The following is a 71,824-nucleotide window of genomic DNA, read 5'->3' on the forward strand; positions in this document are numbered from 1 at the left end:
CTCAGCTTATTCGATAAAGACAGCAAAGTGTAGTTAGTCTCCCCTCAGTCAGGCAGGAGAACATTTCCTTTAAAATCTACCTTGATTTGATCATTTATGTGTACACCATGACATATTTGACTTTCCCTATATGTGCTCCAATAGTAATGTTTACTTTAGTTATTTAGGCTTCCCCCCAGAAAGCTATTATTTTTATTAAATCAAACATTGGTCATTGTTACACAGAGAATGTCCCTGAAATGAATCTGAAAGCTATTCTACCATTTCATATTGGTCAACAAAAATAGTAAGCTTTGAGATCTTGTAATCCACCAACACAAAAGCATTTTGTCGAGTCAGAGCTTGACCTGTGCTCTGCTCTCTTATTTAATGTGAAAGTGAAGGTGCATCTCTTGGCCAGACCAGGCCACGCAGGTCAAGGGAGGAAGGAGGGCTTGAGTTAAAAAAAAGAAAAATGCCTGGGAGAGTAGATGCTGCTGGATTGAGGGGCTGGCAATAAGGTTCAGGTTTCAGCCTGATAGGGGGTCTGGGGGAAGGACTGGTATTTTGGAATATACGAAGATCCATACAAGGCACAGTGGACATAAAACCGCGCTGCTTGCCCTGACGCAGTGGGTGCAGACTGCCAGCTGGGGCCCCGTTTTGGATTCCACTTAGATTTTGGAAGGGTTTGACTGCATGGTGCAATAAGTCTCCGGGAACTCACACTCAACACACCTCTGACTGAAAGCCTGGTCTCGGCCATCCATTCATTTCTCACCCAAGCTAGTGCATGTCTTATATTTAGACATGTTTGGCTTTGTGGATTCAAGGACTGTTCTGCTACTTGTAGCATCCCAGGTTGTTTTACTATCCGTGGTCAGATGTCAGGAAGAGGACGACCGTAAGTTTCACAGTTTTTCTTGTCTTATTACTTTTTTCTAGAATGACATTGTTATTGTGGCAAGTTTGATTTGCTTTCACAATCTTTTCCACCTGATCTTTCAGAAGAACAGTGGGAAACAAATTGAATGTCGGTGGTGTTGTGTCAATGGAAGCCCTCAACTCTGTTGAGCTGGAAGGCAGCTTTTCATGTTTTATGAAAATTGTACAATGATGCTGGTCTTAATTTGCTGCTGATGTGAGAGCATAATGTCAAACTGGCTATATAATGATCTTTCCAAGTCAGCCAATGGGATAGTTGAGGCTGTCAAGGCACATTTGTGTGGGATGGAGGACCAGGTGAACAAGTGTCTGTTTGTCCTCACCTGGGTCCTGCTTCCCAGCCTTACATCCTGTGTTTGCTCATATCGCAGGGCTAGTTTTCTACAGAGAAGCTCATTGAAGCCTCAGATGCCTTTGTATGAGTTTTTCCTACCATTATGTAGCAAAACAAATCTGTGTTTTCTTGAAAATGTGTCTTTAGCATCTATTATAGTGAAGAGAAAGTCTAACTGTTTTTGAAGACATGTTGAAAATGTAATATGTAAACCTCACCCACAGGATTTGGCTGGAGAAGATTCAGGGATTTCATGATGTGAAGTGACAGGGTCAGCAAGTGCTTGACCCCAGACTAGCAGGCTCAAAGGGTAGCAGCAAGGGAGCAGGACAGGGGACAGGGTGCACAGCAGGAGTCAACAGATGATAGACATAGTTGTATTTATAACATTCTGCATTCATATCCCTCTCTTTTGTAGCAATAATGAGCTTTAAGCATACATTGTAATCTAGAAAGAAATGTTGTTTGGAGTAGATAGCAAATATTTCAGTAGCCAAACTTATTTGTTATCAGCCTCATAACATGCAGGTGATAAGTATCCCTTTCACAAATATGCTTAGAAAACAAACGACTGCTTTAGTAGGCAGGCCCAGACCTAAGCTGTATACTTAAAACAAATCACCCTTTCTAAATTCCCCAATGTGTTTGCACTGGCGCTTGACACAGCTATGGGATCCAGATGGAGAAATTTAGAAAAACCCCTGTGTTTACTTAAGGCAGCAGCTTGTCAATTGGGCACAGTATCCCCGTAAGAGAGCTTCATTCATACGGAGCAGGCCGGGCAGGTTAAATACACTCAGCCAATGACGTGAAATACCTCAACCAGGGCTCCGGACACAAATGTTAACTGTGGTACCTATTGACATTCAATTTTAATCCTGCTATAAAATTGACACCTTTGATCCTTTTCATGCTTAATGAGTTATGTTTAAAACTTGTGAATCAAAGTTGTGTTACACAGCCATGGATTTGTACAAATGCATTTATTTATTTGATATGCTGATCAACACCTGTTAGCCTGATCAGCATATCAAAGGAGGCTTACTCCATATTCATTAACATCATGCAATCACACCCATGTGTTTGATTTCTGTTTTGTGAATATCCCTTTTTGTATAGGCCTACTTTCAACTACTTTATGAAGTGTTCATAGCTAGATTCGATACAGGATAACTTTCATTTTTCTCATCCATACCCCCCCCCCCCCTTTCATTCGCTAATCACTCCTCCATCTTAACCCCCTATTACTCCACCCACTTCCTTGCTGTGCCCCTTGACCCCCTGCCATCAACAGCTTTGTTTTTAAACTGCTTTACCAAACCCACATTACTGTACAAGCGCCAATGCCTTTCCCCTAACCAATTCTCTCTTGAACCACCTCTCATTGCCCCCTGCTGGCCACCACAGAGGAGGCAGGTGGCTGCATCCAGGACGGCCAGCTGTATAATGATAAGGATGTGTGGAAGCCCGAGCCGTGTCGTATCTGTGTGTGTGACAGCGGAGCGGTTCTGTGCGATGAGATAATCTGCGAGGAGATCAAAGAGTGTGCCAACCCTATCTTCCCATCTGGAGAGTGCTGTCCCATCTGCCCTGCTGATGCCAGTGCCCCCATTGGTTGTAATTTATTTATTCACATAACCATGAATAAATTACTCTTTAAAGCTTGCATTTATCTCACCCTGGCTAAAGCTTTTGAATGGGGAACTGCTTCAGGATCCAAATATCCTGACTGATCGTAGCTGATTTAGTCACTGATTATAATCTATAAATGTTCTTTTTAATAGTTTTGGCTGCCCTAAAACATCAGGTTTTATGATATGGCCTCAAAAACGTGTTTATCTCAATCAGCTCTCGATGTTCCCTATTCCAAAGTGGCCCTCTACATAGTTGCTTTGGATGGAGACCAGATAAGCAACATTATCAGGATGATCTCATTCCCAATAAGGAATTGGATGGATCCTGAGATGTGATGTGTCTAGTTTTCACCTAAACCAGTGGAGACGCTTCTGCTCTTTTTAACTTATCACTGACATGAAGCAACTGTACATTCATACTGAGCCTCAACTCAATGAGTTGTTACAGAGATGGTCCTCATGACAACACTATATAGTTGAGTCAGTCAAAGGTTCAAGCTCCTGTAAAGAGCCACCGTTCCTTTGGTGTGTTCAGAGACATCCGGGTCTATGACACTTACAAGGATTTGACTGACGTATCTATACCACAAAGATAATAAGCTGTCAAAGAGAGAATATGTACAAGCGAGTTGTTATGTTTAAAAAAAGAGTAGGTACATCAAAGTCACAACTTGACCAAAATACTTTTGCTGACATCTGAGTTCCTGCTCAGTAATGCATCAAGGCCTTCAGACGTAGAATAAGTTCAAGATCACTTAAACCAAAAAAACATTCTCACAAATTGGGTATAAAACATCTTTCGTAGCTATTTAAATGATGCAACTTTGAAAAGAAAGCGCACTGGCACTGGCTGCCATGCATTATTCAATAAACTAAATGTGTTTTTACTTACTTTCACATTTAGCTTTAATGATTGAATACTCCCACACTAAATACTTCCTTCTCATCTCTTAAGTCCATGCTTGCTTCTGCTTCATCCCTCTTGGAATTACATTTCACCATTAATATAATCTGGATGGGTTCTTTGCCTTTGGGTTTGGTGAATGGTATTTGATCACTGTAGCATTTTAAGATTTCCTTGCGGGTCTCCTTTTACTAAAGAATCACAGACCTGAATTTAAAATCAAACGGCTTTCCAATATGTTTACAACTTTAATGTTTTCTTCTTATTCATGTTTTTTCCCCCTGTTCATACATCCACCTGCAACATCAGAGACGCTTGGCGCTCAGGTAACTATTGGGAATCTGTAAAGTTTTCATGTCAAATCTCTAGCATTAAGAGTGAAGTGTTTCGATCCACTGATTTCAATTATTTTTATTTATCAATCAGGGCCAGAAAGGTGAACCAGGAGATATTGCTGATGTGAGTATGAATCCTCTAAAGTTTGTCATGATGAAGTATTGCCTGAAATCATTACTCTATTTCTGTACAAAAAACTTTCACTCGAAACTCCTTTTATACAAACTCCTGAGTAATTGGGCTTACAATTAATCAAACAAATATATCTCACTTGTTGCTTTTATGTGTAATGAATAATTTAGGGGCATTTCTGGACCTTTAGATGTCCATCATTTTGCCCATGCATGTCCATGATAATCACATAGACAATACACGTGTTTCTCAACATCTTTGTTGAATTTGACATCTCGCCCTTGACCTAGAGTTCTCAAAGCCTCAACCAGTGTTATGTTCATATTTATTATCATTATCATTAATGATCCTAAATTTTAAGTTTTAAACATTTTCCTTCATTACAGAGGCAATAAGCACTGATCAGAGGCAGACTAAAATGTCCAAAAATTGAACTTTCTATTTCGTGAAGAAAAAATCCTGCATTCCTTGGACATAATGAACCCAGTCCAATCCTCTTAGATCCTCTCAGCGACTTTGTTGCCAGTGAACATGTCAAAGGAACAAAGGCAGCCAAAGCAGAGGTTAAGAGGAGGTGATGTTTTTAGCAAAACTTGTCCTGTCAAATGAAATCCTCGTCAGAATGTGTTTTTAGCCTGATGTCCACCTCCTACAAAGTTGGAATGTTCTTGTGTAATTTTAGCTAGTGGGAAACTGGTACAGCCGGACACAACATCAAAGTTTGGTCTGATCATTAACAGTTATTTTTGACAACAGCAACAGACACACCTGACAAAAGCTTTCTTACTTATGTGCAGGTTGTTGGACCAAAAGGACCACCCGGACCTATGGTAAATATAATACCTTTTTATTGATTTCATAAAGATCTTTTTTTTAAATGCAGGGGGAAATTGGTTTATTATCTTCATTTTATCTGAGTATTGTTTGAATGAGGTTGTGTACTGGTGCATAATATTATCATTGTGTGTTCTTAATAAGAGTTCAAAGCCATCCTGGGAATTTTACTGAGACAATTATCTTTTGTTTTGCAGGGCCCCTCAGGTGAGCAGGGACAACGCGGAGTAGCTGGCGCTAAGGGTGATACGGTAAGAGACAACACACTCTGTCCAAAAAACACCTCTCCACCAATTTACTCAGTACATCACTGAGCAGAAGTTGGCTCATATTATACTCTGTGTTTTCGTTATTGGGAAGCCAAATATTGGGTCAATCAACATCAGTTTCGATCATTATTATAATTGAACTGACTGACTGAGTTCTGTGTAGGCTGAGATCGAAATTATATTACTGCTCAAGTGTAGCGACATCCAAATCTAATTCATCATGCAAGTGATATGAGACATTTTGTAAAAACAAGCAACAGACCAGTCTAATGAATAATAATACAAGAGAACATGCACCTGTGTGGGTTAACACCAGAATGAAATGATGGGGAAAGACTTGTCCCTTTTCAGTATGTAAAGCAGCTATCATTTCTGGCCTGAAATCAGCTTGAGTACTCCTGGTGATGGCAGACTCAGAGTAAATAACCCTCTCTCTTTTTCCCTAGGGAAATATTGGACCTCGTGGTAGAGATGGTGAGCCCGGCACACCCGGAAACCCCGGACCCGCCGGCCCACCTGGACCAGCAGGGCTTGGAGGAGTGAGTATAAGAACACTTCTGTTAACACATGGAATAAACAACTATGGACCAAACCCATTTTTTTCCTCCTCAAATCCAAGTCCTTAACACCACATTTGTACTCCCATATCGAATATCACACATGACTTATTGGGAAATAGTTGTTATGAATCAAAAGCGTTATCGTTGTCCCAACCATCACTAAATCCTATATTTGCTCTATTTTCAAAGTACAGGATAAAGGAGTGTTTGACTTGATCAAAATGAGTCCATAAAAGTATTCATTTTTTAAGAACCATAGACTCGCGGTCCCAAATGGACTTGTTGTGTTCTTTCATGCTATGCTTTCATAGAGATATGGAGGTTGAAACATGCGCCATAGTTTGTAAGGGAGCAGGTGCAGGCAAATCAATCCAACATGTTTTCTTTCATGGCAACTTAACTACAATTCAAGTTGAGTAGTTCAGTTAATGTGGTTTACTTGCAGTTGTTTGTAATGGCCCACTATTTATTTAACTTCATAAACTGACTCAAAGTTTTGTCTTTTTATAGAACTTTGCTGCTCAGATGGCCGGAGGTTTTGATGAGAAGTCTGGAGGCGCTCAGATGGGTGTGATGCAAGGGCCAATGGTAGGTGGTGGTGCTGTGTACAGTTGGTATATCTTACATAAGCAGTTTGTGTGTGTGTGTGTGTGTGTGTGTGTGTGTGTGTGTGTGTGTGTGTGTGTGTGTGTGTGTGTGTGAGTGTGTGTGCGTGCGTGTTTGCGTGATTGCGTGCGTGCGTGCGTGTGTGTGTGTGTGTGTGTGTGTGCCTGTGTGCGTGCATGCGTGTGTGTGTGTGTGTGTGTGTGTGTGTGTGTGTGTGTGTGTGTGTGTGTGTGCGTGTTCTGGTAAACAAACCATCTCTCACACTGACATCTAGCTTGTTTCACATTTGCTGCTGAATATAAGTGGGGAAAAAAAAAATTCACTGTAAACGTTCATGGAGATGATTGCAGTGCTGCCCCCTTGTGGCTTAGTGGTTGCACTCCAACACAGATTTCATGCTTGCTGTTGACACTGACTTGGAGTAGAGTTTGTAGGAGTATAAAAAAGAAACAACATTTAAATATTTATTAAGAGCAGTTATTCTAAAATATATATTATCATTCAGAAATGCAAAGGTTTTTCATCACTCTTTTTTCAATCTACATATCTAATTAATTTGTCACACATTTTGGTATATAAAAGATTCCAGTTTAACTTACCCTGTATATCTTGTGTTCTCTCTTGCAGGGTCCTATGGGTCCCCGTGGTCCCCCTGGACCTTCTGGAGCTCCTGTAAGTACATTTATTACAACAGTACATCAATATGTGATTGGTCATGCTAGTGAAAGAGCTAATATGGAAATGTATTGAGTCAAATAGTTGGCATAAAATGAACAAATCCCTAATACGTTGCTTTTTCATTGGAATCAATAGGGGCCACAGGGTTTCCAAGGTTCCGCTGGTGAGGCTGGAGAGCCTGGACCTGCTGTGAGTATTAATACCTATCCCAGAATGCACCTGTTTACCTAACAGTCTGACTTCAGATTGCACTGGTCAAAATTGCTGTAATGTCGAAAGGTTTCCCGAACAACTAACACATGAATAAGGTCATTGTCTTTTTAATTGTCTTTGGAGCAAATAGATATCTGTCACTAATGATTCACCCGTGTATGTTTTTATAACAGGGAGCACTGGGACCTCGTGGACCACCTGGACCTTCTGGAAAACCTGGAAGTGATGTACGTGTACATTTCATGAATTAACAAAAAACCCTATTTTTTACTTTTACTATGACATAAAAGTAATTCTGTCAATCCGATATTATTGTCCCCACACACTCTAAACTACACCTACCACCAGGGGGCACTATCTTTCTCCTAACAACTGGTGAAAATGAGAATTGCATGAATATCTTTCCACCAGCGTAAATTGCACTTTAACCAATCATCATTCCTCTTCCTGTTTGTCTCTAGGGTGATGCTGGTAAACCTGGAAAAGCTGGTGAGCGTGGACCTGCAGGGCCTCAGGTGAACATCAACTGATTTCTTAATACTTACATCAGGAGAATCATATATTCTGTTGCTGCGTCAATGATAACACATGTCAACAGAGTTAGTTGAGTATTGCTCATGTAGATTTTTTTAAAATGTTTTTGTATTTCAGGGAGCTCGTGGATTCCCTGGAACTCCTGGACTTCCTGGAATCAAAGGACACAGAGTGAGTGTGTCAGGCTTCTTCTCTGCTGAACTGTAGATGGCTTAGGGGGGGCTCAATACTCACATAATTGTAGCTGCTCCTTTCATTTCATTACCTCAGGACTGACTGATATATCTTGTCATGTCTTCTCTGTAGGGTCATCCTGGTCTGGATGGAGCTAAGGGAGAAAATGGTGCTGCAGGAGCCAAGGTAAGACAATTCAATTAATTTTTTTTTTATCGAGATCTGAATTATCTAGCAATTGTTTCCATTATTTTCCCGCTTGCTTCTTTAAAAAAAATGTTCTGCTTCTCTGTTCCTATCAGGGCGAGACCGGTACTGCTGGAGAGAATGGCGCACCAGGGCCCATGGTGAGTCTTCAGTGCTTTTGTTCCCACATAGAATAGTAGCAGAATTGGATGCGAGAGAATATAATAATATGTTTTTTTTTAAATACAAGCTAGGTGTTTCATAGTGAGCAAGAAAAAAAACTGACCAATTGTATCCACTTTCACAGGGTGCACGTGGTTTGCCCGGTGAGAGAGGACGTCCCGGAGCTGCTGGATCTGCAGTGAGTAACAAAGTCACATAAGCACCAATGATTTCCTGGTCCCTTGTCACCTCATGGGTTGAGCAACACAACTGACTGTCCTGTCTTTTCCTTCAGGGTGCCCGTGGTAATGATGGCTTGCCTGGTCCCGCTGGTCCCCCTGTACGTAATCAGAGTTCCCACTTTGCATCCAATACATTCAATTGATTTTTTAAAAAACTTATATAAAACAGCAATAAAAAGAATGAGACATGAAGCCTAACTTGCATGTTATTTTTATTTTGTCCTACAGGGGCCCGTTGGTCCTTCTGGAGCACCCGGTTTCCCAGGATCTCCAGGATCTAAGGTTTGTACAGAATCAGATCACATAATTGATGAGGCAAAAGTTTACTGTAGCACACCTTGGATAGTAAAATAAAGTATTCTACTCTACCTCACCTACGGAATTCCTCTAGATTAAATAACCCTATTGTTATTGTTAAAGCACATGTAAATAGCAATTGCTTCAGCCTCAAATGGTCCATTGTTTTCCCACATATTTACAAGAATGAATAAGAGATGAAAAGAACAGAATATTTGCAATATAAGTTAAAAAAAATACAAGCAGGTATAGGTAGTATAAAAATAGAATATAGTGAACAATGTGTTATAACTGTCCACAGCCAGGATAAAGAAAGTTCAGGTCTCTACGTTGGAAATGTGGAAGGATGCTCCCTCTGTATTAACAGACCTACTTAAAACATAGAGAATACATCTTTGTTTATATTGGTAGTGTTTGGCTAAACTGAGATGGAGGGAGGGATGGAGGGATGTGCCACCAGGGAGAGTGAAAAAACAGGATGAAGGGAGGGAGGAAAAGGGGGGATGTTTATTGCAATATGTTTTGAAAAATGTCTTCTATAAATTTGCAATAAAACAATTGTTCACAAATAAAATACAGTGAACAATTAAATACAACTACAACTGACAGGTGCAAAAAAAGCATCAGCAACAGAAGTGCAGTGAAGTACAGTGAAGGAGCATTGGGCAGATATTTACTCAATGTTGCACATTTTCCATGATGGCCGCACACCTATTTTGTCAGACTGAAGAAATGTCGTGACACAGCTTTTGGGAAATAGCTGTTTTTCAGTGTTTGTGTGTGTGTGCGTGCGTGCGTGCGTGCGTGTGTGTGTGTGTGTGTGTGTGTGTGTGTGTGTATTGATCTGAAGCTTCTGCCTGATGGTAGTAGTAGCTTCAACAGATGGCGTCCAGGGTGTGTGATGTATTTCATAATGTTTTTAGCCCTGACGTTCTAGTGATGGCCGCCTAATGCCAACAATGTCCTTTTCACCACACGCTGGAGGGCTTTTTTTATTTTCTGTCAGCCTTGGTGCAGCTGCTTTATCAAGCTGTCAGGCAGTTTGTTTGGATGCTTTCTGTGGTGCATCTGTAATGGTTGACAAGCAGCTTTTGGGGGGAGGTTGGCTCTCCTTGGCCTTTTCAGAAAATAATGGTGTTGTGCCTCTCTGAAGTACTTTCAGGCAGCTTTGCACTCTTCATTCAGTATGGTTACTCGAAAAAGATCCAATAATAGTCACGCACAATATTCAGTTTAATTTTTTTCAGAACAGAAATCAGACAAGTGTTTATAGGAACACATAGGAATTGAAAGAACAGATGCAAAACACACTATTAACATGTAAATGAAATGAAGAGTAAAACAATGAGCTCCCTCATACCTGTTAATGATAACCTGATTGTGTCCTGTCCAGGGAGAAGCTGGTCCCACAGGAGCCCGCGGATCTGAAGGACAACAGGGACCCCGCGGAGAGGCCGGCACACCAGGATCCCCTGGACCCGCCGGAGCATCGGTGCGTTTGCCATCATTCATCCTGTTAAACCAGATTTTGATTTACTCATTCAACAGTACCATTCTTATACAGTGGTCCCCCCCCCCCCATTTATTGTCAATTTATGTGATGCATTACTTCTTTCTCTGTGTGTGTGTGTGTGTGTGTGTGTAGGGTAACCCCGGAACTGATGGTATCCCTGGATCTAAAGGATCTGCTGTAAGTCAACTCTCTGTATTCATTCCTTCATTACCTGTGGTGTGTTTCTTTATAATTCATAATATCACTGGCATACTTCATTCTGATATATTCTGTTGTGTCTTTTCTCCCTCGTAGGGTGGTGCTGGTATTGCTGGCGCTCCTGGTTTCCCCGGCCCCCGTGGCCCACCCGGACCACAGGGAGCTACTGGACCTCTGGGGCCAAAGGGACAGTCTGTAAGTCACATGGGGAATCATCTTAAAACTCATTGAATCCTTCATAACCTCAATACTATATGATTATTTATTGTTTGTGGATGTCCTTCTTTCTTGCCATGTTTAGGGAGACCCCGGTGTTCCCGGATTCAAAGGTGAAGCTGGACCCAAGGGAGAGCTTGTGAGTTGCTCAGTTTGAACTTATAAACCTTGTAAACTTGACCATACATGCCATAATAACCCACACGAATTATCTTTGATTGATAAACTAGATGGAAAGATTGACTTAACAAATGGTTCATTTCTTCCCAGGGCCCCGCTGGTCTTCAAGGTGCCCCCGGCCCGGCTGGAGAAGAAGGAAAGAGAGGAGCCAGAGGAGAGCCTGGGTCTGCTGGACCACTTGGACCTCCCGGAGAGAGAGTAAGTAACCAGGACGTACAGTCAAAGTGACATTATGAGTCACTTCTTTCTATTTCATGAATATTCTAATCAACTTTATCTCTTTGATTCTTTCCAGGGAGCTCCTGGTAACCGTGGTTTCCCAGGTCAGGATGGTCTTGCTGGTGCTAAGGTGGGTCCCATCGACACTACAAACCTCTTAACTTAATCTCAACTTCTGAAGACAAATAGGTGCCATATTGTTAGCAGACTGATTTTTTTCAAAGCTGTCTTCTTTTTGTCTTGTGTTCTTCAGGGTGCCCCTGGTGACCGTGGCGTTCCCGGTGCTGCTGGGCCTAAAGGTGCTGGTGGAGACCCCGGACGCACAGGAGAGTCTGGTCTCCCCGGAGCAAGAGTGAGTCTGACATCTTCAATGTATTCCCAGCCTGGAAACAGTCAGACAGGGCTGATGTGTGCAACCACCAAATAAATATTAAGCTTGATCAGTTTGATCTGACTGATTTTTTTGTGCACTGTTGAGATTGCTCCCACTTCTGAAATGAATGCTCTCTAAAATGTCTGTGCCCTTTCGTAGGGTCTTACTGGTCGTCCCGGAGATGCTGGTGCTCAAGGCAAAGGTGGACCTTCTGTGAGTACATTATTAATCATTACTAGTTCCCCCTGAAAAAGCTCATGAAAGGTTGAAGTATTTCAGTTCTCCCAAGCAAAAAATGCATATCACTAGTATAAGTTCACAAAATTCAAAGTTTGATTTGTTACGATGAGCTGACATCATTGTTTACATTTAACAGCTTATATCTGTAAACAAAGGCACACAAATTAAACATTTTAAAATAGCTTCTTACCCAGGTAAAATGGCTTCCCACTAGCACTTGACAATATGACAAAACTACTGCACGTGTGCCTACAAACACAGGATATATCAAGCACAATTCCACCACACTTACAATTAACTAGTCACATTGTCCACTATTTCATTGCAGCTAAGAAGAGCATACACACTCTTCTACCAGAAGTAGAACCTGCAATTTACTGACTTGAATTTTTAGATTTAAGAAGCCCTTTTTTTGTTCATGCTAATATAACAATCTTGATGTAAGCATTAACCTTGTTGTGCCTTTGACAGGGTGCCGCTGGTGATGACGGTCGCCCCGGCCCACCTGGCCCTCAGGGAGCCCGTGGACAGCCTGGAGTGATGGGATTCCCCGGACCAAAGGGAGCCAATGTGAGTTATTATCATGAAATCTTGGCTAATAAAAATCATTCTACATACATGTTTGTGTACATACTACACGATCTAGACAAAATCTGTAAATTAGCATTTCAATAGCCAAGTAGCACTTTACTTAGACAGTTTCTACAGATCATTCACTGTAATTTTATCCTCAACAGGGTGAAGCTGGAAAGGCAGGAGAGAAGGGTCTTTTGGGTCGTCCTGGTCTGAGAGTGAGTACATGGTCTCGATCAATACCTTACCTTCTATCAATCCTAGGAAATGTATTAATCATGTTCTGTCTCTGGATTATTACTTCATAATTGTAATGCTCCTCGCCAAACAGGGTCTGTCTGGAAAAGATGGTGAGACTGGATCTTCTGGACCTCCCGGCCCTGCTGTGAGTATTTCTGTGTGACAGCAGTTTGTGAGATACTGTCCCACACCAAACAGCTGTACAGTTTACACTTGCCTTGCCTTTACACTTGTCCTTGGACTGATCACCTGTGTTTTGGATCCATCATAGGGACCTGCTGGAGAGAGAGGAGAGCAAGGACAGCCCGGACCTAATGGCTTCCAGGTCAGTTTATGTTCTCATCAAAACCCAGAAACACCATTTTGGAAAAATAAAAATAATAACAAAGAAATATAATGTCTATTCCACTTTGGATACTTTATAATTGATCCCTTTGCTGTTGTTCTACAGGGTCTCCCTGGACCATCTGGTTCCCCCGGAGAAGCTGGCAAACCTGGAGACCAGGTGAGTGTTTACCTGTTTCATCTATAGGTTCACGGTCGTTGACAAACTCATTGAACTCTCTAAAAGATAAACGACTTGTGTTACATTGCAATGCTCTGGATTGTAGTTATATTAAGTTGTTAGATTGATTATGTTGGCTATTTACACTTGGACTACCAATGTGTTACTGAGGTTTAAGTGTGTGTAATTATTTCAATGAAACTTATTTTCTCTCTGTGCAGGGTGTTCCTGGAGAGGGTGGAGCTCCCGGTGCTGTTGGAGCTAGAGTGAGTTTGCATGTTTAATCATCGCGCCTGCATCTCCCAGTAAAATACACACAAATAAACACTTATTATGAACTTTTTTTTCATCAACTTACTGAGCTAATTTGAGCATATTTTTGTCCTTTGTGACAGGGTGAACGTGGTTTCCCTGGAGAGAGAGGAGGTGCTGGAGCTCAGGGTCTGCAGGGACCTCGTGGACTCCCTGGCACACCTGGAACTGATGGACCCAAGGTCAGTGAACGGCTTTGAGACAGATTTTTGTTTCGATTTACCCTCCTTTTAAGCACACGTCACTGAATTTTATCTTTAGCAGACTATACAACAGAAGCTCTTCCACAGGTGTTTAAATCATGCACATTGTCCAATGTGCAGCTTGAAATAAATTAGATTTGAGGCTATAGTATCAAAATATATTAATTTATATTAGTTTTTTTTCAGAATAGTTATTTGTTTTCATCTTAAGACGTGCTCCAACTTTTGTTACCTTTGGACAAAACCAGGCTACTAGTTTCCCCCTGTTTACAGTCTTTGTGCTAAGCTAATTGGCAACTGGCTGTAGCTTCATATTTACCTTACAGGAGTGGTGTCAATCTTCTTATTTAATCATTGGCAAATAACTAAGAAGTGAATAAACCAAAATATTAAAGTATACCTTGAATTTAATTAAGAGCAAGTAATGAAGACCTTTATACCAGAAAGAAAGAAAAAGACCAGAGCATGTACAAGATGAAATAATTCTTGCAAATTGTAATCCAGGGAGCGATTGGACCCAATGGTGCTGCTGGATCCCAAGGACCCCCCGGCCTGCAGGGAATGCCCGGAGAGAGAGGAAATGGTGGCATCCCAGGAGCTAAGGGAGACAGAGTGAGTGACAGTTTCATTCATAAATTGTCCAAAGGGACTTTTGTTTTAATATTATTATGGATGATTTAATGTTACAGTTAATAAAAGCTAATGGAATGACCATGCATCCCACTTTGTCCGACAGGGTGACAATGGAGCCAAGGGACCTGAGGGAGCTTCTGGAAAGGACGGTGGCAGAGTGAGTTCAAAATAAATCAGAAAAAAAATCCAAATCAAACCCAAACTATTATCTATCATGATTGTTTCTCCTGTTATCTCTTCATCAATACTCTCTCCTTCTCTCAGGGTTTGACTGGTCCCATTGGTCCTCCTGGCCCATCTGGACCCAACGGCGCCAAGGTGAGAATAACAGTGCCACCCATTGGATTGTTGAAGGGGAAATATTATCAAATTACTCTTAATGAACAGAATGTGTGTGTATTAACGTTCATGTCGTATGTTTGTTATTTTGATTTTTTGTTTACTGACTGGTTTTCTCTCTTCTCCAGGGTGAAACTGGACCTTCTGGCCCAACTGGTGCTTCCGGTGCCCGTGGTGCCCCTGTGAGTACCTGTTTTTTTGTCATGCGTACAGTTTGCAGTACACACCAAAAGTTGATTGGTGCCCCTTATTAATGTAAAATCTACCAGCCAACAGAGGAGCATGCATACTTTCTCAGTGTGTTTGTTCCGTGGCTAAAATGTATTTTCACTCCCTACAATCATTCATAAAACCCCACAATGTAACACACAATGCATAAACCTTCAAACAAGCTTGAACTTGTGTGCGTGATGCACACATTTTCCTTGGGCATGTTCTGTGGAAACACTGGTGTAAAAAAGAGCACTATGTGTTTGATCTTTTCTAATGGGGCTCAAATGGAATAGCATCCTTTACCCAAGACTCATAAATAAATAGTGTTACAATATCATAACAGAAAAAAACTAAACTGAATTTGTAGTGTGAAGAGTCATTGCTAGTGACGATTAAATTAAATCAAACAGGACTGAGCACTTTTCTCCGACTAAAAGATGTTTCGTTCAGTCATTTTAAACTCAAATGACACGTCTGGAAGTTTGGCCTTGCCAAAACTGACGTGAGAGGTAATATCTTTACTATGATTTTTATGAAGACTTGATTGTATAGAAACTTACAATCAAGACAAGGATTGGTGCTACTGGCACTATGAGGTTGTCTATTTATTTATCCAATTTATCATTGAAATATTCCCCTCTGTACTTACATATTTAAATATATAAACTAAAGCCAATAAACAGTGTTGAAGAAGAATAAAAAAAACAACAACGATAAAAACACAGCATCAATATCTCAACCAAAGCCTGCACTGACCAATCGTCTCCTTTGTCCTCTCATAGGGTGACCGTGGTGAGGGCGGACCTCCTGGACCTGCTGGTTTTGCTGGACCTCCTGTAAGTAAAGACCATTTTTGTTCAAATTAAATAACTGATGAATTTTATTTTTGTAAATTTTCCGTTCATTGACATTGTGCCAATATTACTGTCCTTGTTACAACATCTAGGGTGCAGATGGTCAGCCTGGTGCTAAGGGAGAGCTTGGAGAGGGTGGACAGAAGGGAGAAGGTGGTGCTCCTGGCCCTCAGGGACCTTCTGGGGCTCCTGGACCTGTGGTGAGTACCTGGAGCAAGATCGATGGATCTATAGATCTTACGACACATTTATGGATCGTAGCTTACATAGCTTTAAAGTCACTGTTGTGGAATAAAAACATGATACATTGTTTTTCCTCTTCTCAGGGACCAACTGGTGTATCTGGACTTAAAGGAGCCCGTGGTGCTCAGGGAGCTCCTGTGAGTTACTCTTATTTATTATTTAAACTTTATCACATGAATACGTTTATCACGGTCCACCTCACAAGTCTTCTGCTGAATCCGGACTGTTCACATTACATTCAGTACATTTAAGAGTTCTGGACATGGATTGATTCATTAATTAATTTACTGATTTAAGAATGCAACAACATCAGTAACACTCAACACAGTACACATATACAGTAAGAGTATAGAGAATAAAGAAAGTATTCACCAGATTCATTGATTATTGGAATACTCATCGTCATCACACAGTACTTTCACACAGGTTGGAAATGTTATGGTTGCTGAACTCTTCTTTGTCTTTGGCAGGGTGCTACTGGTTTCCCTGGTGCTGCAGGCAGAGTTGGATCTCCCGGGCCTAATGTGAGTGTTTCATCACTATCAAATTTACCAAGGTGCAAATTAATTGACTTTATGTTTGAACTATTAAACTGAGTGTATTTCTGCTCTTACCCATTTGCATTTCTCCCTCGTTTCGTAACAGGGAAACCCCGGTGCTGCTGGCCCTGCTGGTGGAAGTGGTAAGGACGGACCCAAGGGTGCTCGCGGTGACGGTGGATCCCCAGGTAGACAGGGAGACGCTGGGCTCCGCGGACCAGCAGGTACATCGGGAGAGAAGGGAGAGGCTGGAGAGGATGGACCACCTGTGAGTTTGATTTTGCACCTCACAAGAATCCACAAGTACCGAATTAACAACTGCACCTTACTACCAGGAGAAACCGTCTAGACACTTTGAACACAGTGTGGTACGGGCTGAACGAGAACACTTAACAACTCAGTCTTCTCTTTTCCTGACTCCTTAGGGTGCTGATGGTCCTTCAGGTCCTATGGGTCTTGGTGGATCTCGTGGTATTGTTGGTTTGCCAGGTCAGCGCGGAGAGAGAGGATTCGCTGGTCTCCCCGGACCTTCTGTAAGTGCTTTCGTCAATATACAATATGTTGATTTGTAGATTTGTAATAGTCAAATAGAACCCCTACAGAACTGTATCAATCAATGCCTTTGTGTTTAGGGTGAACCTGGTAAACAAGGATCTCCCGGCTCTGCTGGAGACCGTGGACCCCCTGGACCCGTCGGACCTCCCGGACTCACTGGACCTTCTGGAGAGACTGGACGCGAGGTCAGGACTGCACAGTGATATAGCCGAAATGAGACCGTCATGTTAAACAAATGCACATCGTTAACAAAATATGTTCCTGTATCACAGGGAACCCCTGGATCAGATGGACCTCCTGGTAGAGATGGATCTGCTGGAGTCAAGGTGAGACACCTCAGCATCACACAACAATCTGAAACTAGTCCAACAAATCACACAGTTTGACAAAAATCTACTTATTCTGATAGTAACAGTTACAGAAAAGGGGACAACGCATATTAATTAATGTAATAGAGTCCATCATGTAAATGTGCCAGAGTTAGCCATACAGGCCTATTTTCATCACTCCCAAGCAGGTTGATGGCTGTAAAAGAGAACACAAAAAATACATACAAAAAAACAACACAAAAAGAGCACATGAGCACAGACAAATACAATAACAAAACCAGTATTCCAGACCATGACAGCAGGTTGATGGCATGTAAAAACATACTACGTATGTATAGCAATCAACTAAAGGGCATATGAACACATACAAGTGCATAAACATGTAGCACATTAACACACATAAGTGTTCAGACACTTACAAAAGCACATACAATGAAGCAGGAGCATAAATGCAGACAAAATGGGCACAGCCTCTTAGTAAAGACAGAAATAATCAGAATCGGATTATGGCAACACTGTTTTATAGATTTGGAGAAAGTTATTAACCCAAGTCATTATTTTCTGTCTTCCTGTAGGGAGAGCGAGGAAACACCGGTCCTGGTGGTGCCCCCGGATTATCTGGAGCCCCTGGTGCCCCCGGACCCGTCGGACCCCTCGGCAAGCAGGGAGACAGAGGAGAGTCTGTAAGTATCACAACACACTGTATGGACCACAGGCAAAGCCACAGTGTTGAGCCCTGATTCAGATTTTTTTGTCAATACAAAAAACCCTAACCCGCAATATCGAATCTTTCATTAGGGTGCTCAAGGACCTGCAGGACCTTCAGGACCCGCTGGCGCTAGAGGAATGGCTGTGAGTATAATCATCGCTTACTTCAGCAACATCATTAAAGGTCACAAAATATGCAATTTTTCAGGTTCAAAATTGTAATTTGGTACTCAGTACTAAATACTGTTTTCATAGTGCATTTGCTAAATCGTCTCTTTTTTAAGCCTCTGTCTGAAACGCTCCATTTTATAACCTGTATCTTTAAGCCCCGCCTTCCATATAAAACCAGTCTGCTCTGATTTGCCCTGAATCTCACTGCAGGTTTGAATCTAACTGCCAGCTAGTTTAAGGGGTATATCTGAGGGTGTGCTTATCACAGGAGAGGTAGTGCTGAGTTGGGTTTGTAATCAGGGTGCGTGGCTTATCCCCTTATGATGTCATAAGGGGAGAGGAATCTGACTGGGGTTTTTGAACACAGGTTTTCAGAAAGGTGGAGGGGGTATAAAGAGAGGCTGGTTTTTCTCATACTTTAGGAGTCTCTAGACTAAATATGAGGGACCCAAATTAATGTGGAAAAAACATGAATATGTGAATTTTGCATAATAGGTGACTTTTACATTTTCCAAATAAAATAAAATAAAATAAATTAAGATTTAGGTCATTAAAAGTGCTTCACATATGCAGCCATGCATTTTAATACATGTTAAACCTTTACTCCCAGGGACCCCAAGGACCACGTGGAGACAAGGGAGAGGCTGGTGAGACCGGAGAGAGGGGACAGAAGGGACACCGTGGCTTCACCGGTCTGCAGGGTCTTCCTGGACCTCCCGTAAGTTATCCAAACCTCATGGCTCATCCCTGGTGTTCCATGTTTCTTTACCCTACTTCCTTGAATCAGTCTGATCTGATCTACCTTCTAATTCGTTATTGTCCTGACAGGGTTCCGCTGGAGACTCTGGAGCTTCCGGACCTGCTGGACCCAGCGGTGCAAAGGTGAGAAGAACATTTTTTTTTGAAAAAGCAAACGAAAGAGAAGAAAAACGCTCCTTACATTTCAATCCCGCCGTTTTTAAAGCCCAAGATCTGTGATGGTAATGAAGGGCACAGGTTAGTCTTTTTTGTTAAATCTCCAATCACCTGAAGGAGACAGGGTCAGTAAAGGCCACGTTCTTTAATTACCCACTGCTGAGATAAGATGGGCAGCTGAGGCATTTTGTAATTACTCTCTGCTAAGAAGAGAAGCAGACAGACGGGAGGGGACCGAGATTGGTGAAACCTCTCCTGCTGAGATCGGAAATGGCCTTCAATATCTCTTGTAGATTAGCTAAGCACCGAGCTCGATAAGAGAAATGGAGGGAAATGTCACCGTGCAAATAGTCCTCATGCATAATAAGGCAGAGGGTCTGCAGGTGATTGCGGTGATAGAGAGAAACGACTGGCACATTTTAATTTGCTTTATCAGATTTTTCCTTTCCAAGTTCAAAGCATGAAGTTATGATTCTTAGTATATAGCATAGACATTTGAATATCCAATAGCTTTCACTTTAACACTGACTGTTATTGTAGGGACCACCTGGCCCAACCGGACCTGCTGGAAAAGATGGATCAAATGGAATGCTCGGCCCCATCGGACCCCCTGGACCTCGTGGTCGTTCTGGAGAATCTGGTCCTGCTGTACGTAAAAATAAAATCCAGAACCAACAACAAGTCTATATACTATACCTTTTCAGCCCTGTCTTGCATATGACAACCTAAACTAGAGATGCACCAATCCAATACTTTTCAGTTCAACCCGATTCAAGTTATAAAGGCATAAGCAACACAGCAATTCATTTGAAAGAGCAAAATATATTCAAAAACACATTTAGGTTTAAATGTATTCGAAACACGTGTATTTGAACAGCTTTCAGATGTTTTTTTATGACTGAAGTATAACAGTAGTATAGTAGTAGTTTTTAATGTGTGCAGTGTCACATATCTATGGTCTTAAACAATTGAACAGTTCATAGTGAAAATAATCACACTGTTTTTTTTTTTTAAACGTACTATGCAATAAGGATCATCAGTACGTGGATCAGTGGCATCAGTCCGATATCTGATGAGTGGATTGCAGCCATATCGGAACTGATAGCGATATTGGATCAGATTGGTCCCATACCTAGCCCTAAACTCTTTAACTCCTCTTTCAGGGTCCTCCTGGTAACTCCGGACCCCCTGGCCCTCCTGGTCCCCCTGGCCCTGGCATCGACATGTCTGCCTTCGCCGGTCTGGGTCAGACTGAGAAATCCACCGATCCACTCAGGTACATGAGGGCTGATGAGGCCTCCAGCTCCCTGAGGCAGCACGACGTGGAGGTGGACTCCACACTCAAGTCCCTTAACAACCAGATCGAGAACCTGCGCAGCCCCGACGGCAGCCAGAAGAACCCCGCTCGCACCTGCAGAGACCTGAAACTGTGCCACCCCGAATGGAAGAGCGGTAAGTTGGGCCACTGAAAACTAACTGAAAAGACCTGTTTGAGTGGTAGTTGTTGTTGTCACGTGAACTCTAAGGCAATCCTTCATTCTTTGTACTTCTAATTTTGGAGAATAAATCAATAATTCAATAAACAGAAATTATCTTTTGGTATCCAGCCATTCAACAGCCCACTCGTTTAAGTCTATGTCTGTTTAGTTTGTCCGGCATCACTCCTGATCCGCACTCTTTTCTGCTCTCTCCAGGCAACTACTGGGTGGATCCCAACATGGGCAGCACAGCTGATGCCATGAAGGTGTTCTGTAACATGGAGAGCGGAGAGACCTGCGTCTACCCCAGCATTGCCAAGGTACCACAGAAGAACTGGTGGACCAGCAAGAGCAAGGAGCGCAAACACATCTGGTTCGGAGAGACCATGAACGGAGGATTCCACGTGAGTGTGCTTTCATACAATGCAACGCTTCAGATCAATTCTTATGAGAAAATCAAAGCTATCCTGAACATTAAAATCTGCTAACAAAGTACCTCGCCCTGTGTCCTGGTCGTACAGTTCGACTATGCTCAGGAAGGCCCCGCCGCCATTGCTGCCAGTGTCCAGCTGACCTTCTTGAGGCTTCTGTCCACTGAGGCATCCCAGAACCTCACCTACCACTGCAAGAACAGCATTGCCTACATGGACCAGGCAACGGGCAACCTGAAGAAGGCTTTGCTGCTGCAGGGCTCCAACGATGTGGAGATCCGTGCAGAGGGCAACAGTCGCTTCACATACAGTGTGTTGGAGGATGGCTGCAAGGTGAGCCGCAAAACCACAAACAACAATCTCTGCTAACTTTTATATGCAAGTGTCATAGAATCATAGAACAGCTGCTAATACAACTAAATCTTCCCCTCATCCAACAGAAACATACAGACCGATGGGGCAAGACTGTCTTCGAGTACAAAACACAGAAAACCTCCCGTCTGCCAATCGTGGACATTGCTCCTATGGACATCGGAGGAGCGGATCAGGAGTTCGGAGTGGATGTAGGCGCCGTCTGCTTCTTGTAAAGTGGAATATCACAATGGACCCCCAAAAAACATAGGAAATAAATAAACTCAACCAAGAAATATTACATACATACATACACACACACACACACACACACACACTTCCACAATAAAGAAGACTGGAAATTATAAAAAAAAAGAAAATTGATACTTTTTCTCACACAACGAAGTGCTCTCCAAGTTGTACTCCCTGGATGTTAGCACTGAAGGGCACCGGCAATATCTGTACACCACACCAGCATTCTCTGTCAACCCGCTTCCTGAGATCCAGTCATGTTTCCCATGGCCCACTGTTGACGGGAATGAGTAAGAGCCAGGAGGAAGAGGGACCAAGCAAACAAGTGATGGAGAACAGAAACATGACTTGATGTCACTTATTTATTGTCTAACCTGAATGGGCAGAGTTGAGGTAGGACTGGACGGGTTCACTTTGTAAGTAAGACACGCCCCCTATTTCCACTACAGATCAGCCGCACAGCCTCTGTCCCAGTCCTACTCCACACTCCCTCACCCGCTTCCCTCCTGACACACACCAATACGGCATTTTGAATCAGTGTAGACGAAAGTAAATATTCTCAGTAAGTGAAACCAGATCCAGGTGCTCCAGGCCTGTCCATCGCGAGCAGGAGCAGAACCTTTACTGTGTATTATAAATCCTTGGTTCTATTGTTGTAAAAGTCTGTGTTTATAAACAACCAGATGGTTTTATATATATTTCCACATTATGTGTGTACATGTGTCTATATGCACACCAACACTTTTTTGGAAAGTGAGGTTACATTTGGGATGTATGTTTCAATGTCCTGTACCCCTTGACTTGCCCATCAGAAGAAGGCCCAGTTCTCATTCCAAAAGATTTGAGGGAAATTTGTTTTTGCTTTTTTTTTTTTTTTTTCATTGTAGTCATCCAGATTGTTTAAAGCTACCTCACGCTGAAAAACAAAAGTGAAAATGTAAATCTGAGCTGATCAAAAATTAGCTTTCAGGTGGATCTGGGGCTGAACGGCCATATTTGCTTTGGGTTGCTCTCTCTCTTCAGAAGGTGCTATGAGTTCTGTTATTCAGTTTCTACCAAATGCCCCCCTCCCCTTCCCTCCCCTCCCAAATCCTAATTCCCACTAGCCTCACACCACACACTCACACTCCGCCCTGGACGAGGGGTGCAGTCGGGTTTAGACAGGGGCGACTTGACCCCCCCCACCCCCCATCCCCCCTCAAAGCTGAACTCCAAGGACGGTCGCTGAAAAACATCAGGGTGGGTTGTCTGTGCGTGTGTGAGGGCGTGTACATTTTTTGAATAATTTTATTATGATCATTTTTGTTTTTATTTTGTTACACTTCTAACTGATGTAAATTGGAAAATAAAAAGGAAAACCGAAATAAGAATGCAGTTGATTTTTAATTGACTTGAATAAAAACAGAAATGGCGTGGGGACTTATGTCTTCTTTCAACAGAACCATTCATATGTGCAAAAATGATTTTTTTTGTTTTATTATACTTGTATTTCATGAGGTCAGTTACTCTTAACTGTGAGTGTGCGAGTGATTGAAAGCTTAAGACTGTGATTCAAGTGTGTATTTTGTAATGGGGGAATCTCAACAAAAAGGAACAGAAGTAATGTATTAGTTCTGCGGTTTCAAGGTGGGGCTGGTCGTAGTTGGCTCCTGCTTGTCTGAACTAATTGGCATAAATAAAGAACATTTTGTTGACTGGAATAAAGTATTTCGTAGAGTAAAATGATGCACCTGAACGGCTACATCACTAGTTGTCTGTACTGTGGCCAGCTTCCTCTCTGGTCTGTCATGAGTAATAAAAGCTTGACTTTATCCCTCACAGTGACGTATTCCTATTCAATGTACCGGTAAAAACCGGAGCAAATAATACTACCTACGCAGATAAATAGATGCCTTACTAATGAAATGTTACATATTCTGTCTTTGATAACCCTCCCCCCTTCCCCAAATGAAATTATTGATACAAGACCAAATTAGAAATACTGGTAAATAAAGAGGAGAACTGATGTTAAAGCCAATTTGGCCTTGTGAAAATAGTTGCATAGAACCTTTAATGGTGCCATGAAGCAACATCACTTGAGTCAATGTTGGGTCTGAGGACTACAAGTCAGAAAGTTAAAAAAAATTGTTTAAAAGAGCTGTAGGCCTTGGAGAACTACAGAAGGAATTTGAATTAGGAAATAGAGATTTTTACAAATATTTACAAATGAGAGATTATTATGATAAAGAGATCAAACCTGAATTATCTGAGGAAGGCAATGAAGTTATTAATGTTTTCATTAAAGCCTATAAAGAGGGCAGTAAAAAAGTAATTTCCAAACTATATCAGGGTCTTCAAAAACAGAAAGGAAACAATACCGAATATATTAAGCTAAAATGGGAAAAGGAATTAGAAATCGAAATATCCCAGGAGGATTGGCATTTAATTTGGGAAACGCAACATTCAACAACATGCTCCAAGAGGTGGAGAGAATTTGGCTGGAAAAACCTGATCCGCTTCTTCATCACTCCCCAAATTAAAAGTAAATCATCAAAGTCACAACAACAGTGTTGGAGACAGTGTGGACAAATAGATGCCAATCACTCGCACATTTTCTGGACATGTCCCAAAATTAAAATATTTTGGAGTAATATATGTTTAATTTTGAAAAAGGTTCTGGGATACGATCTACCTATTGATGTTAAGGTCCTGTATTTAGGTATAATAAGAGATGATGTTATTGATAAAAAGGACTGGTATTTGTGTAAAATAATGTTTATTGCTTGCAAAAAAGCGATAACAAGGAATTGGTACAAACCTGAGCCTCCAAGCCTTCAACAATGGAGGGATATAATCAAGGAGATCTTTACGATGGAAAGGATGACTTTTTCTCTAAGATCTAAAGGAGAAATTTTCCTCAGAAAATGGGAGAAATGGACTGTCTTTATATCAGAAGAATTGGACGCTTTTTCACTGTGAGAGTCTGTGGACATTTAAAGGTCATTTGACGTGGACATGTGGAATTATCTATGCTCAACTGTAGTGCCCAACGCTATGTTCTGTGTGTTGTTTGTACTTTGTGTAAACATTTAAAAATGCTATAAATAAAGAGTTTAAAAAAAAAAAAGAGCTGTAGGCCGCTTTTCATCTCTGCCACTACATTAACCAACATTTTTAGACATCTGTTAGCAGTTGAATTGTGGGTAATGTAGGCACCTTGTTTTCACAAGGAAGAAAGCGTGGAGTTAAAAACAGTTATTAGCTGTGTACCAAAACACACTAATTCTGTACAGTATGTACAAATTACTACATCTTCATACTTCACTGTTTTACTAGTTAGTATATATACAAAAAAACACATACTTTACCACTGATTGATGAGACAATGTTGGACGTCAGATGTCAATCAAAATGTTCAATTGAAAAAAAAAATACTGCCTTCAAAGAGAAATCAAAGATTGAAAACTTGACTTTTGTTTGTTTTATAACAACTTTTAGGGCCGTTTCTCCACCACCCACAATATACTTAAAAGATTTCCAGCTGTGAGTAATTAGTTTTCTTTGTGCATTGCAATGTGGGAGATTAGTAGCCTGGAAATCCAGACCCTGATATCTTGAACGATAGAGGGTCTGGCCTAGCCTGGCATTCCCAGACCTGCCACTAGGCGCTGGCAAATTAAATTTGCGGCGCCTGTTGATATCAGGGTCTGGATTTCCAGGCTAGGTCTGGCCACGATCAATAGTAATTTCCAACTCAAGGGGCGGCTCCTACTCGTGCATTTCAAATGCCACTGCACGCAGTTGGATAGCACTACAACCAATCAGAGCGATGCACAAGGTGACGTAAGCCCCGTTCGTTTAGCGAACAGCTGTTAAACTGTTAAATTAAACGTTTGCCGTTGTCGGTCGGCAAAACAGAACATTCCACTTACTTGCTAATGAAAGATTTGAGTGCCGTCTTCCAAATCGTTAAGGATCGAGGCCAAAGCAGTCTCAAACTCACACAACATATCCGCAGCCATCTTTGATGTTTACTATCACGGCTTCGACGTCGCATGCACGTCACTGTCGTTATCCGGTTACGTCCTCCCCAGAGTACCATATAAAGGGCTCTGGCGCGCCCATATTAGATAGAACCAATTGAAACGTGAGCCCAGATTTCTGGTCTTCTTGATAAAGCTTCAACGGAGCGTGTCCAGACCAACAGGCGCCGCAAATTTAATTTGCCAGCGCCTAGTGGCAGGTCTGGGAATGCCAGGCTAGGAGATTAGTGCATCAACAGCTAACTCAAAAAAATTGAAGATAGATGCAAGTACTCTTTTATATCTAAGGAAATATTTTTCCGCTCAAACTCCTCACAAAAAATGACTGTTTAGTCAAAATGTTTTGACCATAGGCTGTTGTTTCAAAAAATTAGAGAAGAATAAAGTGTTAGAAGATTTCTGCACATTTATTCAATCCATTTATACAATTCATGATAACAACAATGACTTTTGAGACTTGTGAGCATGAGACCGTGGCTGAGGGCCCGTCAAGAGATGAGCTCTGTAAAGAGTGTCTGATTGGCAAAGTCTGCCGGCCTGGCTTGAGGGCGTGGCTGTGACGGACTGCCACTGAGGCCCAAATGGGGGACGCCGGTGCTCAGGAAGTAGAAAGGCACGTGGGTAATTCTTCCACTGGACCAACACTGATAACAGAGAGAAATACATCAGCATTTTGCAGCGTTCACCAAGTTCAATTTTGGACTTTTTAAGACCTTTTTACCACATAAAATACAATTTATTTGTCTACTACTTTTACTTGCCAAAGTTTGAAAGTACGATGGAAAACAGAAGTGATGATGTGATCCAGAATTATTTATCATTACATATTTTAAAGCGGTTCATAACAACAGCAATTAAATAAATACATTGCAGAAAAATGTCAATATGGATTAACCAATCAAAGATTATTTACGTTTTTGCTCAAATCAACATTTGACCATCGTGAGAAAATTAATCTCTACATACTGTAGCCAGCAGGAATGAATGTTTGCTGAAGTTTTAATGGTATCGATTGAGCATCCTATAGCTAAGATTCAATGATTGTCAAGACATGCAGAAACCTGCTGAAAACACTGCATTATTTACTAAAACATGATAGGAGATTTAAAAATATATATATGTATAGGGTAGGACTGACCACAGTGAGCAGAGCTCCGTGCTGGAAATTTGGGTGGAACTGCATCAGTCTTGGCTCTGCACCGGGCTCACCTTGAACAAAACCACTGAACAGAAAAAACGCGAGAAATATTCAGCACATGCAGATTGGATATGCAGTAGTACCACATTTTTTTTCCAGCTCTACTAAAGCTACACAAATAAGTAATGCAACTGCGCATAAAAGTACGAACCATGGCAAAAGCTCAAAAATGGGTTTGGTCCTCGTCTTAAACACGGCTATGATTGCAGGCCGGTGTGCTGCCTGTGGATCACCTGAGAGAACAGATAGGGCAGACGCTGAGATCAGTTATTTAAACTTAAAAATAACAGCACACGTAATACTACTGACTGGGTGAAGAGAGGAATGGGAGAAAGACCTTTGAGAAGCACAGCAAGCCTCTCTCCTGTTGGGTCCCAGGCTAACGACTGGATCTCTCCACCAACACTGGAAGACAAATTAGACAGCAGTGAGCGACAGTAAGTACTGGGCTTACGGTTAATAGCTGTAATATTACATGCAGATAAGAAGTCGGGCAGCGCTGAATACTGCCTGACTGCTCATTTGTCAAATGCTGTGACATGTATTTTCATTTCAAGGTACTTTGGAAGCCCTGCTTATCGTTGTGGTTGATGTAGTTACTGTAGGCTGAAAGACGACCAATTAGTGAATTCAATTAGAGCTCTTACATGATGTCTCCATCCAGTGTGTTTAAGGTCGTCTCGGATAGGTCGGCCACCACTGCTGCTGCTTGTGGCCCGTTTGAAGTGCCTGGTAAGCCTGCCGAACAAAAACGACATCATACAGGTTAAGCTCTTTTACAAAATGCCACTAAACTTTTTGAGACTATCAAAGTAGCTATAAAACTCTAAGGTACAATATTAATTTTTAAGGTGGAGTCAATGATTATGCAGAATGATTGTTATCAAAATCAGTGAATATCTCATCATGATCAGCTGTCTGTACGTACTGTGTGTGCGCTGAAAAAACAATCCAGCGTTAATGCACTTAAACGGGCATGCTGCTAGCTACGGTGGGCCCTCTTTGTTTACATTCCAGTTTAGAGATGCTAGGCTGTGTATTCACACCCGATTTTATTTCAGTGCACACACAGTACGTACAGGTAATGAATAGTGAGAAGATATTCACTGATTTTGAAAAAAATATGATTTTGACAACAAGTGTTCTCCAGGATAGCAGACTCCGGAACCAAAGCTGAAAATTATTATTTTTAAAAATATCTGCTTATGTTGTACGAAGAGAGGGACAGATTACCTGATGCGTCAGTGAAGGTCAGAGCGTAGATGACCATCTCTCCCTGTACGGTGAAGAGAAGTCGACTCCCATCTGAACTCCAACAGGCAGACTGACCAATACAAACAAACAAACACAGATTCATCGTTATTTAATAAACACATGATTTAGAAAATGCCTAATTGAACAATAACTTTGAAACGTGGTGACACGTTCTCACCTGGCAGCGGCCTTTCAGACATGGCCAACGCTCACAGGTCCACATCCTGGTCTCCCAAACCCTGAGGAAAGACACTTGACTTATTCAGGTGTAAAAATAACCTTCCTGTCTATTTACTTTCGTTTAACACCTGCTTAACTGCAGTCTATGTCACTAATCTCTTATAGGGAGGAAGGACAGTAGACTAGTAAATGGTGTGAAGCTTTTGATCTCACCTGAACAGGGCCGACGGTGTAGAAGCCAGGACGTGGCTGCCATCGGGGGACCAGGAGAGGAAAGTGACTCCGCCTCCTCCGACACGCTGAAGAGGCACACAGCTTTCTGAAGCCACATCCCAAACCTGAAAAATACATTCACGCCATCTTTAACAGCTACCCAAAAAACATTGTGATTTGAGGAAGAGAGGAATTGGACTTATAGGTCAAGAAGTTGCCTCGTACAATCATTGCAGTGTCCATGGGCGAGGCCGACACCAGGAGAGACCCGCTTGGAGACCAGGCGATGGAAGTGACGGGAGAGTGACCGGGATGAGACAGTACCTGAGCACAGCCGGAGGAAGGCCTGGATGGATTGAGACGTGGAAGAGCACAAGAAAAAGAGTTTGAGGGTTTTTTGCAGAGTTCAAAGTTAAATTTAAGACTTTAGAAACTTATAAGATATATTTTCAATACCATACAAAGTGATATCTTTTACTGAAAACCAGTAGAGACAATAATTAAATACACATATAGGAATATAAAGTACATCATTTTGAAATTTTTATCAAATTTTTGTCAGTACTTATCAGCTGTATAATATAACAATTCCTATTCCTAATATTAATCAACTAACCCAGATAAGTGGCAGGTAATTGATGCATGGATTAACCAATTAGAAAAAAATACATTGATTCCAGGTCATTTAAGTTTTTTGCTTAAATTGACACTATGAGATTTACTTTATGCCATTATGAGACAATGACCTTGCCAGCTACCATAGCAAGAAGAAGTGAGAGTTTTTCAGACAGGTCTGATCACAACAGCCACAAACACAGACAAAACAAAGTGAGTGTCACTTCAACAGCGGGGGGAAGGAAGAATAGTGAAGAACTTTGTAAATTAAATCACAAAATGTTTTTTATACCTTCCAAGACCTTAATTCAATGAGTTTAAGACTTTTCAAGACCTGTAGACAGACACACTGTCATTCAACGTACCTTGTTGACAGAGAGCAGGGGTCCACATGCCAGACCAGCAGACAGTTTTGACAAGCGACGGCGAGGGCGGACGCACACAGTGGCTTCCACTGCACCGCTGCAACGCTCCTCTGTAGACGGTGCTTCAGTGTGGGGGTCGTGGCGCTGAGAGACAGAACAGAAGGAGATAGAGCTGTAACGATACAGACACAGAACGACTGAGAGCTCAAAGAACAACGCTGCTCTAAGAGGCTGACACTCACACCCCGTCTAAAGACGTACTGTTGCATCAAAGTACTTCTGCAGACGAGCACTGACATACTGCTGACATAAAAAGTGAAAAGATAAGTAGACCTTTATATACAGAAGGAGACAACTCTGCTGTATTGAACTACTACTATAACATTACCGTTTCATGTCACTGTTGTGATCTTGCACTGTGAAGTTTAAATCAGAGATCATCACTTTTAAATGGCGGATGTGCAGCGTAGGCTTTATTACTATGTATGATCCCTGTATTTTTATTCATTCAGGGGTTTCAAATTAGTTTCGACTAACACCTGTTTGCGTGGCATCTGTTTTATGTTTTTATAATATGAAACAATGTTTTTAATGCATTTGTCCTTAATAAAGAAATAAATTCACTAAGCTGTCTAACTGGCAGCAGAGTGCCTTCTTCAGACCTTCAGTACCTTTTGGGGTTGTAGATCTTAATGGAGTCGTCCAGTAGGGCCACAGCAAATTTATCCGTGTGAGGATGCCAGGCAAAGGCTCGCACCACACAGTCAGACCTGACATAGCCAGAGGGAATAGAGCAAAGAAAAAAACTATTTTAAGACAAATCAATTTTGTCATTAATTTTTGGTTTTAAAAAACTGTTTAAAGTCACTTTGATTTGTAAAGGCAAATGTACAACTGTTCAACTGCTTAAACAGTTATTTGTCAAAATTGTTTCATATTTTTGCTCATCAACAAAACAATGAGTGAACTAATTGTTGCATTGTCTGCTAACCACAAGCATGATAATAGCATAATTAATTTCTTCAATCATTTTAAAGCAAGAATAAAACTTCAGATTACAAAGCTGGCACATACCAGTGAAGCACTTGTGAAAACTCAGAAATCATGTCCTCACTGCTCAACTATGGAACAAAATCAAGATTATACACATTTTAATGCATCACAACAAACACATGGAAATTGTTTATCAACATCATATTAAACCTGGAAAGCAAAACTTACTGTGAGATGAGGAAACAAGGAGCCGTGAAAAGAAGAGACTCTTCGGAGCAAAGCCAGGATACAGCCAGAACTCATCGACAGCCATTTAGGCACTACAAGAGCACACGACACAGAAAGGGTTAATGTACAGTTTACACAAACATCACTGGATTTATATGGTCGGGTCATTATGTGTGGGCGTTATGTGTACGTTACCCTCTGTGTGTGAGTTGGTTATTTCATTGAGTAGCCCTGTGAGACCACCATCCCGCCTGAAATGGAAAGAGATAACATAAATAAACAATCTTTGTATCTTTGTAAAGTATGGGACAAATTATTGATACGACAGCAAATTGTATTATGAAATAATTTGGTCTAACTCGTTTTCAGATTGCAGTTATTCGAGTGTCTAGAAATTGCAGCTGTGTCTGTTTTTTTGCTGGTATTAAACTGTGTTGCCATTTGTTATGGTACACCTAACTAAAACTAACGCAATCTATCACAACAGTCCTACAATAAGTCCTAGCTGTATATGATGGTTATAATGATCTGTTGTTGAACTGACAGGTATTTTATCCATTACTTGACCACATTGTTTATATATCAATGACTAGAAAACCTTAGCGTTTTCTACAGCATCACAACAACCTACATCACCAATATGATCAAACAGTTCTATGGAACCTTCCTGATGGTAGGACGTAGGCACATTGTTATTTGTGACACTGGGCTATAAAGTTGACTTGTCATACCATGCCGCTGCACTCCTCATCCACAGGGTTTCAGAGTGGTCCAGGAAGGCCGCCTTGCTGCTGTTTTCTGTGCGACTGTGGAGCTTCAGAGACTCCCGGGGAAAATACAAACTGAGATGACTCGAGTCCTGCAGAAAACACAAGTTGGGTTTAAGACTTTTTAATGCCGCTTAGAATGAAATTAAAAGTCACGTTTTTACGAATACACACACTGTAGAGTAAAAACAACATCAGTGACTTTTGGTTAGGGACAATTTTGCAATAAACAAAAACAATTTTTGGTATGGAGTTATCTTATTTCAGTTAAAAAGGCAATCATGATAATAATAATGTATCACTTAAATGATCTGTGTGATATTTCAAAAAGATGCTCACAGTTATTTTGAGTTTTTAAAATGGCAGCTTAGGGGAAAAAATTATTGATAAAATCCTACTGTTCATGTCTTGGGCATTTACATTTTATTTTGAAAGATTGCTTAGCAATTGAGGCCTTATTTTTAGATTACCGAGTTCAATACATGTTAAGATTTTTTAAGGATCTGTAGGAACTCTACATTTAACATCTACAACAAATTACGTGATTGTGCACTGGTTTGAGGTGGTGTATGTGGATAAGATGAAGCAAATAATTTTACTGAAAACCAGTTAAGACAATAATTTATATATAATATTATATAATATAATATAATAATTTTGAAATTTTTATCACATTTTTGTCAGTACTTGGCAGCTGTATATTACAACAATTCCTATTCCTAATATTACGATTTTACAGTAATATATAGGCCTACAGCACTCACTCGGTCGTCGGTGGTGGCCCCGGACAGGAGCTCGTTGTTGGACTCGCACAGAGTCGTTTGTCCGGAGGGCAGCGGAGGGGGAAACAACGCCAGAGAACACATCTTAAACACGGTGAAACCCCGGCCACTGGACCCTGGAAACACACCATGGTTCAGTCAATTAAACACGGAGCAGTGTGTGTCATGTGTACACCTCAACAGCTGAGTGTGCACGCGTGGAAACAGTGGAAAACCAGCTAACATTAGAAAGCTAACACTCAACCTGACGGTTGCGTAGCTTAGCTCGAGCTAACAACTTTGATATCATCCCGGTTTTGGCAACAGTTCGTTTAATAACTCTTGTTAATTACCTTGTAGTGTAGTTGAGTGTTTTGCTGTGTTTCCGGACAACGAAATAAGAGTACATGCGAAGTTGTAGTCACACTTCTTCTTCCACTTCAAGTCAGTCCCGCCGTGTTAGCTACGGCAAGCAGAAGGAACAAACAGCGCGGAGTCAAGCAACAGAGCACAAAACAGGCAGGGCTGGAGCGCCGCCCCCTTCAGGACACAGCGCGACACTGCACCCACACTGAGCCAAACAAACCTGATAGCCTACATGAAGAAGCCTATACAATTGTATTATAACGACATATCATAGGCCTATTTAATTTTGTTGTAATAAAGTTATTTTCTGTCTTTATCATGTTATTGACAACATTGAACTCTTGAGCCTATTCATTATAATAATGACATCTGATTATATTTAGCCTACACCTGTAATAGCCTGTATTAAAACCTCTGTCAAAGTGCATGTTCAGTTGCACACCAGCGTCCCTGGGGCTGACTGGGACTGAATGTGTCTTGCTCAAGGACACATCAGCATCAGTAGCAGCAGGACGGATGCTGACACGGGGCATGATGCAGTACCGTCTGGGTGCTCAAAAACAGAAATCAGTCAATGAAAATGCACCCGACTAATTTTTGGGAATGGAGATAATGGATGTGATGATGAGAAACTGAGAGCCAATCCTGTGTATGTAGCCTATCTGTGTTTGCATAGGGTAGCAGTAGCGCCCCCTTGCGGCGAACCACGCATTTCCGTGACGTCAATTCAGCACTGGGAAGGAGACAGCTCCCTCCTCCCCCCCACAAAAAAAAAAGAAAAAACTCAGCGCGCCTCACGTTGCATGGGTCCCCGGTTATTGATAACACAATTTGCCCGCTGGGATCCGTCCCAGTAGCGTGGAACTCGTGGATATCGGGACTGGAGACACAACAGACAGCCCCGACCGAAGAAAAGCAACGATTTTCCCATTATCGCCGACAATTAGCGAACAGAGCCCACCCGTTCACTTGACAACGCGACATCAACCAGGCAGAAAGGTATGGGAATGTCATACTATACGGTTAAATTCTGATTGAATGAGAAATCAGGTGTCACAGCGTATAGGTATGATGCCGTTGCTCGGTGCGGTGGCGTTCACGCCGCTCACACTGCACCAATGAAATGATGCTGCCAGCAAAGGAATCATCGTCGATGAATGCTAGACAAACCTATGTGTGCAGGGAGAAAGCCCACATTACGAAATATTTGTGTTGATGCTAACGTTGAGTAAATGTAGGCTACAGACGCTGCGGCAGTTTCACTTGGCATGGACCATAGTAGCCTAGGCATCGGGCTTGCAATTCATGCACGTCGGCTATGATGCTGCTGAGTGTCATCATCACATCCTCGGTTATTTAAAGATTGATCTTCATGCGCTTGTGTGCGCGGTGTGCACTGCTCCAGGCCCGCTGCTGCTTGTTTATTGCCCTTTTTTCCCTTCACGTTACAATTTTGCTCAGTCGCCGTGGCTCCTCTCGTGCAGTCAGTGGTGCAGTGCAAGACATGAAGCCGGGGTAGGATATGTAAATTGGATACATGTGCGCTCTCTCTCTCTCTCTTTCTCTCTCTCTCTCTCTCTCTCTCTCTCTCTCTCTCTCTCTCTCACACACACACACACACACACACACACACACACACACACACACACACACACACACACACACACACACCCACACATGCAGGCATGCACGCATGCACGCACAGACTGACGGACAGACGTACACATCCACAGTGAGGTGGTTATGCAATTCGTCATCTACTTCAGATGCACACAATGCTGTTCAGTTGATGCATGACGGACAACATAAGGGGGCTGATGAGTATAGCTTTGCTTTGATCCTGTCGGACCGAGGTGACATCCAGGGCTTTGGACTGTACAACCTCCTCAAGTGGATTCATTCATAAAGCCCATCTCCACTCAAGGTTGATGGCTCCACTGGGCACGCTGGTTCTCCCAATCACAGACACAGAGATGAGGCTTTACTGCATGAGTCCGACAGGAGCTGGTTGTGAAAATGGAGAGACTGAGTGGTTGAACTGGGGGGAGGACTGCCTGGCTGGGGGCCCAAAGCATAGCACGACTGCACTGTGCTGGTGGTTTGCATTGCTTGGATAAAAGAAAAGTTCAAACCTGTGTATTGTTTGAAAATATCAAAAGAGAAGAGATAGTAGCAGTGAAGGTATAGCAGTCAGTTCAGCACTGGACAGCTCCTCACTGCAAATGGAGCTGTCCAGGGCTGGAATGAATCTACACTTGTTTTTATCCTTACAAAAACACTGTTAAAGAAAACATAAAATGAGGTTGTACACATATTGATCAATCATTCTAATGCCATTCTTACTGTGGTTGTAGGATGGCCTAGATGAAAGAGGTGCCGACCAGTAACCACAAGGTCGCTGGTTAGAATAGATCTATAGTGCCCACTGTCTATTCTAATATGTCCTCAAGCAAGACGCTTGACCCCCCAAAACTGCTTCAGGAGGGCTATACTATGGACGAGCCTGGAGTGTGGTGTGGGAGGGGATATGCAAATTTCAATATAACCTTGTGAGAGTTAACACAATCTGCCAAATAAACAACTTAACGTAGCATAAATCTTCTCCACTCCAGGCTATAACTTCTCATCTCGCCAATCCTCCATCCACCCTAACCTGCGGTGTTGGGGAAGCCCCTGATGAGTGGGACCTGTATCCATGAGCCCCGTGCCCCTTCCCCCTCCCTGTCAGGCTTCAGCACCCCAATCTCTGAACCCCCTTATCGAAGGCTCACTGATGGAGACACCCCGGCCTGCACCCCCGAGACGGACCTGACGCCCACACAGTGTGTCCTCCGCAACGTGCTGTCCATTGACACTGGCGGACAGGTGGCGCCGGGCGGCAGCAGCCCCACTCCCAGCGATGGACCCTCGGCCTGCCACTTTGACAACAGTGTGCTGAAGCTCCATGAACATGAGGCCTGCCAGTGCCAGTGTGGTGGCGGCGGGGCAGAGGCCGGCCTCAGTCCAGAGGCCGGGGCCGTCCGCAGCCAGGCGGAGAACATTCGGCTACAATCAGGAAGCGGAGGCTTTTTGGAGGGACTGTTTGGCTGCCTCAAACCAGTCTGGACCATGATTGGAAAGGCCTACTCCACTGAACACAAGCACAGCCATGAAGGTATGTGATGCTCCACTTTTCTGTGCTATCTGACCCTCTCCTGTGCTTAGGATACATGACACAGACCAAAGACACATCTGTGATTCAAACATGGAATTCATTCAATGTATGATTATTGCGGTGCCTCCGTAACCATGGAGATGTGCCATGAGTATCTGAGCTAATGGAAAAGCTTGAACTCCTCAATGGTGGCAGAGGTTTTCAAAGCCTTTATTTAAGTAAAAGTATACAGAACATGTAAAAATACTCCATTAAAAGTAAAGGGCCTGCATTAAAAATCCTACCTCTGCACTTGTAAAGTATTAATAGCAAAATGTACTTTAAGTGCTGGAGACAGACTGTTGTTATGATTGTTTGTGATGCATCAATCGATCTGGTAGAGGTGTAGCTAGTTTAAACTTGATAAACAGTCAGGTAGCTTACAAAACTATGGCTTGGGCCCCCTGGCGAGGTACATTTGAGGGTTCTTGAGATGATAAATGGGGCAAGGAAGAAACAAAACATAAACATTCTGATCCTTTTTTGTTACTAAAACAGGTATTTAAATGATACCATCTGAGAAGTTTAGATGGTTAATCTCTCTCTGGTGAAACATCTGCTACATGACAAAGGGCCACAACCACACACTGGTCACAAGCCAAACATGTCAATGAGTCAATACCTTCAGCTTTTACAATGCATTGTATTTAAAACTTGTATTTACCTCAAATTGTACTTAAAAACAGTATATGAGTACATTTATTTATATATGAACTCCAAAACTTTTCGCTGACACTATGGCCCACTAATCACTCACAGTCATTAGCTACAGTGAGTTTTCTGGCCAGGAGTAGCATCTGTGCATCTGCCTGCGCTGCAGCAGTTCTCCAGAGATCTGGACACTTCTGTGGCCCTCATGAAGAATTGATCTGCTCTGTGTCTCTTCTGCTGCCCCGCTCGTCCCTCTCCAGCGACCAAGCTCTCACAGTCATTTAAGTCCAGTCGCTCTGATGGATGACAGACAGATTAGACCTTGAGTGGATTGTTGTTTTTAACCCTCAATTCCTCTCTTCTCTTTGGTTTGAAATGGACTGTCCTGCTGGATAAGTTGTCAATATAGCATTTGTTTGAACACGGCAGGCCCTTTCAATGATGTAATTGTGTGTCCTGCCAACCCATTCTAATGTGAATCCTCCTTGTCCAAACCAAACTACTGAGAGTACATATTGACCTTTGAGGGCTTTGTGTGACAGATTTCATTTTAAGAAGCGTGCCTTTCTGTTGCTGTGTCCATGTTGATCCTGTGTCACACTCCATGATTGCACATGTACTTATCACTCAGGTGTGTGTTTGTTGGCGTGTTGGTCTGCATATAGAGTCCTGGGAGGTTCCCTTTGAGGAGATCTCAGACCTGCAGTGGGTGGGCAGCGGTGCGCAGGGGGCCGTCTTCCTAGGCAAGTTCCACGGAGACGACGTGGCCGTTAAGAAAGTGCGGGACATCAAAGAGACAGAGATCAAACACCTCCGCAAGCTCAAGCACCCCAACATCATCACTTTCAAGTGAGGAAAACTTATGTGATTTTTTCCATAATGGGTCACATATCATTTCATTGCACAAATCCCACTTTGATATGGTGCAGTCCCCTTTCTGCTCACCATGTGCTATGTTATCTGACTTGCCGTGCTTCCCTCCAGGGGCATATGCACCCAGGCTCCTTGTTACTGTATCTTGATGGAATACTGTGCCCAAGGCCAACTGTATGAGGTGCTGAGGGCAGGCCGTAAAATCACCCCCTCCCTCCTGGTTGACTGGTCCATGGGCATCGCAGGTGGCATGAACTACCTACACCTCCACAAAATCATCCATCGCGACCTCAAGTCCCCCAAGTGAGTCAAGGGTCTCGTCACTTGCTATAGCCTAATGAGGAGTTCATCCAACGCAATGATTCAAACTTCAAGATTGATTCCATATTATTTACACGTAAAAAGCTACATGTAATCTCGCTCTTGCAGCATGCTGATCACACACGATGACCTGGTGAAGATCTCTGACTTCGGCACCTCAAAGGAGCTCCGCGAAAAGAGCACCAAGATGTCATTTGCCGGCACCGTAGCTTGGATGGCCCCCGAAGTCATTCGGAATGAGCCAGTGTCAGAAAAGGTGGACATCTGGTAGGTTTGATTAACACTGACATCATTTCATAATGTTGTATGATTTTGAGACCTCCTAACTATATAAAGTTTGACTTAACTTTAAGGTCCTTTGGAGTGGTGCTGTGGGAGATGTTAACTGGAGAGGTCCCATACAAAGATGTGGACTCATCTGCAATCATCTGGGGCGTGGGCAACAACAGCCTTCAGCTGCCCATACCTGAAAGCTGCCCTGATGGCTTCAAGATCCTCCTCAGACAGTGCTGGTTAGTCAAATCTGAAGCAGTGATATATTGAGAAATTAACAATTCTTTCTGAAATAACCTTCAGAATAGTGATTTAATGATTATGGAAAGTGTAATTGATGTAAGTACAAGCTGAGATTGAATTTTGAGATAATGTACTTTTAAGTTGGTTGTATAGGAGACATACAGTATGCAGTACACAAACAGACACGTTTTAGAAGAAAAAAAAGTATGTTAATAAGATATGTTATGGTGGCGAAATAGCCAAAAATCTCTAAATCGACAAGTGCTTGAAAAAAAGGATGTTTTTGCCTGTTGTGTCCCACCTTAAATTGGTTTGCTTTATTGATATTTGCATTGTAAATGTTCACAGCTGTTTTCCACATTTGTCTGGATTCGCAGGAACTGTAAGCCCAGGAATAGGCCATCTTTCCGTCAGATCCTTCTCCATCTGGATATAGCGTCAGCTGATGTGCTCTCCACTCCACAAGAGACATACTTTAAGTCTCAGGTACGTAGGACTGACCCTCTGAGATCCTGTTTGAATATGGAAGATCTGTTGATACATCAAAAGGCCCACAAATCATACATTCAAATATACACAAACAGATACAGATACACATTCCTCCACACATGCTTTTGCCCAGTAATCACATTAACTGCCAGAAAAAAAGGAGAGAGAACTGCTTTTAAAATTGTGCCAGAAGGAGCTTTTTAATAGAAATGTGCTCTCATCAGGCTGAATGGCGAGAGGAGGTGAAACAGCACTTTGAGAAGATTAAATCGGAAGGGACTTGTCTCCACCGGCTTGACGAGGAGCTGATCAACCGACGCAGAGAGGAGCTCAGGTCTGTGTTTTTTTTTTTTTTTTACTTTTAGAAGTCACACGCATAGTTTCATAACTCAGGGTTTCCATCCAGTACATGCCGGTACTTTTACTACGTCAGCAGACACGTACGAGGCCACTTTCAACGCTGTCCCATTTCTTCATGTCACTCCTTTTGTCAGCCACTGTGCATGACATAAGTGCCCTGAGTGCACGTCTATTGTGGAGGATAGGGAATCTCTCATGCGGATGCACAATGACATCGGCAGTCTCTGCTCTTTCTTCTCAGGCATGCGTTGGACATTCGCGAGCACTATGAGAGGAAGCTGGAGAGGGCTAACAACCTCTACATGGAGCTCAGCGCTGTCATGCTACAGCTGGAGCTAAAAGAGAAAGAGTTGCAGAGGTACAAAAAAATCCATGAAACAAAACAACAAAACATCTAAACGTTCTTTATAAACGAATGAGCCAGAGTGCATTCACACATGGCGTCATTTGCTTTTGCTTTGTTTTCCAAGGAGAGAGCAGTCTCTGGATAAGAAGTATCCAGGTCTGTTTAAGCACCACAGCTCAAGACAGAGCAGTTCCTCCAACTCCATGGACAAACTCATCAAGAAGAGGAACGTCCCACAGAAGCTGCCCTCGGGGAAGAGGTGTGACATCTGATTTCAGTTGTTGTTCCATGGAAGAATGTAGACTGTCTAACGTGCAATAATGATGGATTTGCTTCAGAACCCTAATAAAGGTCTAGCACTGAAACATTGCAGCATACAGTATATACTATATATAGGGCCTACTGTAATTTCATTTCAAGAGAGATACTGTAATTGATGCATGCATATTCATCATCAGGCTTGCGGATTGTAATTGTTGACCAGTCCTTCCTACTCCTTTAGGCCCGACATCCTTAAGACTGAGATCATCATTCCCAAAATGGATTCCTCCGTGATGCAAGTCACTATCCCGGCCTGCCCCAACCGGAGCTCCACTTCTCCCAGTCGCACTCGAAGGGTAAAGACCCGCCATCGCAAGCCCGGTAAGGGCAGCAGCGGGGACCTGGCTGGACTCAAGGCCAATCAGTGCTGCCCACATAGGGACACGACCGGCCAGACCAACGGCTCCAACACTAACACCTCCAAGCAGCTGCTGGAGCCGTCTGCTGCGCTGCGGGGCCTCAGTCATGAGCAGCAGCAGAGGCAGCTCTCCTCATCCAGCCCGGACCTCATCTGCACCACGCTGGAGGCAGAGGGCCAGGCTAAAGGGCAGCCCTCTGTGTGTGGGCTGGAGAGAGGGGGCAGCCTCAGTGCCTCTGCAGGGTTAGGGGGATCGGAGGCCAGAGCAGCCGGTCTGGACGATCTCACGGAAACTCCCCCACGCAGCGACACGCCCAGCGAGGACGCCGCATCCTTCCCCTTCTCCAGCAGCCCAGACTCTCCGTGTGGGAGGGGCGCGGGGGCAGCTAGAGGCTCTCTGGGGGACGATAAAGAGGAGGGGGCCGGTGCAGTGAGGCTGCCCAGGGGGGCATCAGGGGGCATCGGGGGTCAGCACCTCACTCCTTCAGCCATTCTGTACAGGGCAGCTATCTCACGCAAACAGGTACAGTGTCAGATATGTGGTCATACGCTTGAGTTAGTTAGTCCTCTGGTGACACTTTGATAATGGTTTTCTACTTGTGCATCTTGGCTTGTTTCCTGACTACAGAGGCGTGGGGTGTCATCAGAAGAAGAGGAGGGTGAAGTCGACAGCGAGGTTGAGTTACCACGGAGACGGTGAGCAACTTGCTTTCCTTTACTTTCCTTCGTCACTGGAAAATTCCCCTCAAGCCATCTTGATGATTTATTCCGAGACATCAAATGATTTGAAATGTGCATCATTCATTCACATCATGTTTTTCAAAGCATTTTTTTTTCTCTAACCCCCAGACGTCCGACCAGCATCACCAAGTGCCAGTCGGTGTCCACGTTCAGCTCCGAGAACCTGTCTGTGTCGGACGGCGAGGAGGGCCACACCACCGACCACTCACACAGCGGCACGCCCGACGTGGTCAGCACCAACACGGACGACCGGCTGGACGACCGCAGTGACGACCTGCTCTCCCAGGGCTCAGAGATCCCCGCCGACAACACTGACCCCGCGCAGCCTCCAGACGGGGCCCTGGGCCATGCCAAAGCTCAGCTGGATGCCGGGCACAATCCTAATGAGGTAAAAAAAAAAGAAAAAAGAAAAAAAGCAGCTCCGCACAGGGTTGTGTCAACCTGTGTCATCGTCTTAAGCCTGAAGCAAAAAGCACAAACTCCAAAAAGCACTGTTTCCTAGGAAACTACATTTACTGAGAGACTAGTGAGGTTCTTTTAATGTCATTCATTGTATCCATTGTATGTTACTTTATCTACTACATTCAGTGGAATATGTGTTTTTTTGTTAACTTATTAGTGGGTTGGTTAGATTTAGATATGTAACTAAAAAACTTGGGAAAGATTTAACAAGTTCCTTCCAACCATTTTGGCCTTCGATGATTTAAATAGCAGTGTGAGTCCTACAAAGGTAAAATGTGATATCACAAAAGAGCATAGATTAGAGATAATTCTTTAAAAAGATAAAGAGAAACGTGTAGACAACCTTTTTTCAAATATCTCACAAAAGGAAAGACTTGAGGCAGATTACTAAAGATGATGCCATCTTTAGTAACTGGCTGCTTGTCCTTGAAGGCCACCGTAGGTTCTTTAAATTCTCATAACAGGAGTAGAGAGTAGACAATGTTGCAATCTCGAAATTTCGCCACAAGATGAGGCCAAAATACACCTTTACACACTGTACCTTTAAATAAAGGTACCATCACTGCCAAAACACTTCATGCTGTACATTTTCACACTTTCTCGACAGAGCCGGGCCCTGTGTGATGATTCTGACTGTGACAGTGTAGAGCTGGACCAGTCCGGTAGCGGAGAGCCCAGCCGTCCTCCCAGCGCTGGAGCGTGGGCTCCGTCGTCTCAGCCCTACCAGGGGTCTCCACAGCAACCCCACACAGGACCCCCATAGTAGAACACTGGGCTGCAGCTCCCATCACAGGCGTATACCAATCTGTCAGTGCAGTACATTACTGTTGTCACGAGGGATCACACCCACTACACCACTCAGACTATGACAAGTTGACTTATGGTGTCTCGTAAGTTGGTTGGCCGGCAAACCTCCATCAGATGACATAGGACATTTGTTGTATCCTGACATCAGATATTTTGGCAGCTTGTGACATCAGATAAATGTCATTTTAAGTTCAGTAGGGGGTTTGTTTTATTATTTTTTAAGGAAAAATAGTTACGAAGCCACTGCTCCAGTTCAGCAAAAACCCTTCCTCAGATGCACACGCACGCACAAGATACCACACTTGTCCTTTAAACACTCTAATCCTCACTCTTGGAGCATCCTCCATGATACTTCACACACTAATGCATCAAATACTAATGAATAATAATGTAAATACGATCCATAACATACCACATGAGAAATATCTAAATTCTAAATTTATTTTATTTGTAAGATAAAAATGTAAGACTAAATGGTATGCAGCCCTGTGAACAAATGCATGACTACATGTTTATAATTTATGGTTCGAATGTGTCGGTTTTATATTTTGTGGAAGTTTACACTTTTTTAATCCTGAAAGTATTACCTTTGGTTATTTTGTGTTTTGTTAATAAATGTCTGCACTTAAGAAAAAAAATAAAAATACAATATGGAATGAAAATCTCACCAAGACATCTATCATGATGCATAATTAGGATTCTCAATAGGAAACATATTATTTATTTTAAACAACTACTGAGTTTCAAATAGACATAAAACATGCTTGAGGTTCCTTTTTATGAAGCTTATCAAATGTGCGATAGGAAGGGAGACCTTTGGAATCACTCAAAATTATTTGCCGTTGTATGTATTCAGGATCTGAAAAGTTGGCTGTTTTATTAGAACGATTTGCAATGGTACGAGAGGTAAAGCGTGTGTTCAGAGAGATTACATGCACAAGCGTTGCTAAGCAAGGTAATATCTCAGCAAGAGCACAGTGATGCAGGTGCTTTAGTAAGAGAACTCCACTCCAGATGTAGCATTGCAGTCCACAGTCCAAACACTGTCAGACAAAAAGATGGAAAGTAGGGGGGAAAGTTTTCAGAATCAATGCATCAGAACTAGATATCGTATTTTTAATACACATTCTTCTTTCTCGTCACAAACTTGCACCTACATTACCCAGGATGCAACACCGAGATTCAGTTTTGTTATGCTACGAACAGCTTTGTTTTCAGCCATGACTGACACTGACTAAAGTGACAGCACTTAAGGCAATTCATAAGATTTCCTGGAGCCACACAAATCTTCAACATTTGTCCCATGTGTATTATCTGTGAAACAGATCGATATGTGTAAAATCAGGACAGTTCCACTTTGAGCATTGAACCAAAAAGAGACTCTTGTGAATGGTGATGTTGATAAGCTTCATTGAAAAAAAATCATCAGCAGTTCCTTTTACCCTTTAAGATAACTGCAGAAGTAGCCAGATAAAGAATAGAGCACTTCTCTGTGGTGGTTACTAGTAGATCAGTAAGTATCCTTTGGGTTTTGAATAGAAATGTTGTTTTTATACAGCATTGCACATTGTACCTGTAACATAGGAATTATATCAAAAGCAAAATATGAGCAACAATAAATAATGTATTGGTTAAAAAAGAAAGTCTGATGTTTGTTTAAAGAGACGGGCGATGTCATAGCTGCGTCACACAAGATGGCTGAAGGAGAAATAAAACTATTTTCAATGACTTTCAGCATGGCCAAACGGTTCCAGTGTCATTTTCTTAACATTGCCCATTAACACGACCACGTTTTTGGATTATTAATAAATAAATATCATCTTAATAACAGGGTAATCTAGTTGTGTTGTCAGCTTCCTTTGTGAAAAAGTAAACATTACAACCTAAGAATGACCCAGGATTGTTTTAAGCATTTCACATCTTTTTTATTTCTGCATTTCATTTCTTCAACAATTTTAAATTGCACCCAGATCTACAATAGTTTGAAAACGTGCACAAAAAACGTGAGTTTCTTCATCCTGCAAAGAATAATAAAAAATAAAATCTGACCCAGGCAAAAAAGGATAGCAGGAAACTAGTGTTAATTCTATAATTCTCCTTCTAGTTAATCATAATTTAATACCTCAGCATAATATACTTAAAGACCAATATGTCTTGTAGTTTTGCCCCTTGCAGCATTCCCCAGCCCTGCAGTTAAAAAAAATATTTTCTCTATTTAAAACAAACATTTCAATGTTATTATTATCATCATCGTCGTCATTACTATGGTCTTAGTAATTTCAGAGAAAAGAAAATATTTTCCTCTCATTCAGGCCCACTCCTGATGACCAAGGCCCACCCACCCTTAGCAGAATCCAATACACAACAATGCTCAAAAAGTCCTGATCGAGAAATAAAAACGGATGGAAACACAGGAATGACACAAAAACAATTACTCATCAAAATTAGAGGTGAGACATAATGTAGCTTAAAATTCTCCTTTGAACCCACACTCAACAAAAGGGTTAAAATACCTTCTGACTAAAAAGGTTTTTTTTCCTGCATACATCTTCAACTGGAGATCATTTACACCCTCTGAAAACCCGTTTAAACCCACAATGCCTCTTTCAGGAAGTACAGCTTCAAATAGAAGATGGCAAATATCAATGACTTCTACTCTTACAAGGAGCTGCGTATTAAATAAAAAATAAATAGATATTTCAAAAAGAAAGGGAAAGAACAGTCCATCTATAATGTTATTGTGTGTTTTTTTTTCTTCATTTTTTACATTTTCTAAGAAAAATCTGACATAAGAAAAAACATTATTTATGCCTTTTCAGATTTTTCTAAAACTTTTTTTTTTACCTATATCAAGAAGATCATACAGATATACAGTAAAATAAGAGGAAAAAATACAACAGAAGGTAGTCTTTAAAAACTATATGCAAAGGGAATTTTAAAAACATAATAAATAAATAAAATACCAATATCATGATGATGGTTGAATTACAACTGAGTAGGTGTTTAACCAAAGCAGAGGAGAAAACAGTGAGTTTATAGTACTTGGTTTTTGCATTAAGTTCAATAAGGGACCTCTTGGTAAAAAGTAGGGGGAGGGGTTACGTTAGGTGCTGATGAATATCCTCCATGTCAGTTGGCTGCGAGTCCAGTAGCTTCAGAAGAGAGCCTGAGGAACACCACAGAAAACAGGAGGAACACAGACTTATTATTATACGATTCAAAAATACTTGTTGCAAACTTAAATGTGAAGACAGTGAATCTTAAAATAATATCTCAAAGGACGACACAACATTTGAGTTCAGCAGCATATTCTTGACCATTTAAAATTCACTTTTGCAATTTGACAATCATTTTAAGAAGCCGACCACAAAGGGTGAAGGCCAATAAGTGAGAAGCATGACAAATACTTTGTTTATAATTCCTTCCCTTTTCAAAATGAGGTTTCCCGTCTGTAAAAACTGCCCATTAACATAGATACATTTAACCTCTTCCCACTCTACCGTGTCGATAACACTTTATAGGTGAGTGCCATTGCCATGCTTCAGAAGCTGATAAGACAATACAGTTTTTAAACAATAGATGAATGTGTATGAGAAATAAAAATGAAATATAAACCCAATAAAATACATTTAAAATACAAAAAGGTAAGTAGACAAGACACTAACAAATAAAAAGGTAAAAGGCAATAAAAACATTTTAAAGCATAAATATAATAAAGTAATTTATTAAACAGTAAAAGCCAGGGCTAAAGGAGAAGGTTTAAGGTTAACTCAAAACCTACTAATGTATCCATTTGGGACTGTTCTGATGCATTTCATACTTAAGATTGAAGGTAAATAAGTAAACTACCAGTTACTGTAGAGTAATGGCCTAGTTCACAATTTCTACCACCAATAAAGATTCTGCCGTCTTTTACTTTCAAGTGACTAGTATAAACTTGTCTTAAATTCAAGCCTGATGAAAATAGACCAATTTTTATTCCCCAGTCATTTCTATTACTATAAATAAGCTTGAGGGCGTTGGAAAAACCACTGGACTCCAGAGAGTTTTACCACTTTAGGTACAAAGTAAACAATGAACTAAAATACTGCAGTGTTGCTGTCAACTGGATGCTGTGTGATGGATATGCAGCCTCTTACCGAGCATTGATCAGGTACTCGGCCAGACTGATGCTGGCGTGGGAGCCAGTGATGGTGACCTGTCTGTCAGTGGAGCCCTCCACAGGGTTGGCTATCTTGATCTGAGCCCCTGACATCTGACGGATCTCGTTGATCTTAGCGCCCTGACGGCCAATGATGCAGCCAATTAGCTGAGGAGGAAGGAGAAGGGGAGGAGTAAGAACACATTAGCACCAGGGAAAAAATAAACCCAATGAGATAAGCTACTTCTATGACATGATTTTTCTTGCGTTTTTTTTTTCCTTCACGTTTTTGACAGTGAGGGTATGACATTTTTGTGTAGCCTATATTTTGGGAGCTTGGCCAAACCATTTTTGTATATAAATGTAATATTAGAAAATAGTAAATAGTATTGATCCATAGTCATGCAGTCTTATCACTAAAAATATTTTAATTAAAAGGCTAAACAAGACACTTCAGTTGTTGCCTCAGCCAGGTCCCTCTTGTTAATGAAATGTTATTTAATGTCAATGGAACTTCCTTATGAAATTAAGGTAGCACTTTTTTTGTGCCGTGATTGCCCTAATATATTTCCATCTCCAAGTGTGTGCGAACACCGACAGGTCTGTTACCGACAGACTTAACACCATGAGAGTGTCCAAAATTAACTGACAGATCAAATCAGACTAGGGTTGCAAAGGGGTAGAAAGTTTCCAGTAAATTTTCGGAAACTTTCCATGGGAACTTTCGCTCTCGAATTTTGAGAATATGCAAAATTGGGAATTAACTAAATGGTGGTAATTTAAATTATCCGTTTCATATCCACACATAAATCTAAACATTATGTTTTGTCATAGGCAGATATCCATGCAGAAAAATACAATTATAATACATTACATTTGAATAGATTTATTGGCAACTTTACCAAGTTTTGATTATTTAATGGACAATCAATCATTTCACTGAACAACAAAAAGATGAATGTTGACTAAGATATTACTCATCTGCCCATTCAATAAATTAAGTAAAATGCCCACCCATGTGATGGGGGAATGCACAGTATGTATGAGGCGTGGGCTCAGTACTCCTGCAGTAAGCAGTGTGCTATGTGCAACTTGCCAAGTGTACTTGCATGAAATCTGGTTGTTTTAGTCAAGATTATGCTAAAATAATATAAGTATTTAAAATCACAGTTTAAGCCTCTGTAAACCTGGTCTAAAATAGTAAAAAATAAATATATGATATCAAGTTGGGTGTCTCAATAAGCTTTTTAAAAAATCTGATTGAAATTAAATGTTGCTAAATATTATAAAACATTGTTGAAAAAACTGCTTTTTACTTTCTAGAACGTTTGCCAGGACTTAAATAACATAGTAAGAAGGATTTGGTGCATTTGGGTTGCAGGGTCTTTAAGGGCCAACCTTAAATTTAGTAAATTCCTGTTTATTCCCAAAATTCCCATGGAAAGTTTCCAACTTTGAAAATTTCCGGAATTTTGCGACCCTAAATCAGACCTCTGCTGCTTCACTGTAGAGCACAGATCCCTGTAGATCTCAGCCCCCGAACTGTATATAAAAGAGTCAGCCTCGACCTGCCCTGTGCATTATCTGTGTTGGTGTGGTATTTGTGTGCTTTGTAGTAAGTAAAACTCCATATACGTGCTAAAACCAAAGTGTGTGGGTGTTTATGACATCATGACTGTATAACAAAATCCATATCATGGCATAACGTGACACCGCCCACACCTACATCAAAATAATGACATGTTTCTCTGAATAAAACAAAGCCAATAAGCAAAGAAAAGGGAGATGAATGCGACTTACATCGTTTGGAATGGTCAGCTCATGAGAGCCAGTTTGTGCAGAGGCGTCCATCCCAGCTGAACAAATGCAAAGAAATCCCATGAGTTTGTTGACTAGGCGAATAATTACAAGTCTACAGCAATGGCATTCCCTCATTCAATCTGTTCACCTACCCTGGAAGCCCTGGTTGCTATGTGCAATGGGAAAGGGGCTCTGCTGCATGGCCAGCTGGTGAAGTTTGGTGAGCTGTTGAAACAATGGAGGAAAGGGCGTGGAGAGCAAACAGAGAATACGAATGAGGAAAGATTTAGAAGAAATTTCAAAAGCTGAAATTGTGAAATTTGCAATTTTGTAAGTGGTTATAGTGATAATGAGAGGAAAATATGAAATGGATCATGAGACTCATGATTTAGCCTAAAGAGGGGCAAACCGATAGCATTGTGAAGGTGCGAACACACTGCACTCGCCGCGCAAGAATACATACAAAGTCAATGTACAAGCGCGTGGACCCGCGAATCAGCCACATCCAATCAGCGGTGAGATTGCCCGATGGGTCTGCAAGACGGGGTGGGCGTGTGGAATTCCAATATAGTACAGCGAAGCACCGGTGTTGTCCTTCGCCAGACCCGGCGCACTTTCACTTTCAGGTAGGCTGATGTCTGTCTTTATTTTTGCCACTGAGCACACGATGCTGTTGTTAATGTGTTTAGTATGTTGCTGAATTGCTGTTAATGTGTGTGTATTTGCGAGCGGGGTGCGTCTTCATGATGTTTTAATGATATCTGTGCCATGATGCCACTGGTTAAACAGTGTACCTACATCTGTCTTTTGGCACAGCTGGACCATGTTGTTGTTGTTGCACCGGAAGTGTGACGGGTCTGATCTCAGAAACGGCGTCTGTGTCAGGCATATATGGCCCAATATGATCGAGCGGCGAGCCACTCGCATTTACGCGGCCAACAGCCGCCGCCGGCGAGTGCAGTGTGTTCCCACCTTTAGACTTTAAAAAATAAGTATTAATGTTGGAATTGTTAAATGGATGTGTGTTTCAGGCAGTGGTTGGAAAAATAAAGTGTCAAAAGGGATGAAAAGAAGAAGGTGGCATGGCTTCCCAGGATCGAAGTTACAAATATATTGGATCACTTACAGAGGGCCCTTCACTTACATCAGGCTGTGGAATGGCGTGCTGCCCTTGGACAGCGTAAGCCTGCAAGGGGAAAATAGCAGTTAGGAGGGTGTGGCAGTCACACACAGACAGTGTACTCCAATATCCATAGGTCGTCTGTCCTTGGTGTGCCACAATTACAAAGCAAGGCACACCATCTACAGAAAACCCCTGAATAGACTGAATAAATTGCTTTGGCCAGTAGGGCTGTGTTTTGTACACAGCAACTTGTATTTCAGCTCCGTTTTCAGTGAACTATTCCTGTGGAATATCCCAATATGGATTTGATTGCTATGTATTGCGATACATCATATCGTGACCAATGTACTGCTTCCAGTAGAACCAGGGACACCCAGAAGAACAAAACAAAATGTTTACATTGTTTACCTGACCACCTGCAAAGATGACAGGAGAGCCTGAGGGTTTGGGTCTGTACGGGATGGTCACTCCCTTTGGTGGAGACTAAAGAAAACAGAAATATCCAGTTAACTATTGATCAACAGAAACAGTGTCAATAACAGGCGCCAAGGGAGTAAAAAAAAAAAAAAAATCTGGCAGCATTTCATAAACAGAGTGCTTACCTCGAGCATAACAACACAGATCTGCTTGACACACTCAATAATGGACTGTGGGGTCCCTGCAACGGTGATGGCACGCTCTGTTGAGTTGGGTAACATGTCCCCTGCTACTTGTACCTGAGCTCCTGCAGACTGCAATGACATCATAACAACAACAAGCGTGAGGACACAACGGAGATACAGCACAGAGGGGTATACTACAAAGCAAACTCAACAGAGCCCGGCTCTCTTTTTTTGATCTGGTTCAACATAACACATACCCTCGCTCAGAGCTAACCGGTATCACGAAGGCAGTTATCAACCTCTTATGTTGAACGAGAGTTTCAGCTTCAGGCTCTGTGCGCGTCCCCATGAGAGGGGGCGTTTGGCCGTCATTTGACTCTGCTTCCGCACAGACTGGACTGATCTTGTGCCGCTAACTTTACACAAACGGACTGATTGTGAGCAGCTGAGTAAAACAAAAGTGTGTCGCCAACTTCATTCAAGAGGAAGAGTTTGTCAGTCTGAATTATTACAGCAGAAAACAGAGAGCCGAAAAAAACTATTACTGCAAATAGGCTAAGGAGAGTGGAATGCTGCCAGCATGGAAATTATTTATTTATCTTGCCGATCGTTCTCGCAGTGCGTAACGTGACATTATAAAACAATGAAACGTTGAACTCGGATTTAAACACTATACCATTTAGCCTAATATATATATAGGCTACTTTGCTATATTTATAGCACTACGCCTATAGTCCCACACTTAAGAATGTAATTTAAGTCTGACACTGTCTCAAAATGAATAGCCTATGGAAAATCATTTAGTTTTGGGCCACATCATAATGAATACAATTTTGATTTAGACTATTAGCCTTTTATTTTAATCTTACAAATACCAATAGGCCTACATTAAAAAACCTGTAGTCTGGACAAATATGAATCTAGGCTACTGTGAGAAGCTTAACCTGCGAGTCTGCAACGATGTCCGAACTGTGACAGCTGTCACCTGTCACGTCCCAACTGTAATCGCTACTTATGAAAAGAAAGCCCACAGTGAAATAATGTTGCAAACTGTGATTTTATAGAACGCTTTATTAAGAGCCAGTGTGTGTATATCGCCAGGTAAAATCATTTGAGAGGAGAGCATAGAGTGGCGCTGCATACAGTATAGGTGTGGGCTATTTTACATGTTCAATAACTGTATGCATGTGGCAAAAAGCCCCAGCGCAATGTTACAGTTCACTCTGCTGTAAGCCTAATGTCACGGCTTCGTTTCGTTCATTAACTTAGCCTACTGATCAATAAATTTAGATGTAACAGCTTCCTCAGTGAGAATGTAGCGCTCAGACAATATTGTCAGGTCCGCGGGATTTCTAAATGTGTAGTTTCCTTGAAGGGCAGCGCTCTATAAGAGCCGAATTTAAGCTCAAACTCTGAAACAAAAACTGGTCTGAGCAGGTTAGCCGTGCAGCCTCTGTTACCACGGTGATCTAGCCAGGTAGAAAGAGAGCCACCTTTCGTGATACTGAAAACTCTGGCTTTAGACCGCTTTAGACTCAACAGACCTCGCTCAGCCCTTAATCTCGCTTCGTAGTATACCCCTCAGGTTTTGAACTTTACAAACATACCAAAAAATTTGATTTAGGCTTTTATGATTATTATCCTCGGGCCGATCTCAAAGGCATGTGTATTGCGATTTGTGGGATGGTTTTGTGGAATGGTCTGGACTATAAGATCGAATAAAGTATAAATATAATGCAATTTAATACATTTTCTTTACAAAGATTAATTTAAGGGAGGAAGGAGAAACTAAAATGTACTTTTCTTAATAGCTTGATGCAGTATGATGTAGGCATAAATTGGAGTCGAATTATAAATTGTTCTTTTAGTTTATCTTGTTGGATTTCAAATGTATTTATGGTAAGGAATGGGTGGGGGTACGATTTGACAAGCCTAGTCTTATTCCCATTCGTCTTCGAACGGGTCTAGCGTGTGATTTGTTTTGTTTTTCATGTATATTTTTTTCCCTTTGTTATTGTTTGATAATTTTTTTCTTTTGAAATAATGATTTCATGTATTCAAGAAAAATTAGACAAACCTCTCTGATTTCCTTGATTTTGCAGCCTCCCTTGCCAATGAGGGAGCCACACTGGCTGGCAGGCACAACAAGGCGCATGGTGACCGGTGGTTTGCTGGTGGCCGTACTGTTAGTCATTGAGGTGCTGATGTCCTGGGAGGAGGGAAGACCACACAACAAGAGGGCTTAGAAAAACTTGAATAGAGTCACTGATTGTCATCTTGAATCTTGAATGATTTTGCCCGAACAATGTCTGAGTTGAGATGCAAATCTAACCTCCTCCAGTTTCTCAATGATCATAGAGAAAGCTTTAAAGATGGAGGTGGTGGGTCCTGCCAGGGTGATGATCCTCTCCGGACAGTTCCCCTCTGAGATGTTGATGCGAGCGCCGCTCTGCACAGACATGGGAACAGAATAGAAAATATTAAAAAGTCGCACAAAAAAAGATGACGCATGATGAGTTAATGTCAATGAAACCGTGAACATGTTCAAACACGTTTCATTAACAAGAGAATAAAACCTCTCACCTCCTCTCTCATCTTCTTAACAGACTCTCCTTTCTGTGAGGAAAGAGCACAAATGCAAAATATTTACAAAACACACCAAAGGGGATGAGATGGAGATGACATCTATCAGACAGTGAAAACAACAACTTACCTTTCCAATGATGCTTCCCACCTCCTACAGAAGAGAAGAAATATAAAAGTTTAAAGCAATACAAGTATTCTCAACTTTGTTTTGTTATTCTCGCGGCTGACAGGGTAAGACAAATTAGATAAAATACTATGCTATTACTTATTTAGAATTACTATTTCTGAAAAGATCTATTTAACACATTGTAATACCATTTAAAGCCTTTTTTGGATAACCATATTCAATGCCTTTTCAGACTTTAATAGTTTATGTAGGAACCTTGTACAGAGGACTTTATCCTAATGAAAGTGAGGACAGGAGCGACTTTAGAAATTAAACATGGCACCCACCTTCCCATGCATGAGCAGCCTGATGGTTAAGGTGACATTAAGTCCTCCTTCAACCAGGCTTGAATCCATTTCTGCGGCGGAATCCAGGATTTAATCTGGGCAACAACGCTGGTACTTGGTTACTGGCTGTTTGTCTGCAACAGAGTGGAAAATGTGACCATGAGGGACAAATGTAGTAACTGGAAAGTGTGAGGACACGTCAAGAGAAAATCCTTGTTTACTAGAGAAGCTTCTGTCATTGCAGATCAATGAAGTGATGCAGGCAGTTAACATCTTGTAGACTCGAGCCTGTACTGTACTTTAATAACGTTATCGGGCCACTCCGAAACAATGAGGCGTTTCAGTCCAGTGATTCACATTAGACTGGCCCGAGTCCACAGACACACACGCACACACATTCACGTTAGCACAATGACCCACTGTCTCCCGGTGGCTGGGGCTATTTTCTGGCACCGAACAGCTGGGGCGACATAGCTTTCAATTTACGCAATTAATGCAAATAAGCAAACACGTCCAGCATATTAAAGCAACTTTATGTCGAATGTGAATCGATATAGTAACAACAGAAGACTCACAGGACAGTGCTATTGCTAACATAGCAAATCCTGTTTTAAAAAGAGCATCACAGCTAAGTTAGCACCGCAACATTTCTACCGTGACTTCCTAGATTCTGAAGATAATGTTGGGCTAATACGCCAACAACATCTGTGACATAAACTCAACACGCAACTAGCAACACACTCAGAGAGATCAAGTTAAAATGCAGTTTGGTTAATTTCCATAGAGCTCGCTAGCGTTAGCATCGCCGGATCCAGGAACTAGTCTGATCCCGCGGCCTAGATGGCCGTCCTTCACTCCGGGAGGAAATTCAAAAACAAAGCCGCGTTTGTGGATGTTCTTACCGGATCCGTGCCGAGCAGAGTGTTCGGGGGATGGGTAGGGTGGAAGGGGAGAGGTTCGGGAGGGAGTTTTAAAAGGATCCGGGGAAGAGGGAAGAGACGCCGCTGTTCGATCGGACTCCACTCTTCTGCTTGGCACAAAAGACAAAATGAATTCAACTTTGACCCCTCAACTGCCCCGCCCCTACAAACCCGGGTCAACCCCGCCCACGCGGACCGCCCTGTTCACCAAAAATAAACAGCGTTTTTATTTTTTTTAGTTGTGTAGGCTAAATAATTGCAGTGCAATAGAGTTAAGATCCCTCCCCCCAGAAAAATAAGGTTAAGGTTGAAGAAGTTTAATTTTAATCAATGTTCCCTTGTAATGTCACTTTTAGTTAGATTCAGAAATGACATATTTAAAAAGTTCCTTAGGCTACGTGACCTTTCTTGGATGATATTATCTGTGAGATCCTACATTGTGGGGGGTTGGTAAAGATCAACATAAAATGTGAAAAATAATAATTTATAATCAATCTAATTATGTAGGCCTATGCTGTTTGGTCTGTAGGCCTAAGGCTAGCCTATTTACTAATTTATCAGGGAACCCTTGTCCAGTGCAAATCATCCTAGCTATTTAGTTTTTGAATAGGCCTATAAAGCTTATGGATCTGTTCGGTTCCTGCCAATAATAACACACAGCTGCAGTTATCTGTTAATCCAACAGATGGCACAATGACTCTTTGAGTAGTGAAATCTGAGTCTGTATTGAGCCTCCTTTAAATCCAAAACCTTTATCTAGCTTTGCTCAAATACAAATCATTTAGTTGGACGTGTCCTGACCTAACTGATTGAAAAATGAATTGAACAAGTAACCACAGCCTTTTATAAACCTATAACAAAATGTAAAACATTATGGTGAAGTCCTCACTCCCAGGGATATTTTGTTGAATGAGTCAGCCTCTCTCTACACATATTCAAAGAGTGGTTAGCAATTGAGTGAGAGCTCTGATTTATTGACAGAGACAGTTCAAATATGATGATCTTTCTGTAAATGAATCTCTCAACAGGGGAGGAGGAATAACGTATAGCCTATTCAAAATTGTACTATGTAAAAGAGAAAAGAATTAGCATGAAAATTGTCATTCTGAAGAATTTCCTATTTCATAATAATGCACATCCTATAATTGGATTATAACAAAGGAAATAATGTATACATCATTTGATCTTGCAGCGAGTAAATGCTGAGCTCGTTTGAATGACTTTGCTTACTGCTGGGCAGCTTGTGAATTCCCCCTATAATCAAAAAGGTCTGGGGGCATTCAGGGATCTTCATTCGTCATTTTAGCTTAAATTATATAAATCATAATGAACTTATCATCATTTGAATTGTTAAAGTAACTACTAACTTAAGAATGTGCAGTACAAAGTACAATATTGGCCTCTGAAATGTATAGGAGTGGAGGTATAATGTAGCAGGAAAGTTGGAATAATCAAGCAACTCTAGTACTGGCAAATGCACTTATACCATCCACCACTGCTCTCAGTATGGACTCAGGCTTACAGCTTCTGTAAGCTCCAATATTCATGTGTAATAGCTGATTTGACTAAAATAAGGGTGCAGATCCACTGAAGGATTTTAAATATAAACCTGCAGGATATTTGAAAAGCCTGACACAATGATTTAAAAGTGGAACTGCTGATACAGTATCAACATGGCCAAAAGATAGACCTCAGGAATTCACCTTCTTGACCTGAAAATAATGAACTTCCGCTTTATTATCTGGGTTTTTGTATACACAGAATATGATTGATGACTTTCCGCCTCGTGATGGATTGCCTTGTTTTACTGCAAGGCCGTTGTTTTGTTGTTTTGTCACATGATTGATGGGATAAATGGGGATCTGTTGGTGTTTATTTTGAATTAGAGGCATAGAATCAAAGCCCCTAGATTGTACAGTTAAAGCCCGGCAGAATCACTTTGTTATTAGAGTGCTATATAAAGACAGGAAGGCAGACGAGAGAGAAAGAATAAAATGGAGCAGTAATAGCCCTATAACCATGTGTTCATGGTCTGGTTGACATGGGTATTCTGCCTGAACTCACCCAGCACATGTCCACTAATCTGATGCACATCGGAGTACCCACAATGCAATTAGTCAATGGTTAGAAGAATGACTTGCTATTGTCTGTAACCAATCTACTATCCCCCTGAATCTCTAATCCGTCATAAGGATGATTTGATTTGATTTGATACATCCAGTTCTCTATATTAGAGCCGATGTCCCTACAGAATGTCACTGTTGTTCACATGCATGACTCATGAATCATTTTTGGCTCAGTTTCAAGGATTCAAAAATGACACTGAGTTCAATACATTTGCCTCTGTGCTCAGCTATCCTGAAAATAGCTTTAGTCTGCAATTCCTCTTCCTGTCTGATTGGTGCTAGGCTAGTGGTGATTTTGAGAAATAGAAACATAACTGACCAGATTTGTATCAGGCTCTATATAGTGACAGCTAAAACATTTACCGTGAGTACACCCCCCTGCACAGCGTTGGTTTTTGTTCTCCGTAAAAAGAACAGTGGTGGGTACGTACAGTAAATTATAATCAGTAAGTGTTTTTTGTCATAACAAAAGATGTTTAATTAGGATAAAAATGCCTGTTTGTTTGATCTGAAGAGCGGTGAACGCTGAGAGATGGAGAGTACGCAGGGGAGACGAGGTGCATGCTCGTCAGATCGTCCAATCAGCAAAGTCTCCCTGGCCTTTTACGTGTCTCCCTCATGAAGCAACTGCTTACATAATCATCTGCTCACTTTTAATCTCTGCAATCTTTCGCACAGTTTTCCAAATTCAATGCATCCCCCCCTTTCCCTGTTTTTTTCTACTTCAGTGCTTTTATCTGACAAGCCCACTGGCTCTCTTACTCTCTCTCTCTCTCCTTTCTCCTCTTCCCTACACTGGTGAATGGTCATTGGTTACTTTACATGATGGATTGTATGATTAAATGCCACTCGCCCACCTAACACCCTCTTGCTTCCCCTGACGTCTCTTTGCCAACCTGTGTTATGTTACAGTACCTTGCTGTGGTGTAGATTCACATCTGGAATCACTTTTCTGCTTTAGCCGCGAGCCGGTAGCTCCACTCCAAGGTCTTGATTTGATTTGATTTGATTCAATTTATTTCAGACATATCAACATACAAAACAAAATGAAAAGCATGGAAATACAATAAACAAAAATTATGTTTTCACAAAAAAAAATAAAAAATAAAAAAAATTATCTGTATTGCTGAGATATGCCTGAAAAGGAGCAGGAAGAAGTATACACTTATTTAATCCTACCCCTTTTCCATAGTAAAAAAATACAAATATTTATAGAGATGGAAAACAATAGCACTGAAGAAAAACAAGAGCATATTTTAAATATCGTTTTTAACAATTGAACTGATACAATGTGAATAGTCCTCTTCCCATTTGTGTTTTATGACATCCAAAATAGGTCAAATAAAATGAGCGTGAGTGTTGTGTAACAGAAATAAGGATGAGATTCATGTTTGACAAAGCCGTGGGATAGTTGTACAGATCTGTTAACTCACTAAAATGGAGATGCAGAGATGCACAGTGGGACTGAATTCTCTCTGCAGGAGTGTGAATGCAACCAAAAAGCCTGTGCTTGTACAGCAACTGCAACAGCACTACCTTGTTCCACTGCCATAGCTACAGTAGATGGCCCTGCAGGGTCACAGCGAGAGGTGACACGTGCTCATGTAAACTGTCCAGTCAGGAACCAGAAGGGACGTAGAGTGGCTGTGACTCCGTGCTCTTATTTTAAGAAGATCTTCCCCAAATAGGCCTCTCCCACTGAGACAAATAATTGGCGTGATATCTTAGGGGCACAAGCATGAGGAGCAGTCTGCATTTTAATGCCAACCCTCCACAGGAAGAACCCAGTTATGCATGCCAGCGGGCACGCTCTCTGGACCCTGTGTGTTTAGGGAAACACATGCTATGTGAACAGAGCTTCAGACAGTTTAATAGGATAGTATATGAATACTGCTTTGAAAGTGAGGGCATGAGATTATATAAAATAAATATGATAAAATATGTGTTACAGTTGTATTATTCTATTATTTTGTGCCCAGTTCAGACCTCTCAACATACTTTGATGGTGGCTGTTTATACAATATCATTCAACCTCTAACATACATTCATTTAATTGACCAACTGGCAAGACTTTGACATTTACAATGCAAGACTGGTCCATGACTTTGGTCAAACTTGTGAGGAAACGGTATATGTCAGCCCTGTGAGTCCACGGAATCTTTCGCCTCCGTGAGAATGGTGACTGATTTCCTCACTGCAATCAGGTGTGTGTGCACTGATTGGCTGATTGAACCCAGGTGTGAAGAGATTATATATGCCCTGAGACCCCAGTGCTCTGTGCTGCTCATTGTCTCACCTTAAGAGGTAGTGTGAGGTTGTATCCTAGTGCCCTCTGAGTTTAAGAGAAAATAATTGTTGAAGTGTTTGTCTGTCCGTTCAGCTGCTTGGCAGTGATGGTTTTGTTCTTTAGTTTGGTATTTTAAAGTAGCCTGTGTGGCTTTTTGCTTTCTCTCCCTCCCCTTCTTCGCTTTAGCGATTCAGTGGTTATCCCTCGGGATAACTTTTAGAAACCCCTTGGTCCGCACCTGTGTCCCAAACAATAGTACAGAATCAGTTTAACTAAAAATAACCACAGGTCCAAAATGGTATAGGCTATCTTAAGCGTCTGCAATCATCAGAGTGATGGAGAATGAAAGCAACATGGGAAAATCAACATATCACCTGTTAGCCCTGTGACCGAGTGCTGAATATGGGAATGTTCCATAAAACAGATTGCCATCAACAGAAAGCGCTGATCTTACCAAGCTCACAACAAAACTTGGCTGTTGATAGTGAAACAGCTTTCTTCCTCCTCCAAAACACTCACTGTAGCCTGTGTTATACACTACTCAATGGCCTGAGCGCACACACACACACACACACACGCACGCACACGCACACACGCACGCACACGCGCACACACACACACACACACACACACACACACACACACACACACACACACACACACACACACACACACACACACACACACACACACACACACAGACCAAACAAAAACAATCTCTCTATTTTCTCAGTTGCACGCCAACAATTTGTCACGATTTATGTATGGGTTACGAAGAACAGAACCAGTGATAAACCTAATTGTGTTACAAAGTCTATTTAATTTCAATAGAGAGTAAAAACTACGCGCTTTGCTTCCATTTGAAATGTCTGAATGTGGACACAGAGTAATGTTTTAGAAGAAGAGGAAGAAGAAATCTTGTGTAAAACAGTAATATCTTAAAATGTAAGCAAAAGTTTGTATCTTGACAAACTGCAAAATTGTGGTAATTGGTGTGTTTTGTATATACCTGACTTTGCATCACTTTTTACAGGATGTGGGTGCATAGCTTGTTAGACATGGTCTGCTTATCTCATGAGCATTTTACAGTTTTTTTCGATCGGTAAACCACAGTGGGCACAACTGTAGCTCAATGTGCAAAACTCTAACTACAGTCTGCACCACCAACAGTCATTAGAGCTGAACAGTTCACTTCACCTGCAAAACAGGTTCAGTGCAGCAAACACTATGAACCAGCCTCATTGAGATAACACACACTGTCACTCAGAACCTGCTCAGAGTACAAACACTTGCATCAAACCCCAATACACAAATTACAAACTTTTAATCTTTACAGTTTGAATAATTCAAATTATTTCACACAAATTACACATTATTTTCTTTGATGAAAGGGTGAAATTATTTCACATGAAATTGTTTATTTTATAACATACCAGTTTTTTTTAGGAAAACAAAAAGAAATGAAAATCAGAAGTTTGCTTCAATAGATACACATTTTGTATATTTTATTGAAAACATTTCCAAATGTAGTATTTATCTGTGTAAATATTCTATAATTGTAATACAGAAATCAATTCCTGTAATGTTGTCATTTACTGTAAGGATGCAACTCTAAGCTGTTTGTTTGCTGGAAAATTCGTATTACAGATGCAACTTTAGATTTTTGCAGATTGGGTTGCACTCTCAATCCTGCCTCTCTCAATGCGAGACCATGATTCACAACAGGGTCTATCAGTGTTGCCCTTACTGTATTTCATCAGACATTACAGCTCTATGTCTTCTAGGTCTTCCTCCACACATCCACACTCTCACTGCCACTCTTCAACCTCCAACAACCTGTCTTCCTTGGTCCATTTCCAAAAAAAAATATATTTTTGAGCTTTCCATTTATACTGTAGGGGAAGGTGGGGTGATTTGTGCATTTTGGAAGTTGCAAAACCCCTTGTTTCTAGAAAACCGTGGAAGAAATTGGAAATGTGACCACATATTTAAGAAGAGCCATCCATTTGACTCATCCTGTAAAGAAGGGAGACACAAGGAATAAGATATAAGCACATTTAAGCTCAAAAAACTGTGTTTTGCCTTTCAAAGTAAAATTTCCATGATCAAGGTTTTTTGATTATTGTGTCTGAACAATTATAGACACGTTTGAAAACATTTGACACATGTTTTCGTGCTTTGGTATGCTACACTTTGAGTCTATATAGTTAGCACAATGTCAACCCTAAATTGCTGCATCATGCCTATTATCCAAAATTCTGGGGATGGGGTGATTTGTGCGCAAGGGCCTGGGTGAGTTATAAGTAAGTAAGTAAGTAAAATGTATTTATAAAAGCACATTTATGACAGTTTGCACTGTCCAAAGTGCTGTACATAGTGCATTCAGTAGGTAAACAATGAAGGTAAAATAACAATAACCAAAATAAAAGACGTAAAGCCCATACATCCACATAAACACAGATAGTAGTGCAGAGGTAAGTAAGTAGTGCAGAGGTTAATGGGGAGGAAACACCAGGGTGTACATATGGGTTTTGAGCCTTGATTTAAAGGCAGAAATGTAGGGGGAATCACATTTGTCAGGTGGCAGTTGGTTCCACAAGCACGGAGCAACTAGTGCAAAGTACATTTCTGAGAGTTGTGCCAGTGGCATGGCTGTATACGCTGGTCACCAAAAGAAAGTGATAGTCTACAGTAGCTCAGGAGAGAGTGACATCTCAATTCCACTTAACGACACCACTGATGAGAGTTCAGATGGCCAGAAAGATGATGATGGTGACTTTGTCATTGTGACACAATGACGCACAAATCACCCCACTACGTGGGGTGATTTGTGCGACAAGACAACTTTTTTTCCGAAAGCTATATTTCTTAAACAGTTTATTCCAGATCCAAAGTTTTTATTGCCAGGGATGCACAACATCCTGAAATATATGTACATATTTGAGTTGGAGACATAACTGTCAAGGCCTCACTTTAAAATCACTTTGAGTAAAAAGTTGCACAAATCACCCCACCTTCCCCTATATATGTTCACTAACAAGTCTAAAACAAGACATCTTAGTGTTTCATTTGAAATTGCAATCCGCAGTGTTTGAAAGGCATTCATTATGTTTTGAATGTGTGGTTTACAGTTGTGGCAGCAGTGTGTTAGCATTTGAAAAAAGTGCTGGAAATCCACAGTGTTGTGCAGGCTGTGGTTAAGCCATGAGATAGGTGTGTAGAGTTTTGAAAATTGTGTTTAAGCAATGAAAAACGAGCTACAGTTTGGTCCGAATGAACCGCTGCTCTGCATACTGTTGTTAGAGTTTTGCACTTGTCGTTCCAGTTGTGCCCACTGTGGTTTAGCAATCGTAAAAAACTGTAAGGGAGAGCTTACAAAACACAAGAGGAAAATAAAGTTTGTGAGGCAATCAATTATAGAACTAAAGTTGATAAGTAGTATTTAACTCTCTAAAGCAGAAACCTACATTTAAAGGTTGTAATGGTCCCTCTGGTTTCCTTTGTTAATTGCTTTTTTCTCACTGTTATGATAACAATATGCTAGACTACTTGCAGTGTGATATTGTATAAATTATGCCTCAAAGGGGGAAGTCTGTTCCAACACTGCTTTAAAACAGACAGAGGGTTTTTAAGTAAATCAACTTTAAGTATGTATTTATTTCCATTGCTATAAAACAGCTGTATGTATGTATGGTCATATTCAGATTAGTCATATTCATGCTGGTGGCACAGGCCTATGTGTGTGTGTGTGTGTGTGTGTGTGTGTGTGTGTGTGTGTGTGTGTGTCATCTGTGCCTCCAAACATCTGTGTGGCCATTATTCACCCTGCCAAACGTAGTAGGTGTTAAAAGACGAAATTGACGTATTTCAATAAGAACTCAGTACAATGGACAAGTGGAATCCAGCGGTGCAGGTATGAGTTACAGGCCACTAAACAGCTGAAGTGGGAAGCTGGTCTAATTGTCTGTCTTGTTGAGGGACAAAACGTACAGAGATTACTGTCAGATAACGTACAGTAGCTCGGCCCTATGAAAAAAATGTAAAAGAAAAAGAAAAGCCGAACGAAAAAGTATTCAGCTTACAACCCAACCACTGGCAGCCTCTGTGCCCCTTTGGATATCCATCCTTGGATCAGATGCAGAGTTGTTAGTCATGGTCTTATCCAATCAGCCATTCTAATACTTGTGCTACTGGGCATTACTCTGGAGAGGACAGATTGTCTTTTATTGTCAGTTTGATTTCAAACTGGAGATTAGTCATATTCATGCTGGTGGCACAGGCCTATGTGTGTGTGTGTGTGTGTGTGTGTGTGTGTGTGTGTGTGTGTGTGTGTGTGTGTGTGTGTGTGTGTGTGTGTGTGTGTGTGTGTGTGTGTGTGTGTCTGTGTGTGTGTGTGTGTCTGTGTCTGTGTCTGTGTGTGTCATTTGTGCCTCCAAACATCTGTGTGGCCATTATTCACCCTGCCAAACGTTTATGATTAGCCATAGCTTTATTGATTAAAGGGAAAGTACACCCTAAAACAGACAATATAACAGCACATACACACACTGCAGCAATGATGTCATCCAGAGGGTAAAATCCTGTCACTGCTACACTGACGGTTAATGTTGAACTAATGGATAGCCTCCAAAACGGCATTATAGTGATTTCGTCTGGAAAATTAATAGACCATAAGCAATCACAATTCGTTCTTTGTTCAGGAAATAACGAGGGAAAAACAATGAACAAATGTACATATTTTTTATACTTAATTATATTTAAATTAGACTACCTTTAGTAACGACATGAATGCATAAAGGATTAATCATAAACTTTGTGGAAAAAAAGTATTTAAAGAGTTTAGTAAATGAGTAAAATATGAAGACTAAAACTAAAGGATACACATTTTTTCAGAAAACTTTATTGCCAACACCCCATTTTGCATTTACATACAGTATACAAACAGAAACTCTCAGTTGCTGGTTACACCTATCTAAAACAAATTAAGTAAAATACAACAGACCAGAAATCTTGCTAAATCTTGCTTTGGTGGAGTTTTAAAAATGTCAATATACATATTGAAACTGTTTCAGAGAGAAGTGTTTACTCAGCTTTATGAAAGCTGTAGTTTGTCATGCATCACACAGAGTGGGTCTTCTCTTATTCTGTTACAGGGACGAGGGGAGAAATAGAAAGACCTATCACCCGACTCCCACATCCACCTGCACACCTGCGTCTCATTCCCCAGTCATACATGACAGTATTCAAACCAGCTTCTTTACGTCAGTGTCAGATTGTCAATGTTGCCTAATGCTTTTGCTTTCCACCCATTTGTAACCCATTCTGAACCTTAACCTTTTGTTTTGACCTGCTGGACTTCTTGTGCCCCTATTGATTTGTTTGATGGCTCCATGAACGCTTTCTTTGAGGTATTTTATTCAAACTTCAAGGTCACTGTTACCTCATGCCCCATCAACACAAGATCTCAAAAACGCTTTGAGGGATTTGTTCGTCACATTTGGCACTAACTCAAACTTTGATTGGAAGATGAACTGATTACCGTTTGGAGGTCCAAGGTCAAGGTCAGTGTGACCTTAAAATCTTGTGAGCACAATAATTAAAAAAATTGCACTGAAGGACTTCTGTCATTATTTAATTACTCACAGACACATTACTTAAAACGTCCAACTGCTTGCAATGTGTTGTGTACTATTTATTAAGTGCTTATAAAGGCCTACTGCTTACATATGCTTAGTGTTACCACTGAAACATATGAGAGATATCTTGGTCTCAGAACAAAGTTTAGAGTGTTTGACTCCTGACGTCAGTATTTTAAAAATCCTGGCTACAACCCTGTGGGGATTTTTTCTCATTCACATTTGCATAAAACTAATTTGAACAAACTGTTCAAGTCCACTGAGCCAGTCACTCACACTGTGAGGAGCTGCTGAACCTACTAGTGGATGCATCGAATAGTTGACCGAATCAAAAGTAAATCATAAACTATTTTGTTTGATCGATTATAGTTTGAGTCGTTTTTCTGATTCCAGCTTCACAAACAAGAGGGTTTTCTGCTGCTTTTTTTCTTGAATAGAAAACTGAAATATTGTGTTTGGGTAATAGCATTTTATATTATAAAATTTCAAAGAATATGGCTAGTGAAATAGACCAACAGAGCATCTTCAAAAAGTGTTAAATTATCAGTTATTTAATTCATGGATTAATCATACTGGGGGACTGTTGTCAAAATAGTAGCCTATAGGCTACAACCCAATATGTATTCTTGAATGAGTTTTGCCCTTCCAGTCCCTTGAATCATCAATGAGCATCACTCTTGGGAATTTAAAAAACACACACACTCATGATGTTGCCATTTTGTGCGCATACTGATTCATCCGCCGTTTGCTCATTGAAAACGTGATTTCTGGTCCGATGAGTTCATTCTCGGAGCTGACTGTTGTGTTCGTGGTCCCTCGGAACCCCCCCCCCCCTCTCTCTCTCTCTCATCCCGCGTCTCGACGGACCAAACGCTGCTGCAGCATCATCACCGGCAGCCTACAAACTGCGTTTCCCTGCCGCGGCGGAGCCGTCTGTATACCGGTGAGCTGCTGCCACAAGACCGCTGGACTGCGGGGAGGACGAACACTGTACCATACATCTAAGGGAGAAACATTATATATATATATAGGCCTATAGGATTTATCCTGTATATTTCTAGTGATGTTCTAGGGACGTGTTGTTTACCTTCCCGACATAACCAGCCGTTTGACACACACATGATATCAACGGCCGACATGTAAGAGCTGGATAACTATTCCCGTGTGAGCGACACCCATCTGTCTGCAGCTGATCACAAGAAAATGAAAAAGGTAAGCTTGTTGACACGTTCAAGGAATTTACATCGGGCGTTGCAGTCAAAAAAAGCTGGCGGCTCGTTACTAAAGCTCCTCAGACTGCATTGTTGCATCGTCAATCCTCCTCTTTGAGTTGGAATTGACGATTTGCCTGTCTTTTTCCTATAGCCTATATATTTTCTAAATATGTCGCTCCTCACCTGTCGACCCATGAGTGCGTCTGCAGCAGCTGAGATGCCGATAGGTGACTTGTAAAAATGTCACGTTTTAATCATGAGTCTGACTGGCTCCAGACATGCCAAAGCCTCAATCCGTTAATTAAGGCAATGTCAATTAAGATGAATGATTTATTCAGCTTTTGAAAGTGATGATATGTATGCAGCTATGTGTGTATGGCAAAGTTATCAACCCCTTGCTTTCATAGGGGAAGAACAGCGAGTCATTTGAAGTGAGTTGTGAAAGGGGAAAAACACAGTCTTTGGAGAACAATTAGGAGACTCTCTGTTAGCTTTTAACTTGGTGCAGATTTTGACTGAACCACCACTCAATTACAATTCACTTTGTGCTGGGTTGCATGGCTTTTCATTGGCATTTGAGGAGTATAACATCCCAGACTACAGCATCACGCTCCTTCTATCCTCCCCTTCGAAGTTTTATCACTCTCACTGCTACATCAATTATAAATCACTCCACTTTATTTGAGAGTGAGGGGGAATGGGATTTAAAGTGTGAGTATAGTCTGTGAATAATTTTTTTATTTCTGGTAGCACCCTCTGCTCTGTCGTCTGGTTGAAACAGGAGACGCCTGCTTGGACATAAACCTTGTCCTCTTATGACTCTGAGGTTTTTAAGGCTGCATCCATGGGTGATCGACTATAGCCTGTTTGTACCCAGGCCTGTGTTCAAGTTGTTGTTGTCGAACAATTAAAAGCCCATTCTGTTAGTGGAAGGCTGATTTAATTATTAATCGGCAGCTCGATGGGACCAGAAATCTGTGGATGGAACGCCGAAGGATGTCTGTGAAGCGGTGTACAAGCCTCATGCTGCTGGCGGAGCAGAGGCTGTCAGCCGGGATGATTTACATAACATAGGCTAAACTGTAAATACCCCCCCCCCCCCCCCCAATGTTTCCTGAAGCTGTACACGCTTTAAAATGTGTACATGAATTGTTTGCGCTTATAATAAATGGTGGGAGAATATATCATCATACAAATTCAGCAGTGGGTGAGCAGTACAAATAGAGTCCTGGAAAAAGCTCTGGGTACTCAGAATTAAAAAAGCATCTCTGCTGCTGGTGGTGGTGGACCCCAGGCTCTCACCAAGGAGTCAATGTGTCATATCTTCTGCCATGATGATACCGTACCCAAGAGTTTGAATAAAAAAGCCAGCTGGCTCTGTTTCAGGATGGTGGGTGTTAAAAGTGGCTTAGTCAGGGCTACTGCAGGGAGTGATTAGACAAGATGCCATACAGTATCGCACACATCAACAGTGTGACGTCGAGGGGTTTAAAAACAAATGTCTTTTCACACGAGACCCTGTGGAGTCCTGTGATAACTGCGCAAACAGTGATATTGAATACATGAGGTTGACATTTAGATTAGGCTACTGTCACGCTACTTGTCTGCATGAGCGCTTATCCTTGTATGTAAAAAGGTTGCAATTGGGGGATTTGACCGGATTTCTGTTTTAAGAGTAACACTGTACAGCAAATTAACTCAAGCACTGTCTTAATCATTTTGAAATAAATGTGGCTAATCTTCACGTACAATATTTACCCTAGACATGTGCAAATGTACAACATGAGGGGAAATGTATTACCATACATGTTCTTGACTGTTGAACGGTTGTATTGCCGGAATTTCCCCTTACAGTAAGTTAAAGATCTTCTGAGTATTTCTTCTGCCTGTAAATACAGTTTTATATCTTCTGTTTTCAGCTGCAAAGAGAGCACCAGTGTTAACATCTTGTGTTGTGTCTTGTGTCTAGCCTACTCGGTTAGAGCCCCGGCATTATAAGGCTTTCTGAAATTATGACTGCTCTTGACTGCTGGGGCGCGTTAGCTGTAGCTATCATGAGAAGAGAAAGGGCAGGAATGTCACTAGGTATTATCCTAATTGGTATTTGGGTGAACGTGAACACAACACAACACAGTCCCTCTCAGTCCTATCCTCTTCCTGCTATTCTCATTACCTCGCTGGCTTTCCTTTCTGCCAGCATCCTCTAATACTGTTTCAGCCATGTGTGGTGGGTTTTAAGGTCAGCTGAATAAACATAACAAGGTAATTACAATATAGCAGATTCACCGGTCTTCACATGGCACTCGTCATGCTGTGGTCTATTGAATGATGTAGGCCTGTAGTGCTATAACCGAGTCAGGTCGTATCACTTACATTTCCTACGTGATTATGTCGGCTACAGTAAACCAAAAGGACAATACTAATGTGTTTACTGTCTGCGTGACTTCGTTTGACTTCGAAGGAGTAGTTTAAATTTGGTTGAGTATCTAATTTCAAGCTTTTGTTTCTCTCTGTATTTACCATAGCAACAAGGCATAAGTGTAACTTCAGTTCAGGCAAAAGAATGAACGCTTCAAACTCAGCTGTGTGTACACTTCCTCCTTACCACCGGTGAAGTGTCTAACCCTGCGTTCCAATACCCATATGTGGGTACATACCAGACTCTTATGTGGTATGGTAGAACAATATTTAGGGTGTCCTAATATACATGTAGTCAGATGCAGCATGCTTAAAAATACCCGAATGCCCTACTACAACCGGCTGTGATTTTTTGTGTGAAAATCAGCATGCTTTTCTGGACGATTCTTCTGACCCACAATCCACTGCGCACCGGAAGTTGCGTCACATCGACAGAGCCTCTGTGTGAAAACAACCAGCAATGCGACAGATATACATGTATAAGCAAGAGGCAAGTTCAAGGCATGATACTATGAATTATGAAATAAATAAGTACAAGTATGTCCCAATTGTTTGCCTACTGCATGTCAGCTACATACTTTTATGATCAGCGTAGTACGTAGAAAAGTAAAAAGAATTAGTGTGAGATTTGGAACGCAGGGTTAGTGCTCCTACAATTTCACATTTGTGAATAAAGAGTGACACAGTCAAATGAAAAGCAGAACGGTGTGACAGGTGACTTCAACACAGAGAGAGATGTTATGTTGTTGGTGACACTGCTTCTAGTCCGTCTCACACATGCTGGAGCTGATTGAAGTCGGCCTCCTCGGACAGACGCTGCTCTGCTGCTGAGCCAATGACCTTTCCCTCGCCATCAGGTCACTGTTCTCAACAATCTCTTGCTATCCTCCATCCTCTCTTCTTTTCTTCTACTCCCCCTCTCCTGTTTAGCATTTTGTTTGATGAAGCAAAAAAACACAAAACAATAAGCGAAGCAAATCAAAAGATAAACAGTCACTTGCGTCACACCGAGGAACTCTCTTTCCGTCCTCGCTCGCACACCTCTCAGTGTTTGTCAAGTCCAAGTTGTAACATCTCACTTTTTTACACTTCTTGTGTCAGAGCTCAAAATAGAAACAACCGTTTTTTTTAATTTTTTTTTTACAGTATAGGCCACTTTAGAGCATCTTGTTATCTCCCCGCGTGTGTCATTTTACAATAAGGGCTGCGTCGCTGAATGGATCCTCTGACACAAAATTTGCATGTTTAAGCTGAACACTCCTCACCGGGGACAATTAATCGGCACACAGCAATTAATCAGTGTGTGTCCCCTCCCCTGGTAATTCATTGTGTCTCATGTGTGCAAATGTGGGGAATATCCCATGCAACAGCTGTTTGTTTTTTTGTCCCTGTTTTTATGGCAGTTCCATATTTTAAATTCGGCGTCTGAGGAATAATACAGTGTATTCTCAGCATATTAAGCATTAAAATTGGGCTTGAATGGAATGGAAATCAGGATAAAACAGTTGATGAAGAATTTGTGTCATTTGTTCAGCTTGCAGTTTTTTAATGAAATGCAACTCAAAACGTATTGTCATGGACTAGAAACAGCCTTGATAGAGAAGCTTCCTAACATGACTAAGAGGCACTTGCTGTGTGAGGGGAAGGAACGGCGAAGAGGATTAAGCGGAAATAATGCCGGGTGATATTAGAAGCTCAGGGATATTTTGTTTTGAGCGACTACAAAGACAGTTTCTATAACCTTCGCTTGAATTTTCTGCGGCAATTCTTGGTGATTGTGTCTGTGGGTGGTTGCGCTGTGTGTATATAAAAATACTTTTCTGGACAGTCAGGGACAGAGCTCACAGGGTTTCATAGTAATATATCCACACCGCTGCCCTTGAATCACATGCTGGCTTTAATTACTTCCGCGTAAATAAGAAAAACAGATTTTTGCCTTTCTGAAAAAACATCATGCTTCCCTCTGGCAGGTTCCAAATCAAATGCAGACAGACACACAAGCGGGACAGAGAAGGTGGAAGGATACAATTGCACTTTGTTTTGAATTATTCTCAAGTTCGTTTTGTGCTGCGTTGTGCAAAGGCAAAAGATCAATTCCTGCCTCAAGCTGCCTTCAGCAAAGCTCCCCCTTTCATTATTGCCAAAGTTAAATCGATTGTGTCGTCATTAATTTCACATATTTTACTTTGCTGACAAGTGATTGGTTGTCTCAGCTGCAATGTTAACACGTAGCCCCACTGCCAGGGTGTCGGCGTGCACTGGCATTAGGCTTGATAAGGAGTCACAGAGCACATCAGTGCCTTCTGAAGATTAACACCATAGGATGTCTGCCTTCTGGCTCCTGCCATGATTACATTCGCTCAGGACCTGACCCCAGGGTATGCATGTGTCACTGCCCCGGCCCCCGAGAGCCATATGGACACGGCATCTCATGTTATCCAGCCTGTACGCCATTCGCCATTTCTCACTCACAACACCAGAGGATTCTTGACACCTCTCGACATGCACAGCTCCACATTGTTTCATGCACAGATATCAGTATCACTGTCCCACGTATAATAGAGATAACTCACACATCTGACTAAGAGCAATTAGACACTTCACTGAAGTCATGTTTTTATTTTTATTTTGTAAATATATGTGTTAAATCACTTTATATTCATACAGCAATCGCTTAAACAGAATGTGAAGTTCATAACACAGGTCTCCCAGTCATTTAGCTTTGCAGCGATTGCCAGTTAAAATTGTGAGCATCCCGCTTGTTTGTATCCAATTAGGAAACCGAGTGCAGAGAACCACTCCCTCCCTTTGCCAGCGACACTGATAAAATGTTACTTACATCCTGAGCTTCTGACTATTCAGCACGATCAAGTTTCGTCGGAACACTGCTGTACCTTGTACAGAGGATGCTGTTTACTTACTGTTTAGTGTAAGTTAACCTTATTTGTACTAGCCCATGTTGAGAAAACAGTCCTGTGGTGACGGAGAGGCATAAAAGGTCCTCTGAAAAGAGAAGAAAATATTATACATGTTATTTTCTCAGACTAGATTAAATAAGAGGTTGAGTTTTCAACCAAGGGTATCAAAAATACTTCAGTATTTTTGATACCCTTGGTTGAAAACTGAAGTATTCTCTGGTGAGGTGAGGTTGTTGTTATTTTATTGCACATGCCAACATTTCTAAACTTTTAATCTAAAAATGTTCAGCCCCGGTTGATTTGGTGCATCCATGGTTACCTTAATAACAGCAAGCTTGGTTTAATACTGAGGCAAACATTCACTTGAGCTTTGCGGCAAGAGGTGGATCCTTCATGCTTCTGGTAGGCAATCTGGTTAAAATCATAAAATAAAATAAAAAACTATTAGATAGAGGAATAAATACCACAATGAATGGCTCTTTCAGAAAAAAAATCACCATAAATTTGGTTAAAAATTGTTTTTGATTTCATTAAAATACTAAAAATTATAACTTTACAATTTCCGCTTGCATTTTCTTGCGACAAACTTATCAGCCAACCTTACTTCCTGCCTCTCTTCAAAAAGGATGAACATTTACTGCATCAGAGCTGATCGTAGTCACTGGATGAAACGGTGAGCTGTAGCATAATACAATATTGTCACCATTCTTGTACTCGGCCCTAAATTCAAAGAAATTACCAGCCTGAATACAGAAACCAGAGTAGCTGTTAGTCAATGTTGATGTAACAGTTTTTCCTTGAACTGGGCATATGGCATCCAAAACACAACAGCTGCCATGAGAGAGTTTCTCACACCTTTTTGATTAGATGTTTCAAAACTCATTAACCAGTAGAGATGTTCACAGTGTCCAAAATAACCTAGGTATTCATTTGATGAAAAAATTCTCCCTTTTTAATTTGAAAGAATGTAATATTTTTGCCACCGAACTTTCATATGTTAATGTGTCTCTACTGCAAAAGCAGTAAACCGGCAGTCACTATCCCGTTCCCATTAAATTATTTACCAAAAAAAATTTGCACGTAAAAAACGAATAGAAAAAAAAGTGCTGCAAATGGAGGGTACACGCAGGCAGCATCTTACTCAAGAAACCAAGAGAAAACCTGACGTCACTTCAGCCCTTGCTGTCTACATTAGCTGGTAATGTAATGTTTTAAGCTGCAGCAGTTTGGCGTGCACTTTCACTTTCACTGACACATGCACACACGCACACACACACACACACACACACACACACGCGCGCGCGCGCACACACACACACACACACACACACACACACACACACACACACACACACACACACACACACACACACACACACACATATATTCATTTGAGTG

General features: G+C 41.5%; 4 protein-coding genes across 5 annotated transcripts; 2 read left to right on the top strand and 2 right to left on the bottom strand.

Moving 5' to 3' along the window:
- Positions 1–789: 789 nt before the first annotated feature.
- On the top strand, positions 790–21,786 carry col2a1a (collagen, type II, alpha 1a; the record flags this gene model as incomplete). The annotated part of the gene is given in 54 exon segments (XM_080030488.1): positions 790–883; positions 2,666–2,855; positions 2,857–2,875; positions 4,223–4,255; positions 5,062–5,094; positions 5,296–5,349; positions 5,814–5,906; positions 6,438–6,515; positions 7,161–7,205; positions 7,347–7,400; positions 7,598–7,651; positions 7,886–7,939; positions 8,076–8,129; positions 8,265–8,318; positions 8,435–8,479; positions 8,626–8,679; positions 8,776–8,820; positions 8,951–9,004; positions 10,413–10,511; positions 10,665–10,709; positions 10,827–10,925; positions 11,032–11,085; positions 11,217–11,324; positions 11,422–11,475; positions 11,599–11,697; positions 11,878–11,931; positions 12,430–12,528; positions 12,696–12,749; positions 12,863–12,916; positions 13,043–13,096; positions 13,223–13,276; positions 13,498–13,542; positions 13,672–13,770; positions 14,296–14,403; positions 14,528–14,581; positions 14,689–14,742; positions 14,892–14,945; positions 15,759–15,812; positions 15,923–16,030; positions 16,157–16,210; positions 16,544–16,597; positions 16,719–16,880; positions 17,038–17,145; positions 17,245–17,352; positions 17,440–17,493; positions 18,072–18,179; positions 18,295–18,348; positions 18,986–19,093; positions 19,204–19,257; positions 19,831–19,938; positions 20,454–20,742; positions 20,985–21,172; positions 21,290–21,532; positions 21,640–21,786. Coding segments are annotated over 54 exon segments (4,449 nt in total).
- Positions 21,787–26,282: 4,496 nt separating this feature from the next.
- On the bottom strand, positions 26,283–32,866 carry aaas (achalasia, adrenocortical insufficiency, alacrimia). The gene is made up of 17 exons (XM_080031935.1): positions 32,752–32,866; positions 32,402–32,535; positions 31,602–31,729; positions 31,066–31,121; positions 30,871–30,962; positions 30,724–30,770; positions 30,321–30,419; positions 29,650–29,793; positions 28,895–29,015; positions 28,670–28,794; positions 28,455–28,515; positions 28,256–28,346; positions 27,670–27,760; positions 27,360–27,427; positions 27,174–27,255; positions 26,963–27,047; positions 26,283–26,468 (listed from the first exon to the last, which is right to left on the bottom strand). Exons 2-17 carry the CDS (start codon positions 32,501–32,503, stop codon positions 26,313–26,315), a joined length of 1,548 nt encoding a protein of 515 aa, XP_079888061.1. The 5' UTR covers positions 32,504–32,535; positions 32,752–32,866; the 3' UTR covers positions 26,283–26,312.
- Positions 32,867–35,440: 2,574 nt separating this feature from the next.
- On the top strand, positions 35,441–42,158 carry map3k12 (mitogen-activated protein kinase kinase kinase 12; the record flags this gene model as incomplete). Its single annotated transcript, XM_080031246.1, has 13 exons — positions 35,441–35,918; positions 37,274–37,457; positions 37,593–37,784; positions 37,911–38,069; positions 38,156–38,314; positions 38,696–38,804; positions 39,032–39,141; positions 39,409–39,525; positions 39,638–39,772; positions 40,016–40,715; positions 40,821–40,888; positions 41,042–41,321; positions 42,003–42,158. 13 exons carry the CDS (start codon positions 35,441–35,443, stop codon positions 42,156–42,158), a joined length of 2,847 nt encoding a protein of 948 aa, XP_079887372.1.
- Positions 42,159–44,111: 1,953 nt separating this feature from the next.
- Positions 44,112–53,955, bottom strand: pcbp2 (poly(rC) binding protein 2). 2 transcript variants are annotated; one of them, XM_080031180.1, is made up of 13 exons: positions 53,810–53,955; positions 52,908–53,041; positions 52,582–52,605; positions 52,452–52,484; positions 52,201–52,317; positions 51,946–52,077; positions 49,869–49,997; positions 49,675–49,749; positions 49,288–49,329; positions 48,296–48,368; positions 48,144–48,199; positions 46,342–46,511; positions 44,112–45,368 (listed from the first exon to the last, which is right to left on the bottom strand). In XM_080031180.1, exons 2-13 carry the CDS (start codon positions 52,974–52,976, stop codon positions 45,332–45,334), a joined length of 957 nt encoding a protein of 318 aa, XP_079887306.1. In that variant the 5' UTR covers positions 52,977–53,041; positions 53,810–53,955; the 3' UTR covers positions 44,112–45,331. The 2 variants fall into 2 exon arrangements, with proteins under 2 accessions (XP_079887306.1, XP_079887305.1); XM_080031179.1 differs by having other exon boundaries at positions 49,270–49,329.
- Between the last annotated feature and the right edge of the window lie 17,869 nt (positions 53,956–71,824).

This window comes from Ammodytes marinus, assembly GCF_949987685.1.
Source record: "Ammodytes marinus genome assembly, chromosome: 7".
In the NCBI taxonomy this organism is placed as follows: domain Eukaryota; kingdom Metazoa; phylum Chordata; class Actinopteri; order Uranoscopiformes; family Ammodytidae; genus Ammodytes; species Ammodytes marinus.

Excerpts from the sequence above, each read along its gene's own strand:
- aaas (XM_080031935.1), bottom strand. The coding sequence starts at position 32,503 with ATGTGTTCTCTGGCGTTGTTTCCCCCTCCGCTGCCCTCCGGACAAACG. Across the intron at positions 31,122-31,601 it reads ATGAGGAGTGCAGCGGCATG|GCGGGATGGTGGTCTCACAG; the intron begins GTATGACAAGTC and ends TTTCCATTTCAG. Across the intron at positions 26,469-26,962 it reads ACGGAGCTCTGCTCACTGTG|TGTTGGTCCAGTGGAAGAAT; the intron begins GTCAGTCCTACC and ends CTCTGTTATCAG.
- pcbp2 (XM_080031179.1), bottom strand. The coding sequence starts at position 52,976 with ATGGATTCAAGCCTGGTTGAAGGAGGACTTAATGTCACCTTAACCATC. Across the intron at positions 49,998-51,945 it reads AAATCAAGGAAATCAGAGAG|TCTGCAGGAGCTCAGGTACA; the intron begins GTTTGTCTAATT and ends ATGTCATTGCAG. Across the intron at positions 46,512-48,143 it reads AGCTGACCATTCCAAACGAT|CTAATTGGCTGCATCATTGG; the intron begins GTAAGTCGCATT and ends CTTCCTCCTCAG.